Raw genomic sequence first — 57,976 nt, forward strand, 5'->3', positions numbered from 1 at the left:
TTTTAAACAAACCCCATATGTTAAGAAAATATGTATGTAAAAGATTTAGTTATTACTGGAGTGCTAAGTTAACTAAGATTAATATTCTCCATATAGTGAGAACAAAAATTTTTCACTACATTATTTTGCTTATCTATATTTTCTACAATGTTGTGTATTTCATCTAAAATAATATATTATTTTAAAGCATAACAGAAAAAACTGAAAATGAGAAAAATAAGAGAATGGGAGGAGAGGGCTAAATAGCATTCTTTCAAAAAATGTTGCTAAAAATTCTACTGAGAATTTAGAAAACAGAGAAATTAGGCTGTAGCTAGATGAGGAAGTGGGGCCAAGTGAAATTTTTTTAAATAGAAAAAATAACAACATAATTTTATGGTGATTGGAACAAACCAACAAAGATGGAAAAAACTGATGATAGAGGAAAGAAAAGTGAGGACTTCTGAAGTAATGCTCTTGAGTAGCCAAAAGGAGCTGGCTTTAGATAACTATACATTGATGTCAGGTACAATGTCCTTTAGAGCAAAAAGCACTACTACAGAAAAAAGGATCACATGCACATTAACAAAGGGTTCAATTCATGAAGAGAATTTAATAATTCTAAAGTGTGTACTTCTAATGACATGCATATAAAGTGAATATTGACAGACGTGTAAGGGGAGATTCAGAAATTCACCATCATGGTGGGCAATAATACAGCTCTGTCAGTAACTGACAGATCTACATAGCAGTAATGAACCAGGATACGGATTTGAATGACACAATTAACTTCATTTAGTGAACTTACATAGAACCCTGCTCTTAGCAATTAGAGAGTACACATTCTTTTCAAGCACACATGGAACACTTATTGATCACTTACTAAGTAACAAAGCAAGCTTCAATAAATACCGAAGAATCAATATCACACAGACCACATTCTCTGACCACAGTATAATTAAGTGAGAAATCAAAACATTATGAAACATGCTTTTAGCCATTTAAAAAAACCTTTCAAATGTGACTGTTGGAGTCCATATCAAGAACTGAGGGGCAGTATCTAGAGAAGAGGAAGTAAAGACCCCCATTAACCAGGTAGATACCTTGAAAGGTCTCCACTACATTCTTTTTTTTAAATTGGAGGATAATTGCTTTACAATGTTGTGTTAGTTTCTGCCTTACATCAACATGAATCGGCCACAGTTACCTCCTAATTTCCAGCCCCCCTACCTTTCTCCCTGTGCAGCCTAAGATGAGCCCACTAAGCATGACCTAACCACTTCAAGGACAACTGCTACTCACCTTCTTCCCAAAGTTAAAATCTTCCATGTCCAGCTAGTAGCCAGAGGCAGCATCATGAAGCAGCTGTTCCTCAAGTATATCATCTCCCAGAGATGTCTATCTAATCTTCTAGTTCAGACTCTTATCTTACCCTGGTGTGGTTCTACATCATCCTGTTACTTCTGGACTAAACTTTTGAACTGTGGTGTTGGAGAAGACTCTTGAGAGTCCCTTGGAATGCAAGGAAATACAGTTAATCCTAAAGGAAATCAGTCCTGAATATTCCTTGGAAGGACTGATCCTGAAGCTGAAATTCCAATACTTTGGCCACCTGATGTGAAGAACCGACCCATTGGAAAAGACCCTGATGCTGGGAAAGATTGAAGGCTGGTGGAGAAGGGGGCAGGGGGATGGCAGAGGATGAGATGGTTGGATGGCATCACTGATGCCATGGAAGTGAGTTTGAGCAAGCCCCAGGAGTTGGTGATGGACAAGGAAGCCTGGTGTGCTGCAGTCCATGGGGTCGCAAAGAATTGAACATGACTGAGCAACTGAACTGAACTGATGGACTAAACAATAGATGGAGCCCCACCTATCTCACTTGTTCTTCCTTCATATGCATCAAAGTTCTCAGATGGTGCAAAGATAAGAACAGATTCATGAACACTTGGTTCATTTATGCAGGTGCAGGGCCAAGACCTTTTTTGAGCACTAGGTTGATTGCATTCCATTTTGTCCATAATGTAGACCTTCAGTCTCAATCATTATCTTTGCACAAAGTTCCTCCACCAGCCCAATGCTTCCCTCTCTCTTATGATTAAAAAAAAAAAGTCAAATGGTACAATCTATTTTTAAAATCAGTTTTGAATTTCCCAGCATTTTGCTGACCAAGACATGTTCATCTAACTGTATTGAATTTTTTTCTAACACAAACTACCCCTAAACATCTGCAATCATATTATTTGTGTTTAGTCACTCAGTCATGTCTGACTCTTTGTGACCTCGTGGAGTGCAGCATGCCAGGCTTCCCTGTCCTTCACCGTGTCCCAGAGTTTGCTCAAACTCATGTCTGTTGTGTCGGTGATGCCATCCAATCATCTTATGTTAGCATCAATTATAAGGTACATTTCCTTACATATTGTTGACCATAATAAAATCCCAGTCTTAGTTCTGATTAGTAGTATCTGCCAATAATCACTACTCATATGCAATAGTGGGAAAGAAAAAAAAAAGGACAATCACATTAGTTACTCTTAAGAAAACTATTTGGTGGTTCATGACCTGTGCTGTATCTTGCTGGACAGGTCTGTATAGGTAAGTTATGGAACAGCAAATCTCGGGGGCATCGTCGTATAACACACTTCCTGAGCAGTGGAGTGAGTTCCCCGGTCCCTGTGATCTACTTGCTTGGAAGACTTTCCTTATATAACCAGCATCTTTCAGGTCTGCATCAAAGAAGACTAGTGGATAGGATCTTCTCTAGGGAGTCATTTACTTCCTATTTTTGGTATCTTTTTTTTCCTGGTATCTTTTTTATGCAATTAGGGACTGAGTCTTCCTGTAACATTGGTTTATGAAAATCTCAGGCCTCTGTTTGCCAGAACCAGTTTTTTTTTTTTCCTGGTGCTACAAGTCCCATAAAATTTTGCTGACCTGGGCATTTCATTTGGGAAGTCTCTGCTAAAAAGTCCAAACTAGGAATCTTGTCTTTCTTGGTAATATCTAGGCCTGGTTAAGATGCAGAGCTAGACCTGCCTAGGGAGTCTGCTCAGTTATACCAGTTTTAATTAATGCTTTAGCTTCAGGGTATGTATGGTGAATATCAGGGGTGGTGTTTAACTCCCTCCTCTAATCTGCTTTGGAAAGTCATCTCTGCAACCTTGCATTCCACAACCATCAGGAAGGTCTTTTCTTAAAAATTAATTTATTTTAATTGGAGGATAATTTATTTACAGTACTGTGGTGGTTTTTGCCATACATCCACATGAATCACCCACAGGTGCACACGTGTCTCTCCATCCTGAACCCCCCTGCCAATTCCCTCCCCTCCCCATTCCTCTGGGTTGTCCCAGAGCAGCATGTTGCTTTTAAACTGGAAGGCAATTTCACATTTGCCCAGCAGAGGGGGCTCAATAGGAGATGGTTTGGAGAAATCAGGTTTTATCTTTTTTTAAAAAAAAAAACTGTTTTCTCTTAGACCCTTCATTCCATCCCAGGAAGCCATGCTGGTTCTGCTTTCAAAATTCATGTAGGATCTGACCACTTAATCACATCTCCAGTGCTACCGCCCTAGCCTGAGTCTCCTTCATCCTCTCACCTGGGTTACTGCAGAGGTCTCCTAATACTTGTCCTGCTTTTACTTGCTTCCTTGTCATCTTTTCTCATGTGACCCAGCAGCCAGAGAGATTATTTTAAGATATAAGTATACTGTATTACTTCTCTGCTCAAAATCCTGCAATGGCTTCTCATTTCTCCCAGAGTCAACGCCAAAGTCCTTACTTAGACTCCATCCCACTCAGTCCCCCATTACCTGTCTGACCGATCCAGCAAGTCTCCCCACCCACGCCCTGCTCCAGCCCCATTAGCCTTTTGGTGATTGCATGAACACCCAGGCACATTCTTGCTGTTTCCCTTTTATGTTCATGTAACTCACTTGGCTCGCAAGGTGGTGCAGTGGTAAAGAATCTGCCTGCCAGTGGCAGGAGACGCAAGAGATGCGAGTTTGATCCCTGGGTTGGGAAGATCCCCTGGAGGAGGGCATGGCAACTCACTCCAGTATTCTTGCCTGGAGCATCCCATGGACGGAGGAGCCTGGCAGGCTACAGTCCATGGATTGCAAAGAGTCAGACACGACTGAGTGAGCACAAGCAAAAACAACTCACTCCCTCATTTCTTCCATGTCTTCACTCAATTCTTGCCTTTTCAATGAGGCTCCCCCTGACCACTCTATTTAAAATTGCAACCAATGCTTCCCTACTTTATACAAATTTCTTACCCTGCCCCATTATTTCCTCCACAGTACTCAGCACGTTAAAAAAAAATTATTTGGCTGCATTAGGTCTTAATAGCATCATGTTGGTCTTTTGTTGCAGTGCTCAGGCTCTCCAGTAGTGATGTACAGGCTTAGGTGCCCTGTGGCAAGTGGGATCTTAGTTCCCCAACCAGCAATCGAATCCAGGTCCCTTGTTGGAAGGTGGATTCTTAACCACTGACCCACCAAGGAAATCCCCAACAGTATGACCTTCTGTCATACTGTTCTATACTGAAAGTTACAAACAAATATAATTGCTTTGTTTATTATTTACCATCTTTCTCCTCTTCCTACAACACAAGAGCTGATTCTACACATGGGCATCACCAGACGGTCAACACTGAAATCAGATTGATTATATTCTTTGCAGCTGAGAAGAAGAGAAGCTATATACAGGCAGCTATGTGGAGAAGCTCTATTCAGTCAGCAAAAACAAGACTGGGAGCTGACTGTGGCTCAGATCATGAGCTCCTTATTGCAAAGTTCAGGCTTAAATTGAAGAAGGTAGGGAAAACCACTAGATCATTCAAGTATGACCTAACTCACACCCCTTATGATTATACAGTAGAGGTGACAAATAGATTCAAGAGGCTCTATACTTGAATTTAGAATCAAGAATATTCTATATCTAGTCTAATATTCTGAATCTAAGATCAGAATACATCTTAGATCTGGTAGACAGAGTGCCTAAAGAACTATGGATGGAGGTTCTTAAGATTATATAGGAAGTGGTGACCAAAACCATCCCCCAGAAAAAGAAATGCAAGAAGGCAAAGTGGTTGTCTGAGGAGGCCTTACAAAAAGCTGAGAAAAGAAGAGAAGCAAAAGGCAAAGGAGAAAGGGAAAGATATACCCAACTGAATACAGAGTTCCAGGGAACAGCAAGGAGAGATAAGAAAGCCTTCTGAAGTGAACAATGCAAAGAAATAGAGGAAAACAATAGAATGGGAAAGACTAGAGATCTCTTCAAGAAAATTGGAGATATCAAGGGAACATTTCATGCAAAGATGGGCACAGTAAAGGACAGAAATGGTATGGACCTAACAGAAGCAGAAGATATTAAGAAGAGGTGGCAAGAATACACAGAAGAACTATACAAAAAAAGTCTTAATGACCTGGATAACCAAGATGGTGTGGTCACACCTAGAGCCAGACATCCTGGAGTGTGAAGTCAAGTGGGCCTTAGGAAGCATCACTACAAACAAAGCTAGTGGAGGTGATGGAATTCCAGCTGAGCTATTTCAAATCCTAAACGATGATGTTGTTAAAGTGTTGTACTTCATATGCCAGCAAATTTGGAAAACTCAGCAGTGGCCACAGGACTGGAAGAAGTCAGTTTCCATTCTAATCCCAAAGAAAGGCAATGCCAAAGAACGTTCAAACTACCCAGTTGCTCTTATTTCACATGCTACCAAGGTTATGCTCAAATCCTTCAAGCTAGGCTTCAGCAGTCTGTGAACCGAGAACTTCCAGGTGTTCAAGCTGGATTTAAAAAAGGTAGAGGAACCAGAGATCAGATTGCCAACATCCACTGGATCATAGAAAAAGCAAGGGAATTCCAAAAAAACATCTACTTATACTTCACTGACTACACTAAAGCTTTTGACAGTGTGGATCACAACAAACTGGAATTCTTCAAGAGATGGGAATACCAGACCACCTTACCTGTCTCCTGAGAAACCTGTATGCAGTCCAAGAAGCAACAGTTAGAACCATACATGAAACAATAGACTGGTTCAGAATTGAGAAAGGGGTACGTCAAGGCTGCTTATTTAATTTATATGCAGAGTATATCATGCGAAATGCTGGGCTGGATGAAGCACAAGCTGGAATTAAGATTATCGGGAGAAATATTAATAACCTCAGATATGCAGATGATATCACTCTAATGGCAGAAAGCGAAGAGGAACTAAAGAGCATCTTGATGAGGGTGAAAGAGGAGAGTGAAAATGCTGGCTTAAAACTCAACATTCAAAAAACTAAGATTTGGTCCCATCACTTTACGGCAAATGGGGGGGGAAAAGTGGAAACAGTGACAGGTTTTATTTTCTTGGGCTCCAAAATCACTGTGGACAGTGACTGTAGCCATGAAATTAAAAGATGCTCTCTCCTTGGCAGAAAAGCTATGGCAAACCTAGGCAGCATACTAAAAAGCAGAGACATCACTTTGCCAACAACATTCATATAGTCAAAGCTATGGTTTTTCCACTAGGCATGTATGGGTGTGAGAGTTGCAACATGAAGAAGGCTGAAGGCTAAAGAATTGCTTTCATATTGTGGTGCTGGAGAAGACTCTTGAACGTTCCTTGGACAGCAAGGAGATCGAACCTGTCAATTCTAAAGGAAATCAACCCTGAACATTCATTGGGAGGACTGATACTGAAACTCCAATACTTTGGCTACCTGACGAGAAGAGCTGATTCACTGCAAAAGACCCTGATGCTGGGAAAAATTGAGGGCAGGATGAGAAGGGGGCAAGAGAGGATGAGATGGTTGGATGGCATCATCAACTCAATGGACATGAAACAGTTTGAGCAAACTCTGGGAGATAGTGAAGGGCGGGGAAGCCTGGTGTGCTGCATTTCATGGGGTCACAAAGAGTTGGACATGGCTTAGCAACAGCAGCAACAAAAACAACAAATCTTTCTCTTTCCTGCATGAGCTCTTTGAGGGCAGGGATGTCCATTCACTATGCTTAGAACAGTATCTGGCCAGAGTAGGTACTCAAAAAGTATATATGAATCAATACTTTCATTCCAACAGCTAAGATTTTACAATTCTTCTAATCAATGCTCTAACTTCATTCCTGGGTGTTGGGGAGGTATAGAGAATCAGAAAATCTGACACAACAATTCAGGAGGATTTGGGATGCTTTAAAAAAATTTTTTTTTTATTGAAGCATAGTTGATTTACAATATTGTGTTAATTTCTTATATACAGCAAAATGACTCAGTTATACATATGTATGTGTATTGCTTTTTCATATTCTTTACCATTATGGTTTGTCATAAAATACTATATTAAATGTATTTCCCAGTGCTGTATAATATGATCTTGTTTTTTTCATCCTATATGTTAATGTATAATAGTTTACTTCTGCTAGTCCCAAACTCCCATTCCAAGACTAACATATTTTATCACGTGCCACTTGGCTTATGGGATCTTAGCTCCCTGCTGCTGCTGCTGCTGCTGCTGCTGCTGCTAAGTCGCTTCAGTCGTGTCCGACTCTGTGCGACCCCGTAGACAGCAGCCCACCCGGCTCCGCCGTCCCTGGGATTCTCCAGGCAAGAACACTGGAGTGGGTTGCCATTTCCTTCTCCAACGCATGCAAGTGAAAAGTGAAAGTGAAGCCGCTCAGTTGTGTCCGACTCTCAGCGACCCCATGGACTGCAGCCCACCAGGCTCCTCCTTCCATGGGATTTTCCAGGCAAGAGTACTGGAGTGGGTTGCCATTGCCTTTTCCACTTAGTTCCCTGAGCAAGGATCAAACCAGGGCCTTCCTCAGTGAAAGAGCAGAGTACTAATCACTGGCCCCAGAGAATCCTCCCAAGGCTAATTCTTGATCGTGACCACAACAACCTCAGGTCCCCCTGGATTTTACCATTTTTTGTCAATTGGGCCATTGCTGGATAACCACTTGTCTCTGGCTGCACCTTCCCTGCGTGCTAAGTCACTTCAGTTGTGTCCGACTCTTTGTGATGCTATGGACTGGCTCCTCTGTCCAGGGAATTCTCCAGGCAAGAATACTGGAGTGGGTTGCCATGCCCTTCTCCAGGGGGTCTTCCCAACCCAGGAACTGAACCCTAGTCTCTAAAGTCTCTGGCATTAGCAGGCAGGTTCTTTACCACTAGCGCCACCTGGGATGCCCTGCACCTTACTGAAGTCCACAAACAATGGCCACCACACTCTGTTTTGCTATAAGGTTATCTGAAGCTTTGGTCTCAGTTAGCACGTGGATTGAGCACCAAAAGATACCAGGGAAGATGGGGCGGATAAATTAGGAGTTTGGGATTAACATATATGAAATAAGTAAACAACAAAGACCTACTGGCTAGCACAGGGAACTATGCTCACTATCTTGTGATAAGTTATAATGGAAAAGAATCTGAAAAAGAATATATGAGTCACTTAGCTATATACTTGAAACTAAAACAACATTGTAAACCAACTATGCTTTAATTAAAAAAAGAAACTACCAAAAAAAGAAAAGACACACCAAGAAAGAGTTTAACTAATCGTTTCATTACTACATTGCAAAGACTGTCAGCTTCCCTTTTTGTGGTCACGTATTCTTCTTGCACCCCTCTGCCCAGCTCAGCCAAGTTTAGAGTATCTCTCAAGGTCTGAAATCTGAACCCTACTCTGGATGCTCCTTTCTGTGTCATCTAGGACTCCGACTGCAAATAATAGAATACAAATCAAATTAATTTTTAAAGTCAGTTCAGTTCAGTCACTCAGTCGTGTCCAACTCTTTGCAACCCCATGGACTACACAACATGCCAGGCCTCCCTGTCCATCACCAACTCCTGGAGTTTACTCAAACTCATGTCCATTGAGTCGGTGATGCCATCCAACCATTTCATCCTCTGTTTTCCCCTCTCCTCCCGCCTTCAATCTTTCCCAGCATCAGGGTCTTTTCTGATGAGTCAGTTCTTCGAATCAGGTGGCCAAAGTATTGGAGTTTCAGCTTCAGCATCAGTCCTTCCAATGGATATTCAGGACTGATTTCCTGTAGGATGGACTGGTTGGATCTCCTTGCAGTCCAAGGGACTGTCAAGAGTCTTCTCCAACACCACAGTTCAAAAACATCAATTCTTTGGCACTCAGCTTTCTTCACAGTCCAGCTCTCACATCCATACATACTGGAAAAACCATAGCCTTGACTAGATGGACCTTTGTTGGCAAAGTAATGTCTCTGCTTTTTAATATGCTATCTAGGTTGGTCATAGCTTTTCTTCCAAGGAGCAAGTGCCTTTTAATTTCATGGCTGCAGTCACCATCTGCAGTGATTTTGGAGCCCAAGTAAATAAAGTCTGTTACCGTTTCCACTGTTTCCCCATCTATTTTCCATGAAGTGATGGGACCAGATGCCATGATCTTAGTTTTCAGCCAACTTTTTCACTCTCCTCTTTTACTTTCATCAAGAGGCTCTTTAGTTCTTCTTCACTTTCTGCCATAAGGGTGGTGTCATCTGCATATCTGAGGTTATTGATATTTCTCCCAGCAATCTTGATTGCAGCTTGTGCTTCATCCAGCCCAGCATTTCTCATGATGTACTCTGCATATAAGTTAAATAAGCAGGGTGACAATATACAGCCTTGATGTACTCCTTTTCCTATTTGGAACCAGTCTGTTGTTCCATGTCCAGTTCTAACTATTGCTTCCTGACCTGCATACAGGTTTCTCATGAGGCAGGTCAGGTGGTCTGGTATTCCCATCTCTTTAAGAATTTTCCACAGTTGTTGTGGTCCACACAATTAAAGGCTTTGGCATAGTCAATAAAGCAGAAATAGATGCTTTTCTGGAACTCTCTTGCTTTTTCCATGATCCAATAGATGTTTGCAACTTGGTCTCTGGTTCCTCTGCCCTTTCTAAATCTAGCTTAAAGATCTGGAAGTTCACAGTTCACGTATTGATGAAGCCTGGCTTGGAGAATTTTGAGCATTACTCTACTAGCATGTGAGATGAGTGCAATTGATTGGTAGTTTGAGCATTCTCTGGCATTTCCTTTCCTTGGGATTGGAATGAAAACTGACCTTATCCAGTCCTGTGGCCACTGCTGAGTTTTCCAAATTTGCTGGCATATTGAGTGCACTTTCATAGCATCATCTTTTAGGATTTGAAATAGCTTGATTGGAATTCTATCACCTCCACTAGCTTTTTTTGTTGTGATGCTTCCTAAGGCCCTCTTGACTTCACATTCCAGCATGTCTGGCTCTAGATTGGTGATCACACCATCGTGATTATCTGGGTGGTGAAGATCTTTTTTGTGTAGTTCTTCTGTGTATTCTTGCCACCTCTTCTTAATATCTTCTGCTTCTGTTAGGTCCATACCATTTCTGTCCTTTATTGTGCCCATCTTTGCATGAAATGTTCCCTTATCTCTAATTTTGCATCTGGAATGCAAAAGTAGGGACTCAAGAAATACCTGGAGTAACAGGCAAATTTGGCCTTGGAGTACAGAATGAAGCAGGGCAAAGGCTAATAGAATTTTTCCAAAATAATACACAGGTCATAACAAACACCCTCTTCCAACAACACAAGAGATGACTACACATGGACCTCACCAGATGGTCAACACCGAAATCGGATTGATTATATTCTTTGCAGCCAAAGATGGAGAAGCTCTATAGTCAGCAAAGACAAGACCGGGAGCTGATTGTGGACTCCTTATTGCCAAATTCAGACTTAAATTGAAGAAAGTAGGGAAAACCACTAGACCATTCAGGTATGACCTAAATCAAATCCCTTATGACTATACAGTGGAAGTGACAAATAGATTCAAGGGATTAGATCTGATAGACAGAGCTCCTGAAGAACTATGGATGGAGGTTCATGACATTATACAGGAGGCAGGGGTCAAGATCATCCCCAAGAAAAAGAAATGCAAAAAGGCAAAATGGTTGTTTGAGGAGGTCTTACAAATAGCTGTGAATAGAAGAGATGTGAATGGCAAAGGAGGAAAGGAAAGATATACCCATTTGAATGTAGAATTCCAAAGAACAGCAAGGAAAGATAAGAAAGCCTTCCTCAGCAATCAAAATTTTTAAAATATGAGGACTTATTATAAAGATACAGAGGGGTTTCACAGGAAGTAAAATCTGGGGCTTACATTTTGTAAAACTCCAAACTTGCTCTTATATTAATACAGTGTGTAGCCCAGATGTACTGGGATTACTTCCTTTCCTCCCTCAAGAGTTTTACTTGCTAGAGTGCCTCTGTTGGATTGATTGCCTGACTAATAACCATGTCTTCTTTTTCTTCCTTCTTAAGTACAGTTTGGCCTGGTGTTTTCTCTCCACAGTGGTATATATGTCAGCAGAAAGGGACTCCATCCCAACTTGAGTGGCAGAACCTGAAGCGAATCAGGCCAGTTCCATTGCTTTTGTCGTTGACTCATTTAGCACTAGTCATGGGTCTTTGGTTGGGTTTGCTAGAGTACAGTTTAAGACAAGGATGCTCGCACAAGTGATTGATGAAGGACTCCCTGCTCTCAGGAGAAGGGAAATGAGGGAAACAGGGGAAGGGAAGCAAGGACATGGTCTCATTTGGAGATTAGCTTCAATGTGAGTCCATGTGGAGCTCTGGAGTGTAAATTGCACCACATATTTCCTCCCATCTTGGAACCAGGGGCTAACCTTTTGTACCCGCCTCTCTGTTAATCACTGGCTACAGGTTCGCTGAGGAGAGGCTGTGGTGGTGATGGTGATAGCAAGGTGATTCTGGCTCAGCTGAAGGCAGTTCTTTGGAGTTGGAGACAAGCTGTGGGTCATCAGTAGTCAACCCTCAGGGGAACCCCCAGCTCAGTAGAGGGGATTTGTGCACGGGGCACCAAAACCATGTACTATAGCGTGGAATTAGGGTGACTACTGTCCCAGTTTTTGCATGGGACTGACTTGGTTTTATCTGTTTGTTTTTCCTTTTTTTTTTTTTTTTAAAAAATATAGCTGACATTCAATATTATGGTAGTTTCAGGTGTACTACATAGTTATTTGGTATTTGCATATGTTATGAAATGATCACCGTGGTTAGTCTAGTAACCATCTGTTCCCATACAAAGTTATTAGAATATTGTTGACTATATTCCTTATACTGCACATTACATTCTTGTGGCTTATTTATTTCACAACTGGGGGTTTGTACTTCTTAATCCCCTGTACTAATTTCACTCCACCTCACTCCTCCCCTCCAGCAACTACCCATTTGTTCTTTTTTACATATATAAAAATTCTTTGTAAACATTATTTATTTATTTTTGGCTGCGTGTTGGGTGTTTGTTGCTGCATACGGGCTTCCTCTAGTTCCGGAGAGCAGGGGCTACTCTGGTCGCTGTGCGGTGCACGGTCATTGTGGTGGTTTCTCCTGTTGTGGAAGACCGCCTCTAGGCACTGGGGCTGCAGCAGTTTCAGCACAGGGGCTCATCAGTTGTGCTCTTGGGCTCTAGCATGTGCAGGCTTCCGTAGTCGTGGTGCATGGCTTAGTTGCTCTGCGGCATGTGGACTCTTCCCAGACCAGGGATCCAACCATGTCCGCCGCATCGGCAGGTGGATTCCTATCCATTGTGCCGCCAGGGAAGTCCTACCCATTAGTTCTTTGTATCTATGAGTCAGTTCTCATTTTTTTTATTTTTAGTTTCCACATATAAGTGAGATCAAACTTTATGTATCTTTGTCTGATTTATGTCACTTAGCATAGTAGCCTCTAGATCCATCCATGTTGTCACAAATGGCAATATTTCATTTTTATGGCTGAGTAATATTCCCATATATATATATGTATATCGGAGAAGGCAATGGCAACCCACTCCAGTACTCTTGCATGGAGAATCCCAGGGATGGCAGAGCCTGGTGGGCTGCTGTCTTTGGGGTCGCACAGAGTCAGACATGACTGAAGTGACTTAGCAGCAGCAACAGCATATATGTATATATATCTTTTTTATCCATTCATTTATCAATGGACACTTAGGTTGAACATAGATGTGCATATATCTTTCTAATTAGAGGTTTTGTCTTCTTCAGGTAAATGCCTGGAAGTGAAATTTCTGGGTCATATAGTGGTTCTATTTTTAAATTTTTGAGGAATTGTCATACTTTTTCCTATAATGGTTGCACCGATTTACATTCTCATTAGTAGCACATGAAGGTTCCCTTTTCTCCACATCCTCGCCAACACTTGTTATTTGATGGCTTTTTAATGATAGCAGGGGTGAGGTGATCTCTCATTGTGGTTTTAATTTTCATTTCTTTGACGGTTAGCGATGCTGAACATCTTTTCATGCATCTGTCAGTAATCTGTATTATCTTTTCCTGAAAAATGTATCTGTCTGCTAAAAAATTTTTAATATATTTTAATTAATGAATTAATTTTTGATTGCACTAGGTCTTTGCTGTTGTGCTTGAATTTTCTCTAACTTCAGTGGGGTGTGCCCATTTTAAAATTGGACTATTTGTGTGTGTGTTAAGGGCACTATCTTGGTTTTAGCATAAAAGTCCCACATCCCAGAAAAACCTCAGTCCCAGGCAAACCAGGATGGTTGGTCCCTCTACATCAAACCCATTTGGCCAATGATATATGAAGGAAAGTCTGCCAGTGGATTTCTAAGAAAGAGACACAAGAAGGATGTGCGTGTGCATGTTCAGTCACTCAGTTGTGTCTGACTTTTTGTGACCCCACAGACCCCACAGACTGTAGCCCACCAGGCTCCTCTGTCCATGAGGTTCTCTAGGCCTGGAGCAGGTTGTCATTTCCTCCTCCAGGGGATCTTCCCCACCCTGGGACTGAAAGGATAAAGAATCCTTTTTCTTACTCTGGACGTTGTCATCTGGATTTATGACTGGAACTGCTGTACTTGCCTGGCGGCCGTGACAGAAGAGAGTCTTCAGGCAAAGCCAACACCATCAGAGGGTAACTAGCAGGTATTCCACGTAGAAATTTGGTTATCTCAACAGAAGTCCCCTTTTAAATGGTGGTCCTATCTTCCTTTCACGAAACACACACCAGGCAACAATGAATAAAGGAGCCTGAAAGAGCAGCAGAGTGTGGGAAAAAACAAGCAGTAGTTCTATCTACATGTTCCCTCATACCGTACAAGGGAAGAGTCTTCCCATCCTAGGCCTTAGAAGGGAGGGTGTTTAATGTGGATGGTCCCTCTCACTCAGCTTCCTCTGTCCCCTCAATTCTCTCCCCTTTTCCCTCTTAGAGGACACACAGTACAGTGCATCCCAGCCCCTTTTTGAGAAACTTCAGTCCTGGACAAAGGAAAAGTAGGTTCCGCTCCTTTCAGTCCGGAGGCAGAGAGCGTCAGCACTCCTCCTGTATCCCCTGCACATCCACTCTGCCCTCATGGACCTTCCCTTCCACACCGGCCGTTCTTTACCTCACACACCTGCAACCTCCCACCTGAGACCTGCTCTGCTTTGGAAGCGTGCTGGCCTCCTTGGGGCGGGCCAAAAACGGGGCAGCGGTTGGGAATGAACAGCTCTGGGGATGGCCCTCAGTTGATGGTGGGTAGGAGTTAGTGGATAAACACCCCGGCTGTCTCATTCGTGGTTAGGGGAACTCTGAGATGGGTTCTGTTCAGGCCTGAGCCCAACTGCCCGCAGCAGCCCCATCAGCTCATAACTCACCCTTGCTGGCTTCCTCCCCTCACCCTGCCTCTGCCCACGTTCCCTGGAATCGTCAATAACACTATGTCCTCAAAAACTGCTCGGGGTCTGCTTCTGGGCAAACCCAACTGAAGTCCTTTGTTCTGATTTATTTATTTTTATTTTATTTTTAATATTTTAATTTATTTATTTGGCTGCATGGGATCTTAGTTGCCACATGCAGAATATATTTTTTTTCTTTTAGCTGTAGCATGTGGGATCTAGTTCCCTGACCAGGGATCAAACCCAGGCCCCCTTGCCCTGGGAGTGAGGAGTCTTAGCCACTGGACCACCAGAGAAGTCCCTGTTCTGTTTTAAAAACTCAAATATCTCAGGATTTGGTCCAATAATTGCAAGTAATATTCCCCTCTGTGCAGTCTTTGCTGAAATTAGGGGGATAGACTGTGGTTTGACAAAGTGAGAAGGGAAGTGGGTTCCCCTGCTTCTTTACACACTCTACTAGCTTTTACTGCGAGTGTGGAGTCTCCTGTTCTTAACTTTTCATTTTTTTTTTTCAAAGTAAAAACCATTTTTTAAAAGTCAACATAATTGGTATATACTATTTAAAGGCAAATGATAGTAAAAGACCTGACCCCCCTTCCTACTTCCCAGTCCTACTCCTCAGAGGCCACTATTCTCATCTAATATTTCAAGCTGTTTCCTCTAGTATTACCACCATATTTCTAAGTAATGTTTATACTGTTAACTCCTAATTTCTTAACATTAGACATTATCCATTTTATTTCTTATTGTGGTAGATGAACATTGAGCCCCCTTCAGTTCCTGATTTCTCCTTTGATACACCTCCACACTCCACATATTATAATTTTTGGTTATGACTGAATAAGTATGACTCCCAGCTAAGCCACATGGTATATTATAATTACATTTCCTTTCGTATGCAATGTTTTGGTTGGTCTGGTATTAATTGTCTCGTTCTTTCATTTGTTTAGTTTTCTTCGTAGCTACTACTACAAATTCTTCCCTCCTCATTTCTTAACCCCATTTGTGGTTGAGAATATTTCCTTTATACAAAAGGTAGCCTTCTATATCAGTTTTCCTGGTGGCTCACAGGTAAAGAATCTGCCTACAATGCAGGAGACTCGAGTTTGATCCCTGGGTCAGGAAGATCCCCTGGAGAAGGGAATGGCAGCCCACTCCAGTGTTCTTGTCTGAGAAATTCCATGGACAGGGGATCCTGGTGGGCTACAGTCCATGAGGTTGCAAAAGAGTCTGACATGACTTTGTGACTAAACAACAGCAGCCTTCTATGTATATACAAGTTTCTCTTGCTGTCTGAAAGTAGAGAGTTCCTATGAAATTTTTCATAAAATGAAATGATGTAAAAGGAAGAAACAGTTACCTCTGGACACATCTGGCTAATGGAAAGAACAAAATATATTGAGATAAAGCACAGATGCTCACAGACACAGTTCAAAGCTACAGTAGCTTGGTGAGATGTTGTGTGTAGTTTCCAGGCAAGGAGCCTGGTGGCGCCACTCTTACTGGGATGCATGCTGTCTCAGTAACAGCTAGCTGCAAACTCCAGTGCTATCATTACTGTTATTATGATGCTGTGCTTGGTGGCTTGTGGTATTTTCCCCAACCAGGGATTGAACCTGGACCCTTGGCAGTGAAAATGCTAACCACAGGACCTCCAGACAATTCCCTTTCACCTTTTTTTTTTTTTTAAATTTCACTTTTGGTTGTGCTGGGTCTTCGTTGTTGTGTGGGCTTATCTCTAGTTGTGGCAAGTGGGGGCTATTCTCTAGCTGTGGTGCACGGGCTTCTCATTGAGGGGGATTCTCTTGCTGAAGAGCCTGGGCTCTAGGGAATGAGGGCTTCACCAGTTGTGGCACATGGGACTAGTAGTTGCAGTTCCCGGGTTCTAGAGCACAGGCCCAAGAGTTGTAGCATATAGGCTTAGTTTCTTTGTGGATCAGGGATTAGACCCATGTCTCCTGCATTGGCAGGTAGCTTCTTACTCACTGGACCATCGGGAAGTCCCACCATTTTTCTTAAAGCAAAAATTCTCTTCAGATCTTTCAGTTAGCAAAAACAAGTATTAATGTAGGTCTTCTGTAAAAGCAGAGGGGCATAAAGTAAATTTTGAGAAGGAGGGGATATCTGCACACTCTTCTGTATCTTGCTTTTTTCACTTAATGATACATCCTGACTCTGTATCAGTTCAAAACAAACTTTCTTGCTCCTTTTTAGTAGCTGCATAGTACTCCATTGCGTGGATATACCAGGATTTCTTTAGCCAGTCTCCTATGTTTGGACATTTGTTTCTCACACTTTGCTATTACAAATAATACTGAAAAACCTTGTGTGGATGTGTTTTAAATATATTTATTTATATATTTAAAATACATTTAGGGTAAATATAATATTATGTAAATATATACTAATTATATAATAATATAATATATTTAGGATTATATCTAGGGTAAATTCTAGAAGTGGAATTGCCAGGTCAAAGGGTCAAAGCCTATTTTGTTAGGTATTGCCACATCCTCCTCCAAAAGGGTTACAACATTTTATACTTCCAAAAGGAAAGCTAAAGGAAAAGTGTTTCTTCTACTCATACCAACAACACTTCTGATATCAGTTCTCCAATTCCCTGCAGACACCAACAGGGTGTCCTACAATTCAGTTCAATTCAGGCATTAATTACCCAGAGTTAGAGCAGATTCCACAGGTTAGGGCTCGGGTGCACCTTAGACACCAGTCGTAGGTCCAGGCATCACAGACTTCTGACCAACAAGCTGTAAATCAGGGCTTCCCACAGCCCAGCCCACAAGTTCAATAATTTCCTAGAATGGCTTGCAGAACTAAGGGAAACACTTTACATATTCTTACTGGCTTATTTTAAGGATGTAACTCAGGAAAATCCACATGGAAGAGATTTACAGGGCAAAGTGGGGAAGTGTGTGCAGAGCTCCCCCGCCCTCTCCAGGTACGCTACAAACGCAACACCTCCGTGGGACACTCTCTCAATCCACTCACATGGGAGTTTAGTGGAGGATCCATTACATAGGCCATTGGTAATTAATTTGATCCCCAGACCTTCTCCCCTCCCCAGAGGTGGGGCTGGGATGGAGCTTAAATTTCTGACCCTCTGATCTTGTCGTTGATTCCTCTGGCAACCAGCCCATGTCCTCCAAGAGTCACCTCTTTAGCATAAATTCAGGTAAGGTTGAAAGGAGCTTACCACTCCTACATTCAGGGTTATAGGGGCTCAGTGTCAGGAACTAGTGGCAGAGACCAAATATACATTTCTTTTTAAAAAATTAATTAATTGATTGATTATTGGGCTTTCTCCAGTTGTGGCGAGAGGGGGCTACTCTCCAGTTTCGGTGCTTGGGCTTCTCATTACGGTAGCCTCTCTTGTGAAGCTCAGGCCATAGGCGTGTGGGCTCAGTAGTTGTGGTGTGAGGGGTTAGTTACCCTGAGGCATGTGGAATCTTCCTGGACCAGGGATCGAGCTTGTGTCTCCTCCGTTGGCAAGTGGATTCTTAACCACTGGACCCAGGGAAGTTCCAAATATACATTTCTTATGTCATTGCAGCAAAGTATGAAAGTGTGTGTTTTCCACACAGCCTCGTCAGCAGAGTATGTGGCTATGCTTTTGAATTTCTACCAATCGGATAAATGAGAAGTAGGGTTATGATATACTTTTAATTTACACTTCTCTTCTTCATGAGTAAAATTATGCATATTTTCATATATCTTAAGGCCATTTTTATTTATTTATTTATTTATTTTTTTAATTTTTTATTAGTTGGAGGCTAATTACTTCACAACATTTCAGTGGGTTTTGTCATACATTGATATGAATCAGCCATAGATTTACACGTATTCCCCAATTAAGGCCATTTTTAGATCTTTGTGTGTGTATGTAAGTAAACTGTTTCCTCTTGTCCACTTTTCTAGCAGGGAAGGATTATTTTAGAGAAAGATACAGCACTCACTAAAGGTACACACTAAACTGCTGTAACAAAGAGGCCCTGCAATGCAGGGGCTTGAGTAAGACAGATGGTCGATGCTTTCTCATGTAGCGGTAAGAGGTGAGCAGCCTGCAGCTTTTGGAGTGCCTCTGCTATCCTCAACATGTGCTCCTTCTCTGTCTAGACCAATCGTCATCAGCAGGAAGGGGAGAAATGCGAAGGGCGAGCATCTTTTTTTCTTTTAAGGACTGGGATCCAGAAGTTGGGCACCTCCTTACTGCTCGCCTCCTATTGGCCAGAACTCGGTCACGTGGCCACATGGCTGCAAGGCGGGTGATGAACTCTGGTCTCCGGCTGGACTACCACTTATCCTTGAGGGTGGGGCTCCCATTACTAACCAGAAGAAAGGGAGGATAGGCAGTGGAGAGTATTTCAAGGGGTAGTTAGTACTCTCTGCCCCAAGGCCTGCATGAATCAGAGTGTTTATTGAGTGGTTTCTATGTGTACACTCTGTTTCAGACACGGGAGGTGTGTGAAACCTGTAACCTGTACAAGAATGAATGGAAAGCACCCTGGTATAGGAAGGAAACTAGAGCAGTCATTAATCTGCCCAGAATCTCATAGGCAATCAGTGATGCAGCCGGGACGGTCTGGTCCCAGGACCAATACTCTTCATCACTGTTTTATTCTGCTCTGGGCCTTATTTAGTGTTTTTTGTTGTTGTTGTTGTTGTTGTTTTAGCTATTTTTTGCTCTCTGGGGTCATAACTTTCCTTCCTCTAGCACATACCTCTATTGTTCGACTTTCAGGCGTGTCACTCTTATACACTCCTGTAGGAATGTGTCATGTCATGTTTGCCAGTAAAAGACTGCTTCCCCTACAGCTTCCTCTGCACTGCTGCCTTCAGGCCACTCAGTCACCTTCCAGTCACTGCACGGCCTGGCTGTTCAGTGGCTGAGACTCCTGTCCTCCTGCTTTCCCTGTGTGGCCTCATGATAAACCCCCACTATATAAAGATCTTCTGCATGACCCGGGTCTTTGCTACTTGAAACAGCCCGCAGTTCACCCCCTTATATGTGAGGCCTGGAGCCTGGCCTTTGCCTTGTGCGTGTTAGTGTACCAGTGGAGAGGTTTAAGCAGGTGGAATTCAGGAGCAGCCCTGTGATTAGAAGCATCCTAAGGTAGTGATGTGGGGGTTGGGGGAGAAACAAGGAGGCCAGTGCAAGGCCTTAACCAAACTGGGGGGAATGGAGAGACGTTCTTCTTCCCTCTTGTTGGACACAGGGTCCTGGCCAGGGCAGCATGCAGCATGTTGCCCTACAGGGCAGCTTCAAATGGGAGCTTCCTCACCACCCGGCCGCACTGCCTTTCCAGGTGGACCTTGCAGTGTTCCAAACTCTGCATATTCCAGCTGCCTGGCATTCTTACTGCCCCCCAACAAGCCCGCACTTCTACAGTGCATCGCCTTTGCTCACGCGATTATGTCTTTCCTCTCTAGCATTGCCAGGAAAACGCTTACTCATCCTTCAGAGTCCAAGTTACATGGCACCTCCCCTGTGGTGACACTTTCCCTACTTCCCAGACTTAGTCACGTTCCCCCTGTGCTCCCGTGGAACTTGGTACACACATGCATTACAGCAGTCATTGCACTGAGCTGTTAATTGTGTGTTTGTGTTTGTAGTTGTCACTACAAAAATGGTGACCTCTCAGATGGGATAAACTTATTCCTCTCTATTTCCCTTTGTTCTCAGAACACCTGCAGGAGGCCTGGAAGAGGTGGGCGCTCAATAAATGTCAGTGAATGAATGGTGGGGTTGATTGCAGCCTAATAGAAGAGGGGCTCCCCACCTGCACCTTCCCGGAGCAACCTCTAGAGGGCAGTCGCATACCACATGCAGCTTCTCTAGCCTCTGCCCAGTTGCTTTTATTACCTTAGGCAGCTTGCATGATGATGGGTAGACAGATAGGTATGCCCATCATCATACAAGCTGCCTAAGGTAATAAAAGCAACCGGGCAGAGGCCAGAGAAGCTGCCTAAGATAGGTGGGTGGATAGATATGGTGGCTCTGGATGAGCTCTGGAGTTGACAAGCCCTGGGATCTTAGACTCTAACCTGGCAGATTTAGGTACTGGAAGCACTGTTGGCTTATCCCTTAGATACTGTTTTAGGGCTGAGGAACTATGGTTGAAAGATGGGAAAAAGTTATCGGTTTTAAAATGAGCAAAGAAAATTGCCAAAATGAAAATTCACAAATATTAAATAAATGGTCACAAGATAAAAACATCACCCAGTTAACTGTAGCTCCACTCCAGATTTAGGTACTGGAAGCACTGTTGGCTTATCCCTTAGATACTGTTTTAGGGCTGAGGAACTATGGTTGAAAGATGGGAAAAAGTTATCGGTTTTAAAATGAGCAAAGAAAATTGCCAAAATGAAAATTCACAAATATTAAATAAATGGTCACAAGATAAAAACATCACCCAGTTAACTGTAGCTCCACTTGTACATAATTTATGTATAAATTATATTTCATGTGAGATGTGAGTGCATCTTCCTGTTTTTGTCAGGTTGTGGGCAATCCCAAAGCATCAAGGGCCGCTGATGCTCTTGAAAAGGCCCTGGGAAAGAGTAAGCGGAATGGAGTGTTATTGGACGCCCAGATTCCCCACCAGAGGGCACAGGGCCCTGCTGTTTAGCTCAGCTTCCCACTGAATCTGAGGCTGGAGGTCTGCACACCCACCTGCCTTTCCCTTTTCTGCTGAGGGCTCTGGGGCCACGCCCACCAAGGTCTGGTCAGTAACAAATGTTGACCTCGACCACGGTCTTTCTTGATCTCACGTTAAGATAACAAAGGGTTGGTTTGAGCTCTTCCACTGGAAAGATATTGAATAGGAAGAGGCTGTTTCCCCTGGGACTTCTGGATCAGCAACAGAATGGGCAGGAGATGAGAATGTGACCAAGTGACTCTGAATTCAAGTCAAAACCAGTCAAGGGCTCTAAAGCACTGGGTGGGGACCCAGGAAGGTTTCTGGGAAGAGGCAGCATTTTGAGTTGGCTTTGACAGGTGAGTGAGTGTCAAACGGGCAGTAGGTGGAACATCCTAAAAGAGCAGGAGAGAGGGGAGGGGAAATTAAATGGCACATTCTTCAGGTTTCACAGGTTTCCTGGGGCAGTGGGGTCTGCAATTCACAAACGAAGGGGCTGAAGTTCAAGGAGTTAATTATAATAGTAAAAAAAAGGGTCATTTATTGAGTGCTTACTTCCAGGCAGACCCTGTGCTAAGTCCCTTACATATCTTGTCTCATTTAATCCTCTCAACAACCCTAATGAGAAGTGGATGTTATTAGGTTCATTTCACAGATAGGGAAACTGAGGTTCAGAGATGTTATATAAGTTATGGACCATCAGGATTCAAGGGCAAGTCTGGCTGACTTCAAACCTCATGCTTTTAATCACTACATCATGCCCTTTTTCAAAGCGGCCTACCCAGTTTCACAGGGTATGAATTAAGTGGCAGAGTGGAACGTTTGAGTGCTTACCATCAGTACAGACCTGTTCCAAAGGCTTTGCACATTTTGACTCATTTAGCTGAAGTAAAGGAGGCAATGATCATTCACAAACAGGGAAACCAAGGCCAAGAGAGGCAAATTAACTTGCTTAACTTGCCTACGGTTGCTTCCAGGCTGTCTGGTTCGAGAGTCTGGGCTCTTTACCACAAGCCTGCCTGTTCTATAAGGTCACAAGGTATGGGGCCGGGGCAGCGATAGGCCCAGTGGGGTAGAGAACCGGAGGGTGGGGTGTAGTGGTCTATGAGGGGTATGAGGGAGAACCCAGCCACAGGAGCTGGTCGCGCAGTGTTTTTCTCTGCTGTTTCCTCAAAAGGAATTCAATGCTGAGTTCCTATCAAAACTACAGAGAACATAATGCCTCCCCAGGTATCTTTCCCTTAAGGCAATTTGTTGAAGTGGTTTTTAATTAGCAAATACAGCTGCTTTGCAAATAGGGGTTCCTTTATTCCTTGTGATCAGGGCCATTGGTCTGCTGAAGCTTTCCTGAATGGCTCACACAGTCCTCCAGTTAAGGTCAGGAGCCACTTTATTGAGGATACTAGCAAGACGGGTCTGTGTGGGGGAAAGGCTGGTGTGGATGAGGTCAGAGATTGAATTAGGTGTTGGAAAGGGAAACGTCCACGGCTCTGGTCCCTAATATGACTCTATTCAGGGTCTCTGGGACCAGTTCTAGGTTTTGTGACTCAAAGGGAAATAATAAGCACAGCTTTATGTAAGTGGAAGGATCACATTTGGAGAAAGGGAAACTGTAGGGAGACAGAGTGTTAATATTGAAGCATATGGGCCCTGAAGTTGGACTACCTGAATTCAAATCCCAACTCTGTTACCGTATGATGTTCAGTAATTTACTCAACCTAAGTCTTATTGTCCCATCTTTAAAATGGGTATTTTAATGATCAGTTCAGTTCAGTTGCTCAGTCGTGTCCAACTCTTTGCAACCCCATGGACTGCAGCAGGCCAGGTGTCCCTGTCCATCACCAACTCCTGGAGTTTACTATTTTAATGATAACTTCACTCATTAACTGTTCATATAGTAATGATTAATGGCTTGTTGTGGGAATTAAATTGACCACATACAAAGTGCTTAACTCAATGCTTAACATATTAATACAAACAATCAATGCCTATTATCTTGTTCAAATTAAATGGGAAGACAACAACAAAAACAATTCTATTGTTCAAGTTAGCTATAGAAAGAATTTCCTCACAACAAAGAGTGTGAAGCTTGAGCAAATTGTAAAAGCTCCTCCGCAGTTTCTTTCCAAGAGTGGATTTCAACTCAGGGGTGGTCATTTCTGGAGGCAGGGCCTGGGGATGCCCTGGTGACGGGCAGGTATGTGTGGCTTCCTGAATCTATGACAGTTGATAAACAGATATTCTCTATGGCATTGCCTGAAGTTTACAACCAGGAGATGGAGCACCTGCATTGCCAAGGTGCGCATTTATAACTATTTCCTGGACCTGAGTAAAGTTCTGTTTTTAAAGTACTTTCTGGATCCCTACCTAAGTCTCCTTACTGCTTAGCATTAGTATTTGCTTCTCTTTGGCTGAGTGAGAACTGAGCTGCAAAAACTCCCGGAATGAAGGAAGGATGGAAGGAAGGGGGGGTGCGGTAAGTGGGTTGGATGGGGGGGCAGGGATGGGCCCCCCATAATGGGGGATGGGCTTGGATCCAGGTCTGGATATCACTGTGCTGTGCTTAGTCGCTCAGTCGTGTCTGACTCTTTGCGACCCCATGGACTGTAGCCCACCAGGCTCCTCAGTCCATGGGGATTCTCCAGGCAAGAATACTGGAGTGGGTTGCCATACCCTCCTCTAGGGGATCTACCCAACCCAGGGATCGAACCCAGGTCTCCTGCATTACAGGCAGATTCTTCACGGTCTGAGCCACCAGGGAAGCCCCTGGATATCACTAGGGCTTCTTTAAGATTTGTCCTCACTTGGAGGCAGCCAGAAACCCTTCTGGCTACTGGCAAAGAATGAGTTATCGAATGTCAGCTGAAGGGGTGGCAAGTGGTGAGGGGGCGCCTGGCCAAGTAGTTCTTATCTTTGGGGAAGTTTCAGAGTCATTGTCACTTGTAGGGAATTTCCTGAACTATGGACGTTATTGCAGACAGGATAGAATGGCTGGTGAGAGGAAGTTGGCCTCAGTCTCCCCCCGCCCACTCCCCCACAGCAGGCTTCAGTATTAACAAACCTAAACCCTGGTCCGCTTGACCTCCTGTGACTGTGCCTCCCTTATCAGGTCCTCCCCATCACTAAACCTCGGCTCCCTCCTCTGTAAAAGAGAATGGCAGTAGCACTTACTGACAGTAAACCTTGTATGTTGGATATAAATAATATAATAAGTGATGACTCTTGGGGTCAGAGATTTGCACTGAGGGGAAGGAACACAGAAGAGAGTCTGTCCCATTTCTTGGCAGCTGATTAGAGGAACAAGCCAGGCATAAATCAAAAGACATGCAACTGGAAAATACCTTTTCCAGCCTGTGGTGGGGAGCAAAACACAAATATTGGAGAGAATTTCTAGTTGCTCTTGGCAGTAAATTTTGTCACATTGTTGCATTGGTTTTCTCTTCCCTGTCTATGTTGAGATGCTATTCAAATAAAAGTGTGTCCCCAGGGCTCCCATAGGCTGGGAGCAGGAAGCACAAGTGGCAAGCTGGACATCTGATCAGAATGTGTTCTGGGCCCCCTGGCAGATTCTGGGGAATTGACTTAGAGCATCGACCATTCCACCACAAAAGCACAGAGGGCATTGGTAGGGGCTAGACTGTCTAGACTGTGCTGCCTGCAGACTATGCAGGGACCCCTGAATTCAACCCAAGGTAACAAGCGTCTACCAGGCACCTGTGTGTTCAGTAATCGGGGAAGGTTTTCAGATTGAGGGGGCTTCTTTCTGTCATTGGTGGGAGATTATCAGCTCAGGGAAAGGCTAGTGGATTAAAAAAGGTGAAAAAGATAAACAGCAAGAAGCAGTGAGGTGGAGAAAGCACCTCTGCTGTTGGGGCTCATAGAGAGACCAGGAGGGGGTCAGAGGTGTGTGTGTGTGTGTGTGTGTGTGTGTGTGTTGGGGCTCATAGAGAGACCAGGAGGGGGTCAGAGGTGTGTGTGTGTGTGTGTGTGTGTGTGTGTTGCGGGTGGGCAGAGAACAACATCCCAGGGAGCAGATGTTGAGGAGGGACTAGCCTCTGACAACGGATGTGAAATATTGACCCAGGGGAAAGTGCCTGGTGTTTGTCCAGGCCAAACCAATTCAGCAGTTTCCATGGGAGGAGATATAGGAAGATGCCCCGAGTCGGGAGGCCCACACTCTGTAGCTCACCCTGGGGGAACCTCACCAAGGTCCAGAACTCAGTCTCCCTACTTGGGGACAGATCCTCCAGCAGGATTTAGAGAAGGATGCTTATGTTTGAAATCAAGGCGGCAGCTGTGCACACACATGTGCACACAGATAAACAATTAAATGGTCTTTTTTTTTTTAAAGCTCACCTATGCACAGAAAGAACTAGATGGAAATGTTAACAGTGATTGTTTGTTTGATTTGGAACTATAATTTTCTTTCTATTTCATATATTTCAAATGCTCTTTAATGAGAAAATACTGGTTTTTAAAAAGAGAGGAAAGTAGTGCATCTGCCTGTCAATGTTTAGTTCCTGAAGTCAAAGGTTTGTTTCTAGCCCTGCAGATGTAGCTAAAACTGACTACATTAGTTAGGCGTCCTTCACCTTATACTTCATTTGTACATCTTTCCATATGTTTTTCGTTTCCTTCGTTAATGATTCTTTTGCACCTAATTTACCCGCTAGTATTTGACTCTATTGAACTCATTTTCTGAAGCTGTTTTCCTGCTTGGCTTTCAGGCAGCAGCTTTCCTTTCCTTCTTGGATGGCTGCCTAACTCCTAAAATTGATATTATTCAGGGTCTGTCCTCAACTGACCCTCCAGGTTGGAGCGCTCCCTCCCGTGGCTTTAATCACACCACCTTGTGTCAATAACAACTTGTAGCTCCAACCCATCTCCTTGCAGAAACGTTTCTCCAAATGCCTACTGCCTATCCCCACAGGTCTCTCAGATTCAACATGCTTAAAACTTAAATTCCTTCCCTGAGGGAAACTCTTCCTTTTGTGACATCTATATTAATGGCCTGGGTCAGAATCCTAATCATTGTCTATTCTTCCCTACCTCTCTGTAGCAGGTTGAAAAGAGATGTCTTTGGCTTATAATCATTACCTTATATGGATAAAGAATATTGCCTTATAAAATGAAAGGTGTGATTAAGGATCTTGAGAGGAGCTTATCTTGGGATTATCTAGGTGGGTCCTAAACCCAATGAGGAGTGTCCTTAAGAGGCACATGGAAGAGAAGACACGGTGACAAGAGGAGGCATTGTGAACGAGGAGGCAGAGAATGGCAGCTGCTGCAAGTCAAGGGACACCAACTCAAAGGACAGACTATTCCCCACAGCCTTGGGAGGGAGTGTGATCCTGCCAACACCTCGGTTTTGAACTTCTAAGAGCTTCCAGAATCTGCCACTGTGAAGCAATAACTTTCTGTTGTTTTAAGGCAGTCAGTTAGTGTTAAGTTGTTAGGGAAATTAATGTAACCTCACTCTTTGGCATCTAACTGGTCACAAAAGTCTTGTTGATTTCCACTCCTAAGTAGTTCTGGTTTCTTTCCCTTGTATATCTCCACTTTCTGTTCTGGGTCCCTTTGTGCTCTCTTGAACCACTATAATGGTCTCCTAACTGTTTTCCCTTTCTCTAGGCTTCCCCTGATTACTATCCCTACACCCAATCCATTTTCCACAGTGGTTCCAGTGCCTAGAAACACAGGGAGCATTCTAGAATATAAGTTTGACTATATCACTCCCTTATTAAAAGATCTCAAAAGCTCTCTATTGCCTTTAATAGGACCAAGCTCAGATTATTCCTCAGGATGGTCTGCAAGGCCCTTCCCAGATGGGATGTAACCTTCTTTCCAGCCTCCTTTCTCACTCTGCACTACTAGGAACACTGTGCTCTCATCACATGGATCATTGCAATTCCTTTTTCATGACCTGTTCTTTGAAGCGCCTGTTCTGTTTTTAGATAATAAATCTTTAATTTTGTGGTAATTATAGATTCATGTACAGTTTGTAAGAAATAATAGAGATCCCATGCAGTTTTCACTTCAATCCCAAAGAAGGGCAATGCCAAAGAATGTTCAAACTACTGTACAGTTGTGCTCATTTCATGTGCTAGTAAAGTTATGCTCAAAATCCTTCAAGCTGGGCTTTAGCAGTACCTTAACTGTGAACCTCCAGATATATAAGCTGGGTTAAACCAGAGGAACCAGAGATCAAACTGCCAACATTTGTTTGATCCTAGAGAAAGCAAGGGAATTCCAGAAAAATAACTACTTCTGCTTCCTTGACTATACTAAAGCCTTTGACTGTGTGGATCACAACAAACAGTGGAATTCTTAAAGAGATGGGAATACCAGACCACGTTACCTATCTCCTGAAAAACCTGTATGCAGGTCAAGAAGCAACAGTTAGAATCCGACATGAAACAACTGACTGGTTCAAAATTGGGAAAGGAGTACATCAAGACTGTATATTGTCACCCTGCTTATTTAACATATGCAGAGTACATCACGTGAAATCCCACGCTGGATGAAACACAAGCTGGAATCAAGATTTCTGGATGAAATATCAACAACCTCAGGTATACAGATGATACCACTCTAATGGCAGAAAGCAAAGAGGAACCAAAGAGTGTCTTGATGAGGGTAAAAGAGGAGAGTGAAAAAGTTGGCTTAAAACTAAACATTAAAAAGACCCTAATATCATGGCATTCAGTCACATCACTTCAGGGCAAATAGAAAGAGATAAAGTGGAAGCAGTAACAGATTTTACTTTCTTGGGCTCCAAAATCACTGTGGATGGTGACTGCAGCCATGAAATTAAAAGATGCTTGCTCCTTGGAAGGAAAGCTATGACAAATCTAGTGAGGATATTAAAAAATAGATACATCAATTTGCTGATAAAGGCCCATATAGTCAAAGCTATGGTTTTTCCAGTAGTCATATATGGCTGTGAAAGTTGGACCATAAAGAAGGCTGAACAACAAAGAAATGATGCTTTTGAATCGTGGAGATGGAGAAGACTCTTGAGAGACCCTTGCACTGTGAGATCAAACCATTCTATCCTAAAGGAAATCAACCCTGAATATTCATCAGAATGACTGATGCTGAAGCTAAAGCTCCAATACTTTGGCCACCTGATCTTTTCACTGGAGAAGATCCTGATGCTGGGAAAGATTGAGGACAAAAGAAGGGAGCGGCAGAGGATGAAACGGTTCAATAGCATCACTGATGGATATGAATTTGAGCAAACTCTAGGAGATAGTCAAGGACAGGGGGCCTGGTGTGCTGCAGTCCAAGGGGTTGCAAAGAGTTGGACATGACTTAGTGACTGAATGACAACTTCAATGCACCTTTTAATGTCGCTTCCCTCAGTGGTAACATCCTGCAAAACTTTAGTAAAATAACACAACCAGGATATCAACACTCATGAAATTTGCCAACCTTATTCAATTTTCTGATTTTTTGGTTCTCGTTATGTAGTTGGTTCAATGTATTTTTATCACATGTAGGGTAGTGAATCCACCACCATAGTCAAGACACAGTACAAGGACCCCTTCCTTGTACAGTCCTCATACATATCCCCCCTACCTTCCTTCTCCTTCCTACATATCCCTATCTTCCTTCTCCCTCATACCTCTACCTAACCCTTAGCATCTCTAGTTTAGTCTTCATGTCTATAATTTTGAATTTTAAAGGTGTTTTTTTTTTTTTTTTGGCTGTGCAAGCTCTTTGTCGTGTCACATGGACTTTCTCTAGTTGCAGCCTATGGGTTTAGTTGGGATCTTAGTACCCCAACGAGGGACCAAACCTATGTCCTCTGCATTGGAAGGCATATTCTTAACCACCAGGCCACCAGGGAAGTCCCTCAAGAGGGTTAAATGAACAGAATATATAGTATGTAATTAAAATGCTTTCAAGTTTAGCATAATTCCCTGGTGATTTCTGTAAAATTATTGCATGTGCCAGGTTTGTCCCTTTTTATTGCTGGGTAGCATTCCATCTTGTGCCTTTTTACAGCATCCTCCACAGTTTTCTCCACCTAAGGGTCACTCATCTTTTAATGTCAGATTCAAATCCCGTCCTCCCACCTGCAGGACTTGTTAAATGTTATCACAGTTACTTGTTGTATGCTCAGCTCACATCATCTTCTCTGGTATCTTCCTCTCCCTATGCTCAGCCCTCCTCATCCTCCCAGTGACTTAGAGCAGACAGGTTGGAGCAGGGTGACTGCATCCTCTAGCCACAGTGAGCACTGGTTCACCCTAGCAGAGCAACAAGTCCTCCTTCAGGGAATCTAGAATTGGACTGAGATTCCCATCCTTTCCTTTTAAATCTTTTTTTTTTTTTTAGAGCAGAGTAGCTTAAAAACTCAGATAGGCAGCAACCATTTTGTACCATGCAATCTGGGAGGCAGAGAGTCAGACTGGAGTGAAAGAGAAGCTTTGACTTAGAGGCAGAGAAACCAGAGAGGAGACAGCAGGGATGATGTTCCTGTGTCACTGAGAGCTCCAGTCCCGAGGGCTGGGAGTCTTGCAGTCTGGGGCTCTGAGACACTCCTATACCCTTACACCCGCCCTCCCCTGTCCCTTCTGAGCTCAAATAAGCTTGTTAGACGGAATTCAACTAGACTGTAGTGTCTTTCAGGACAGAAACTTGTTTCTCTTTACATGCTAGTACTTCTGCTTTAAAGCTCTTTGCATTCTGGGGCTGCTTCTGTCTGCCCCTTTATAGAGCCCCTCAGGATACCCTCCCTGTTTTGGTCTGCCATTTTTATCCTTCACCTCTTCCAAAGCACACTCCTATAAGACATCATTAACTTGGGCTTTGCTCACATCTTAATTAACACTCAGGGCCCACAACCCTTCTGTCTTCAGTTTGGAAGATGATGTCCCTTATATTCATGTCCTTAACATTGCTTTTGGGGGTGTTTATCCTGTTTCCTCAACAGATTAGGAGACCCCTGAAACCAGAGGCTCTCTCCCCCAGCAGGTTAGAAGGAATGTCTTCATTAATCTTGCAGATCCCTGAGGGAAGAACTTATCTTCTGTTTTTTAAAGGAAATCCTGGCACTATATTAACTCTGCACACTGTGGGTGCTCAATAAATGTCTACTGACTGGGTAAATGATAGACTTAGTCCCCTGGAGTGTCATATTCTTTCTTTCCACAGGGAGAAAGTAATAACATTCAGCAGAGCAGGCTGGATCCCTTAATATGATTACCTGGGATTTGTGGGCTGGTGACTCCTTCTCCCAACTTTATTGGATACATTCATCTCCACAGAATAGAGATTCCCGGAGACCACTAATGCTACTGGCCAAACAATGGGCTACCATTAATTGGCCTAACCCTGCTCGTCACGGGCTTCCCCTGTGGCTTAGCAGTAAAGAATCTGGCTGCAATGCAGGAGCCACAGGAGACTCGGGTTCAATCCCTGCGTCGGGAAGTTCCCCTGGAAGAGGGTATGGTAACCCACTCCAGTATTCTTGCCTGGAGAATCCCCATGGACAGAGAAGCCTGGTGAGCTACAGTCCATAGGGGTTGCAAAGAGTCGGACATGACTGAAGTGACTTAGCATGCATGCACATACACACTGCTCATCACATATGAGGCCCTGCCTCCAGCCCAAGAGAATCCAACACTGCTGAAGCAGGGGTTGTACTGACAAGTGTGCTTTAACCAAGGTCAACCGTGTTGTCTATATTTAAGACATTCTGTGCTCCCAATGCAGGAGGCATGGGTTCTAGCTCTGGTCAGGGAACTAAGATCCTTCATGCCACATGGTGTGGCAAAAAAAAAAAAGACATCCTACTATGAGCCTTATAGGCTATATATGACCTTACCATTTTTTAACCTTTTAAAAACATACCAACTTGAGATATAAACAACATGGAATACATATCACCTATTTTGAGTGTGTAACTCAGTGGTTTTAGTATTTTCACAGAATTGTGGAACCACCTCCATAATAAATATTAGAACATCTTCTTTACTCTCAAGAGAAACTCCATACCCAATAGCAGTCACTCTCCATTTTCCCCGACGCCCAACCCTATGAAAAGAGCTGTTGTTTTTGTTTTAGTTGCTGAGTCGTGTTTTGTGACCCTGTGGACTGTAGCCTGCCAGGCTCCCTCTGTCCTTGGAATTCTCCAGGCAAGAATACTAGAGTGGGTTGCCATTTCCTTCTTCAGGGGATCTTCCTGACCCAAGGATTGAACCTGTGTCTCCTGCATTAACAGGGGGATTCTTTACCACGGAGCCACCAGGGAAGCTCCAGGAAAAAGGCTAATCTATTTTGTTTCCATGGAATATTTTCCTATTTTGGATATTTCATATAAATGGACTCTTGCAATATGTGGTCTTTTGTGACTAGCTTCTTTCAATTACCAAGTTTTCAAGGTTTCAAGATATTGTGACATATCAGTATTTCATTCCTATTTATGCCAAATAATATCCAGTTTTAAAGCTATGCCATATTTACCCATTCATAAATTGATGGACATGTGGGTTGTTTTCACTTTTAGCAGGTTATTTCTCCATGTTTCATCTTATTAATCTATAAAAATGGGAGTTAACAGCTGTCTGTTTCAAAGGATTACTGAAAGTAAACATGGAAAATACGAAATACATTCTAAACTATAAAGCACTACATACATGTAAAGACATTTTAATATTTATATGAGATCAATTAAGGAATGTTGGGGCCAGTGTAATTTCCCTGAGCTTGTGGCCTATTGTTGGTTAACTCAGGGGAATTAGGTGCTATCTCTTTGGGTTTGATCTTTGTTACGTTGAGTCCATTTTGCTTTTTTCCCTAGGTAATGGACTGTATCTTTTAGCCACAGCCTATCATCTCATTAGCATTTGTTGCTAGGAGACCAGGTTAGAGAATGCTTAGCTCAGTGCAACCCACAGCCAATGTAGAAAATCACCCGAATCATAGGATGATATTGAAACATCAAGGCAGTTCCATTTCATTCCAATTTTTAGTAAGTCAAGGGAAAAGGGCTGAAGCTACAGGTGTTCTTAGGGACCTTGCTTTACCAAATATCTTGCCAACTCCCCCTTCTCTGATTTTAGGTTTGCTTTTCTTTACCACTCACACTCATGTATGCCAGGGTGACTTTTTTTTTTCCCCAACTGCTTAGCAAGTACATGTGCTAAGGTAATGCAAAAACATTTTAATATTAAAAAAGAGAAAATGAACTAAGAAGGAAAACTTGTTGCCATAATAAGTACAAAGATTTCAAAACCCAATTTAGATGTAGACACCATTTTACTCCTACCACCTGCTATTTTTCAGAGGCATTTTACAGCTTTAAAGTCTGTAGGTGCAAGAATTAAGAGGGGAAAGGCTGGGGTGATCTTCTAGTTTTCATCTTCATTTTATCAAAGGGGTGATGACTGGACTATATAAGAAAGTCTGACTGTTTCCTTTCCCACTAGTAACTGCCTGGAGCATAATTTCCCCTTCAAAGCCTTGGTAAGAGCAGCTGGGGATAATGAACAGTGGTTAAAAGATGCTTTGTTTTACATCCAGCAAAAAGGATCATTAACACCTCAACTGTTTTTTTACCAAGCCTGTGGAAGGCTCCTGCTGCTGTTGATAATCACGGTAACCCTCAGGGTAGCAGGGGCAAAGGGGTGGGTAATTCACCAGAAAATGGTATTCACTGATTTGGATTATGTGCACCACTGCTCCTCTCCATTCATGTGCTTAATTAAGAGCTGACTAGTACAAAATAAATGAAACTGCAATTCTTCATTGGAACTATCTGGGGAGTAACAGAAATTTTGCAGGGAGGAGGGGTATATGCCAGAAAAACAGCATTACTCTCTATTATATTTCTCTTCTAGACTTTGTCTTAATGTCACATCTGATTCTGAAGGGGCAAAGACTTATGAGTCCAAGAGACATTCTATTGAAATGGTGATACAGGAGAAGGAGGGGGGAGTATAGTTTCATATTCATTTTATCAAAGGAGAAATAAAGGCCAGGAACTGTGACCAAGATAATATAGCTAGTCTAAGGTGCAACTCCAGTCATGCCAGGGGAAACCTCAGAAGGACTGCAGAACTATGGTTGGCTCAATCTGATTCATAATATTATTTCATATCATTCAAAAGTTCCTGTAAAAGTCTTTCTAGTGACCAGCTGGTTCATTGCCTGGGGGTTATTTCCATTTGTTCAGTCCCTCAGGTAGAGAAAATGGAATTGCTTTCTTTTGGTTCAAGTAGGCAGGTCTGGATGGAGGGAACTGAACTTAGTCCACAAAAGGTGCCAGAATCCACACCCTTTAAAAAATACGTATAAAACTAGAGTAATGAGTCAAGGTTCCAGGTTTCTCAAGCTCATGCTTCCTCAACTCCGTCTCCACCTCAAGGTAATGGCCGGGATACTTTTGTTGACTAGTTAAGACAGGTGAAGAGAAATCTTTGGTGGGGTCTATAATTCCCACAATCCTTTTGATTACACTTTCCCCATAAGCTTAAAAATAAAAGAACATGAACTCAAGGTTTAAATTACCAAAGTCCCTGAAGTAGAGGACTAGTTTATTTTTAGTATTAATGTGACTAACAATAGTTCTCATTATTTTGACTTATCCTTTTTCAAACTCACTTGCTCAGAAAGTTACAAACCCATACAGTTTCTACCAAGTCCCACTAACCATTAAGAAAGGACTTATAACAATAAAAGTTATGTGCACATGAAAAACCAGAGTAGAAAAATGTCATTCAGAGGTATAATACAAAGAGAAAGAAGACTTTCTGTGATTTAAATAATGTTTCATGTCCATTGATTCAGGAATGCTTCTATTGGGAGCTATGAAATCAAGGTGAGAAAACTTTGGTATCCAAATTGGATGTTTGGGTTCTCTGCCATGCCATTTTGGGCTAGGCCTGAGGAGGAGGAAGAAATTCTCAATTCCAGATCAGTCGCCAGTCCCAGGGTCAGGAGTGAGGACTAAGTACAAACATACTCAAGGTCTGACCTTGGACAACAGTGGGACAACCTGGGAAACTACTCACTTGAGTCAGGCTGGCTGTGAAGAGCCAGGTCAGCTCTGTTGCAGGCAGGGCCTTTATGCTACAGACCCTCAGAAGACTAGGCATTTTAAGTGAGAGGCTGATATAGCTGGAGTTAGGTGACTTAAAAGGTTGTAACTCACAAGGATGGAAGTAATAGCCCTTAACACTATGCTTCAGATAATTGACATATGACTCCACCTATAGGGCAGTAGGACTAAGTAAATTCCTAATAACTGAGGTTAGGCAGGATCTTAGGTCATAACTCATAGAAGAAGCTATAGGTTCTACTGTATAAAATACATGTACAGTATAGATCCAAGAGGCTGGGACACTTAGAGAGTGTGGCAGAATACATGGTCTTCAAAGATCTGCTTCTCTTTTGCTGAGAAGGTCTTGTCACATATTGGACAACTCAAACTAGGGGTCTGCAGGTGCTGCTCCAAGGCCAAGTTGTGATCAAAAACATCATCAGGAAAGTCTGATTTGCAGGTGGGGCATTTCTTGATGGAGAGCTGGGAGGAAGAACAAAGAGGTCAGTCTGAATGCCATGTATACATGGCAGAGACCATGTCTGACTTTCTACTGTATCCTCAGCACCTAGCATACTGCTCGGCAGATGGTAGGTGATCAAGAAACAGAAGATGAATGAGCAAATTCACATTTGGAGATACTCACTAGGGCTTTCTCTAACCCCAGGATTGAAAGGAAGCACTGGATATACCTTGTCTGACTACCTACTTGGTTCATCTTTCCTCCCCAGTCCTGCTACCAAACTCAACTCGCAGGTAGAGATCTTGAACAGAACAATGATGTGAACAGAACTGTGCTTTTCTTCTCTCTACCCAAACAGGCTCTCTTAGCTCCTGGCACTGACCAAATTGATCTTGCTGACTTTGGAGTTATCACAATGAAACAGTCTCCCTATAGTTCTCCCCTAAACTGGATGGAGCAAGAAGGGAAATTTTCTCAAAGCTTTGATGTGGGCCATCTCATGAATCAAATACTTACCAGGCTTGGGGCAGAACTTTCTTGGATACCTGAGGGTAATAAAAAAGATTTCATTCAATGAAAAAGTATCTATGCACTAGAATGCATTCTCCAGCTGTGTTCTAGCAGTTGCTTTCTTTAACCCTCATCATTCCTCTTCTGATTCTTTAGCTCCTATATATATCATCTATTTCGATAGAGGGGATTTAGGTCAATGAGGGAAAAGAGGAAAAAATAATGAAGTGGCATTTTTAGTAGCCATTATATAATCAGAAAAAACAATAAACCTATTTTCAGTGTGGAGAAAATGAGATTTTAATGAAAACAGTAACAATTTAACAAGAAAATAGTCTGAGAATAGATTTTAAGACCAAATGTACAAGAAGTCATTTTTTAAATGAAATGCTTAAAAGTAGTTTTAAGGAAAAATAAACTCGTACCACTGTCTATTGCAAAGATGTGATTGTAACTGTTAAAAAATATGACTGCTTTAAACTGTCCCTAAAAAGCAAATGAGGTCTCATGTTGCTTTTGGAGACAAAAAAGCAGGAAAGTTCCCTGTGTGGCAAGGACATCTGCCCCCAGGTCCATAAATGACAAGACTGGCTGTCACCGCCCCCCCATTTCCTGTCCTCCAAACCACCCAGGGGTCTCTGTGGAGCACACCCCTGCTACCCCTGGTCAGGCCGTGGGTGTAGCTGCCTCACCGCCCATCCTGGGCAGCAGAACCCGCCTCTTGTGCTTCCATTTCCAAATCTTAATTAGCTTCCTTGGCTCTGTGTATATCTTCTTCACAGAGACATTTCTCTGATTTATATATTTGGAATATAGCCACGGGACTCAATTTGTGTCTGCTGCCTCTAGGCGAATGATCTGATTTGTGACTTCTAGATTCAGATTTATTTCTCAATTAACACTTCTTGCCTAGCAATCTTTCTGTTGGGTACTCAGCTTCTGCCCAGCAAGTCTTAACAATGAGGCTGGTCTTAATTAGCATCTCAGATAAAAAAATTTAGTGGGGGAACGGGATGCAGGCAGGGGCTTCCTAGCTCGAATGGCAAAGTTCTTACCAGAATATGGGTTTCCAAAGACAAGTCCTGGGTCTTGTCTTGTACCTCCTTGATTCGAAGTGGGCACTTGATATGACAAAGAGTCACAGTCCAGACCCATGTAACTCAGCAGTCTGCTGTTCTCTCTCTTCAAAAACTAAGGATAGAGTATTCACAGAGATATGTTGAAAGACAATAACAAAGAACGGCCACAAAGAACTGGCTACAGATGCTCATTACAGGTAGCTGTCAATTAACAATGTGGCATCAGAGAAGTCCAAGAAGTGATAAACCTTTATTCTTTAAAAGGGGAAGCAGCAGCTTCAATATTCCAAAGACTGAGGTCTTTTCTTTTTAAGATTTTTTTTATGTGGACAATTTTTTCAAAGTCTTCATTGAATTTTTTACAACACTGTTTCTGTTTTGTTTTTTTGGCCATGAGGCATGTAGGATCTTAGCTCCCCAACCAAGGATTGAACCCGAAACCCTTGCATTGGAAGGCAAGGTCTTAACCACTGGACCAACAGGGAAGTCCCAAAATCTAAGTATTAATATCTGAATTTAAATATATACTGGATTTCGTTTAGAATCAATGCAAAAAGGAATTTACAATCTTTAAATACATACCAACTGAAGTGGGCATAGAAGCTGTGTGGATATGTGAAGGTGGCAGGAGCTATATTAAGACTAAAAATGTTGTACATTATTGAGAGCAGAATGCTTCTTTAGTCTCCTTCCTAGAACAATTTTCTTACATACTGTGAATGTTCTTCTCATATAATTTTCCTCTCTTCATGTTTTATCCGATCAAATGAATATGCTAACAGAGTGAGAGAAAGGAAGGAAGAGAGGGAGGGAATGCAAGGAGGAATGTAAGAAATCAAGCTGCAAGGGAGACAGGTGACATTTAGAGTTCTCAGAAGAAAGAAAATTAGTAAACTTCTTAACATCTTCAGGGAGCTTTACTTTGTTCTTAACAAAGCTTCCAAATATCAGATGTTCTTCTTGTTGTAAGCTGTGTGCATTCTTCCTTTCCCATCTTCTGCACACCCCTCCCCAAAGGCCCACCCATGTTATCAACTATTTCAAAGTCAGGGTACTTAATTAAATTAAGAGGATGAGAATGACAGGACCAGAAACAGACCCCAAAGTCCTTCTGCAAAACTGAAGCACATTGGCATAAATGATATAATCAAAGGTAGAAAGGATGACTGAAGGCACAGCCCAGAAGCGTTACGGAGAGGGAGGGAATGCGAGATGCAGAATGGCTGGAGGTATAGATCAGAGGAGGAGCCAGAATGCATGGACACCTGCTCTTTGATGCTAGCAAGTATGTGAAAATGACTTCAAGTTCAATCTTTTTATTTGTTGCCATCATTGTCAATCAATTAATAATAATGTGTTTAGCATAGAGCAGAAAATAAATACTGGTTGAATGAATGAATGAACTGATGAATGAATGAATGCACAGAATTTCACGGGGCCTACCATGGGTCCAGCACTGGTACAGATCACCACTTCTGTTCCTAGTTTGGCAGCAGAGAAAAAGGAAAATGTTGTGCAGAAAGAAAGGGGTCCCTTGGCTAAATAGCATAAAAATGACGTAGGTTATTATTTCCCAAATACAATACTTACAATAGTTGTGGAATTAAAAGCAAAAATAGTAACTTACATCTTCATCACAGCTGTTCCTTTCAAGTTGACTACTGCCATGCCAAATACATTTCAGTTACAGAACAAAGAGTAGGTTTTGCGGTAGATTAGGAAACCAAATGAAATGTAATCTTTGTTTAGGGAAACTGTTTCATCCAATGTCCCAGAAAGAGCTCTTTTTACGTTATCACCAAATCTCTGGGTCATCCTGCTCCTTCCCTTTAAAACTCTTTTACATACTTACATCATTTTCTTCTTCCATTTTCTCTTTCTCTCTCTGTAGAACATTATATATCATCTTGTTCTCACTCAGTCTTTTTGACAGGTCCATGTTCTGGTCCTATCAAAAAAAAATTAAGATTAGGATCACATATTATAGTCTGGATCTGAGGTGGGATACAACAAGGAGATAGTAGAGGATCTGGTTTCCAAAGTGATGGGACTGAGGTGGCGGCGAAGGGACCAGGGATGGGGACAAGTGGTGCCATGGAGGGGATGCAGACTTACAGAAAAGTAACTTAACAAAATGCCTGAAGGCTTGGGGTGGCATCAAGATGCCAGTTTCTTTTGGGTTAGCTGGGAGTAAGTGACCAAAGAGAGTTAGCTTGGGAGAAACCTCAAGACTGACTTATCAGAATGAGGGATAGAAACCCCACCCAACCATGGAAACAATCATCTTTGTCTTGAATGAACACCTCACTGAATGCACAGTGAAGCACTGAGTTAGGCTGATGTGACTCCCAGTGTGAGGACAGGCATGTGGACTCAAGTTACAAGGAGGAAGAAGGAACCCTGGATGGCATTTACCCAAGGCCACAAGGAACCCAGACTGGGATCTTGGGCTTTCCAGTACGATGGATTCACCTGACTAGTTTCATGGACCCAAAAGTCATAGGCATGCTTCAGTGCTTCCCGTCTCCTACCTACATACGTACACATGCGCATACCTCACAGAAACACTTAAGCTAATCTTACTAGTTGTGGGGTTTTTTTTTTTCAAGATTTTTTATTTGAATGCTGGTGCCCAAAATGCTGTGCGCTTCTAGCCGACCCTGAGGAAGTAATGCCAGAGGGGGCTACCCGATGACAGTGCTGACTGGAGGCTCCTGGCTCCCCATCCCCATTGGCTCCTGCTGGCTCTTCTGGTCCTGCTTCACTTCCTCAAAAGGCAGAAATAAGAAAGGACTATCTGAGTCTGCACAGCAACCCACTCAATGGTTACAAAAACCTTTCCTAGACCCATGGCTAAGCTGAGGCTTCTATTTCCAGGGATCCCCAGACTGGTTTCTGGCCGCATACTCCATCCCTCCTCTTTTTAGCAGAATGATAAATCTCTCTCCCTAACAAGGGTGTAAAATCCTAGTCCCAGAACTACAAACCTTCATACCCCTTGCTTCCTGGGCCCCACATCTCTGTCACCTACCCGTGTGGCAGCCCTGAGTTGCCTGATCTGTTTGTGGAGACGTTGACACTCTTTGTACTTCTCTAAGAAACAGGCTTTCCCGGCCTCTACTTTTGCCTTTAGGCGTTCCACCTCTTGTACTAACTGCTCCTCCACTGCTGTTTTCTTGTTCCTAGGCTCCTGAAGCATAAGATACGTAGTCCTCAGAGTTAGGGGCCTTTTAGATGCATGAGGAATAAAGAATGCTATCAGACAGCTGGGGAGCCCCTGGGTCTTGAAAAGTATTCCATGAAAACCAAGGAAACCCGTATCTGCCACAAGGAGGTTTAAACCTTTGAATGGCTATAGATTATTTACAAACAACAGTAATCTCTTTGCCACATCAGAGGTCACAAACTCAAAAGTGCCAATAGGAGCCTGGCAAGTAATACAATTGAATGAAGGAGCAGGATGCCATGAAACAGTGAGACTGCAGCCACGTGGGGCATGCAGGACCCATCAAAAGGATCAGCAGTTACTCAGCTCCAGACACCACTGCTGGACGGGAATGTCGGCTCAAATGTTGCCAGAGCCTCTGATTTTTCAAGAAGCTGGAAATACCATTTTTTTTTAAATGGGACATATTCCCTTTTTTCCCCCCCATTTTTAAGTGTTGATAAGCTAATCAATTTTTTAAAAGACACTATTTAGAACAAAATAAAACATTTCTGTGGAATATACTTAATCTGTGAGTTGCTGCTTTTCAAATTTTGTTGAATCTATTCTTTAGTACATCAAGCTAAAATACACAGTAACATATATAGTAGGTACTCAATCACTGATTGGATAATGACTGACTGAATGAATGATGCATGCATGATGTGAGTTACATTCCCAATAACTGGATATTCTCCACACATCAGGATTTCTCAGGCCCTTACAACAGTTCAGAAAATGGGATTTCTAGCACTTGTTATCACCACAAGGCCTCTTCTACAACAATATATTACAGGAAATTATTAGTCAATTAGGCTTTCATCACTGTGTTGCATAGCTTAGAATAATGTATAAGGATGACAACTGCTAACATTATAATAATATTAATTATAACAAAATTTGACTACTATAATATTTTCTAATTTAGAGCTCATTTTATAATCATTAATATGTCTGCCCCCACAGTAACTCTTTAAGAAGGGGGCAGAGGTTATTCTGTGTGATTCCTTATCCAAGGCTCTATTTACTACAACCTGTCATGAAGTTTAACTTACAATATTCCTCTGTCACTCATCACACATTAGAAATGCCCAGCTCTCCTAAATAGTTTGGAAAGGTCAGATTCTCTGTCCTTTTGGGTACAGAGAAACAAGTCCAGAGGTAAATGCTATTCTAATCTGTCATTTACCCTATCACCTGAAAATAGGTCCTATCCTCTCCTTTCCTTAGGCGCCCTCCCACACAGCCATTCAAAGAGAGACGTGCCATTAACTCCTGTTGTTTCTTCACTGCAGTAGTTTCTCTCTGCTTCATCTCCTCCACTGTCTGCTCAAGCTTCTTCTGGTGCTCCCTCTGCAGAAAAACAGATGATGAGTACCACTGCTGGGAAAACACACACACACACACACACACACACACACACACACATGCATAAGCACAAGTGTACATGCACTGGGGAAGGGCCTGCTAAGCTAATGAGCAAGACAGGGAAAAGCAAATCTTCTCTTATTAGCTTCTGAGAAAAGCCGTGAGATGCCTCATTTCAGATGGCTTCCCCTGAGACCTTTCCCAGAGCCTGTGATACCCACATATACAATAAAGAAAGAACAATGCATATATTTTTTCACAAAGGTCAAAAAATGTTGTTTTCTTTCATGACTCTACCTGCTCAGTTAAACTGAGAAAGAGCTGGCCATTTTCCTCTTTCAGGTGCTCCAGCTGCTCCGTCTTATCTTGAACTCCCTGAACAAGCTTCTCCATTTCTTTCCCTTGATTTGACAGCTGAGCCTAAAGCAAAAGTAGTGAATACAATCAAGATATAAAAGAAGGAAACAAAAAATAAATAAATAAAAGAAGGAAACCTAAACAGGAACAATGCTTTTAAACGTACAGTAACATTAGAGATGTGCTTTCCCCAGCAATTCCCAGCTATCCCTATGAACCTCTGTGTTCTTCAGCTCTACCTCACACCTACTGGAGAAGGGAACGGCTACCCACTCCAGTATTCTTGCCTGGAGAATCCCCATGGACAGAGGAGCTTGGCGGACTTCAGTCCATCGGGTTGTAAAGAGTCGGACACGACTGAGCGACTAAGCACAGCACCTTACACCTAAGAATCTAGGACTCAATTGAGTAAAACTTGACAAACTACCCTTTAAAGCCCCACTCTAAGGCACAGCCTCCTAAAAATGAGAGCAGTTCTGCTTCTACCCGCTTATCCAGTCTTTTTAGTAAGATTTTGCTGGGAAAAATTTTGTAGCTGAAAAAAAAAAATTAGAAAGGATATTGGGGGGTGGGTGGCGGTCAAGAATGGAAAACACACACTCTGAAATTTCAGTCTGATGCTCTGAGAAGTCCACCATTAGGCACCCACTACAATGCACTACATCTTCCTGGATCACCATAGTGGAGTGGTGGTGAGGCTAAGAAAATCTACTTTGGCAAAGGTTTGGCATAACCTACCTGAAGCTGATCCACCCTGACTCCCATCTTCTCATTTTCTGAGGACATCTTCTGGTTTTGTTCTTTCAGTCTGTGGAGGTAAGAGATGACTAAACGAAAAATATGCTGATTCTAGTTGAGCTACCCCAGACCATAAATGATTTAAGGCTGCCTTGGCCCTAAGCCTGCAGAGTTATTTTAAAATCCACTAGTCTCTTCTTCAGTCCCGTTCTGGCTTCCTGACCTCAAACTGCAAGTGTTCACTACTTAAAACTAATACCTGAATTCAGGTCATTTGTCTTTACCATTTTGATTCTAATTCTCTAACCTAGACTCAAAAAGCTCATGAATCAAAGAGGGAGAATCATACCTATCATTGTCCTAATAGGAAGACTGCACTAACAAATTCTAGAAATCTAATCTGACCTTGCCAAAGGGTGTTTATAATACAGCAGCTCCTCCCATTCAAGAATCAGACTCACTGAAGCAGCTCTATCTCCCAACAGTCCTTCTGTTCTTTCATTGTCTGTTCCAACTTCTTATTGATGCTTTTCAGGGTTTCCAGCTCCTCCTGTATATTGAAATGTCAAAGGGGCTGACTGATCATTTCTAAGGCAATGTTTAGCATCTCAGGCAGCCAACAAATATTTATTGAGCACTTATAATATGTCAAGCATATACACACAGCAGTGAATGAAATATCCAAGTAAAAGGATTTTCATATTAAAATGTTAATATGTTCTTTCCATATTAAAAATACATTTACCTTAAGAGTTTGGGATTGACATATATAGACTACTATGTATAAAATAGATAACCAATAAGGGCCTATGTATATAGCACAGGGAACTATACTCAATATTTATAATAAACTATAAAGGAAAAGAATCTTAAAAACAGATATATATATGCATAATTAAATTATTTTGCTGTACATTTGAAGCTAATACAACATTGTAAATCAACTATATTTCAAATTAAAAAAAGAAAGGAAAAATACATCTACCTTAATTTCTCTTCTAGTGGAACTTATATTTGTCCATTAAATCATTACACAAATATTTAACGAGTGCCTATATACACCAGACCCTGTTCTGGCACTGCAGACACAGCAGTGGACAAAATAAAATTTCTTTTTTCCTAGAAAAGTGCTGTCCAATAAATTCAGGAAAGTCACATATATAATTTAAAAAATTTAGCAGTCACATTAAAAAAGCAAAAACAGACATGAAATTATTTTATTAAAAGTATATGTATTTAATCCAGTGTATCTACAGTATCATTTTAATACATAAACAATAAAAAAGAAACATCTAATATACTAAAATCTGTGCCAGATACTAGTATAACAGAGTCAGATCAAACGAAAAAGTGGGTGCTGGGCAGAAGCCATCACCCCCACTCACATTTAACGAGCACACATACCTGCTTCTTTTGGAGCGTGGCCTGCATGTCTGAGTTTTGCTTCTGGAGGCTGACACAGCTGTCCTTCAGTTCCCGGTTTTCTTTGCAAAGCTCCTTGTTGTGCTGCTCAATTTCTTCCACCTCACCCTACGTAAGAATGTTTCATAAACATGTATTTGGCTTTTTATAGCTCAATGGATATTCAAGTCCCGCTGACATGAAATTCTCATACGCTGGGATGGTGAGGGTCTAGCTGGTCCCCACTCACTGTAGTGACATCTGTGTACCCCAAGTGGAGGCAACCCCTCAGTAGGTAGGGAAGGGAGAAGAGAAATGTGTCTACCATAAGCGCTGAGCCTGCCATTACCAAGAAAGAAAAGATAAACAAAATTAAGCCACAAAAAGTTAAAAGGGGAAATGACAGAAGACTAATTTTTGTGTGTGTGTGCAAATACTTTATTTCTCCTATCAGACTCAGTTCTGTGAGACTGGAATAGGGTTTTAACAGATTCTTCATCACATCCCTAGTGTCCACCAGAGTGCTGGATGAAACTAGGTGTCCTGTTAAATAGCTGAGTAAGTAAATGAATCTAACTGAAAGATATTATACAAACCAGAATATCTGCTGTGTCTCTCCTCAAAGGAGCTTAAAAAATTTACTGTAGTGATAAGATGTACACATGACAAAAATTAAGTAACTGGGAAAGTTAAGGGAATAACTGAATGCCAAGTGAGTTACAGAAGTTTTAGAGAAAGGAGAAATCACTTATTATTATGATTCTTATTAACACTCTGAAGTTATTCCCTTCTGAAGGGTTTGAATGGGACTGTGCAAAAATTTCACAACAGTATCTGTTAGACTTTCAACAAAGGCTTACTGACTAAAATTCTACCCTACCCTGGAATTGCTACTCTTAATGGCAGGAAGGGACCGAGATGAGATGCTTACAGACCTGAGTGGTAACAACCAGGATGTCCTCTTCATTTTCTGGACGGAACTGGAAAGGGATACTTGCTCCCCGGACCACACCATCCTGATCCACATAGCAGAACTGGTAATACTCGTCATCCTTGGGCAGGTAATAAGCTGGAAATAGAACATGATTTTTAACCCAAAGTAAGGTCTATTCAGAAAACTAAAAATCTGGAAGTCTCTTATCTATCCCAGAAGGCTCTATCTAGCTCAAGAGAATTAATGAGTCGTGGTTGCTGTTTTTAATACTTTTGATCTAGTATTTTTCTCACCTTTGAACTGGACTTCCTGCTGTTTGGCTGATTCACTGTTTAGGTCGACGGGCAAAGTAACCCACATGAAGGTGTAGTACTCGCGGGTTGTCTTCCATCCAACCTGCAATGACAAGAGGCTCTTGTTCAGCATCTGAAAGTGCTCAGATTTAGGCTCTGTCTTCTGAAAATGCATCTTTTGTTATTTTAAAATTATAGTAGAATAAGTTCATTATCATAAGATCTACCCACAATGGATCAAATCTTTTTGACTTATGATAACTACATATACAATTAAAAATTGGTATGCATGCACATATACCAGTTACTCATAAATTACTCATCTTAGAAGGAAACAAAAACTGGCCACTCAATACCCAGGACAAGAGTGCCAAATATTGTACCTCCAAGTCAGATACAGTACTGAAAGTGATTGGGAAGAAAAGTTGTGGGATTGTGAACTTTGATTCTGCTATCTTCTTACAATGGTGTACTTGGAACTTCTTAATCAAGAGGCATTTCTGATCTGCCCTCTCTATTGGTTTGTCCTCTCCTGTGTCCAATTCAGTCTTGTCACCTATACCAACCTGGTCACATCACCGCCTTTAAAAATGGCTTTTAAAAATGTGTGTGTTGGGGCTGTATGGGCAAGAGAGTTCTTAGATCAGGAGGCACCAGATAACTAAGTCCAGTTTGTATGATTTTCTTGCTCCAGTGTTGGTTTTTTTTTTTGGGTTTAGAAGTTTTTTATTTATTTATTTATTTTTATTAGTTGGAGGCTAATTACTTCACAACATTTCAGTGGGTTTTGTCATACATTGATATGAATCAGCCCAGTGTTTTTTTTAATATACGTTTATTGAAGATTTTTTGGTGATAAAGATTAAAAAAAATAATCTGGTAGTCATAAAGGCCTCTTCCAGGTATGAAATGTAGTAAGTCATAAGATATAAGGATGCTGTAAAATATGCCTCAGAGCAGAAAGCTGGCAAGTGGGAAATATTCTCACTAAGTGTGAAAAGGGGTAAAAGATGTTCAAATCATATCTGGAAGATAAGAGCATACTGGAGAACAGAGAGGGAGTGAGTGTGTCTTCAAGGGGTGAACACTCAGCAAATAAGAAGCAAAATGACATTTATTGCCATATTTTGACTCTGCCTGAGCCCAGTGGGAAGAGCAGAAACTGAAAATAAATTCTATTTTTATATAGTAAGGAATCAGAGCATGGTTGAAAAGGCTATAAGCTCATCAGAACATACTGGGGCATGTTTTAGAGTCTCATTAATACACACCCCATTGCTGTGAGCACCTCTGAGCCACTGCAGCCTGTGGAGGGACAGGAAGCAAGAATTTTATGGAGTCTTCATTCACATCCTGGAGCTTCTTAATGCACTGTGACTAAAATATCATCTGGGAAGGCCTAAGAATTACTACTGCCTTGGAACAAGGAAGCAACTTCCAGTCACCTGAGCTTTCTGTCCTTGGCTCCTCTGTCTCAGGAGTCCTCGTCCCAGCCTGCCTCTTGTCGTATGACCATGGAACATGGCATAAGAGCCCAGGTAAAGGACAGTAGGGAGCACAGGGCTCTATGTTGAAGGAAGAAAACCTGACTCCAAACCACTTTAGCTTTTATCATTGGTGGTAGCCTTCACTCTATGGAGAAGACGGAGCATGCTGCACATGCAGAAACATTTTGTGAGGGCCCCGTGGGTGCCAGGAACCAGTGGTGTTAGGGCAGATGAGGAGCTGAGGAGTAGGATTAAGACTACACTGCAAGAACACCAGGAACATTTTAGAAGTGAGCTAAGAAGGACAAGCATTGAAAAGCAGAGATATTACTCTGCCGACAAAGGTTCGTATAGTCAAAGCTATGGCCTTCCAGTGGTCACGTACGGTTATAAGAGCTGGATCATAAAGAAGGCAGAACGCCAAAGAATTGATGCCTTCGAACTGTGGTGCCTAAGAAGACTCCTGGAAGTCCCCTGGATAGCAAGGAGATCAATCAGTCAATCTTAAGGGAGATCAACCCTGAATATTCACTGGGGGGACTGACGCTGAAGCTGAAGCTCCAGTATATTGGTCATCTGATGTGAACATACGACTCACTGAAAAGTCCCTGATGCTGGGCAAGATTGAGGGCAGAAGGAGAAGAGGGCATCAGAGGATGAGATGGTTGGATGACATCACTGATGCAATGAACATGAACTTGGGCAAACTCTGGGAGATGAAGAGGGACAGGGAGCCCTGGTGTGCTGCAGTCCATGGGGTCGCAGAGTCGGACACGAATGGATGAGTGAACAACAACAAAGGACAAAACTTTACATTCAGCCCTTAATTCTCTAATTTACTATCTGTTGTTCAAAGGAATTCAGCAGAAGAGAGGAAGAAAAGCAGAGGCTTGAGAGTCAAACAAAGGTCTCCAAACAGGGAGACCTTGGGAAAATCACCATCTTGCGTATGTTCATTTTATTCATTTGTGCACAAGTAATAAAACTGCTTACCTCAGGGGGCTGCTGTGCTGTGAGGAGTAAATTAGAAAACACACACCCACAAAAAAAAAAAAAAGAAGAAAGAAGGAAAGAAAACCCCATCAAAGACCTAGCACATCATATGTTCTCAAAAAGTTTGTGTTCTCTCTTTATTAGTCTTAAAATGTTCTTTCAGGCTTTAGTGGTTATGATTGGTGGTTTAGATGTTAAGTTGTGTCCGACTCTTGTGATCCTGTAGACTGTAGCCTGTCAGGCTCCTCTGTCCATGGGATTCTCCAGGCAAGAATACTGGAGTGGGTTGCCATTTCCTTCTCCAGGGGAAATTTCCAACCCAAGAATTGAACCCGGGTCTCCTGCATTGCAGGTAGATGATTTACCAACTGAGCTATGAAGGAAGCCTTTTAGGCTTTGGGGTAGGTGTCAAATCAATAGCTTTTAGGGAATTCCCTGGTGGTCTGGTGGTTAGGACTCGGCACTTTCATTGTCAGCGCCTGGGTTCAATCCCTGGTCAGGGAACTAAGATCCCTGCAAGCTGAGTGGTACAGCCAAAAAAATATGATCTAAAAAAAAAAAATACAAACAATGCTTTTAAACATTTGTTTTTAAAAAGTATAATCCTTTCATTTGGTTTAGAGTGACGTCCTCGCTGGAAGTTGCTAAGGCTTGGGAATTACAAACAATCAGCCTGAGCAAAATGGGGAAAAAAGTTAGATTACCTCTGAGAAGCTATAAATAATTTTTAATCATTCTTTTTTTCAATTATATATACCTTTTTTTCAATTATATATATAGCCACTAGCTAGCATATTGAAGCTACTTAATTTAAAGCATATGAAGCTACTTAAATTAAAATTAAATAAAATTTAAAATTTAGTTACTCAGTCACACTAACTACATTTTAAGTGCCATTAGCCACATGTGGTGAGAGCTTACTATACTGGACAGCGAAGCAGCCAGTATAGCTCCTTCCAAGAAATTCTACTTGTCAGTGTTAATCATAGAAAGTTCTGATGGACAGCTTAGATACACATGGGGAAGAAAAAACACAGCTGCCATCTTCTTTCCAAGATAGAAAACACCCTGCTCTGTCAGGTTTCTGCTAGGACACCTTTGGTCTAATGAGTCAACATCCTGCAGTCTCAGGAGCTGTCATGACATTCGCCAGTGTCCCTCTGCTTGTCCACTATCCCCACCTCTAAACACCAGCCTTGTTACCTCCAGCTTCCATCACTCTTTCATTTAGCTTGAAATTCCAAACAATTAAGAGAAGGAATTTGATGAGGGATGTGAATTAGCACCAGCTCCTACATACTGCAGTCAAGAATGATGTCTGATTTCAGGATGAACAGTGTTGGCAAACAACTACATGACATACTGAGGTGTCAAAACAAAGGTCACTGACGCTGGAACTCTGCAGTGTAAATAATGTATGTTTGACCTTTATCTCCTATCTCTGGAAATAGGACAATTTGTCATTATGGTATGTGAATAAATGAGTGAGTGTATGTGTCTGTGGCAGGGGGAATGTTAGAGATAGACAGAGACATGTGGGAAAGAAGGGGAGGTAGAGAATAAATGACTATAATAAAAAAGTACCATTTCTGTACTTGAACTGACATGGTGATTAGACACTCGAAGAGGAAACCAAAGGAGCTCATAAACTTTCTATTCTTGGAAATCTTCACAAAGAAGCAAGACACACTTATTCAGGAACAAACTTCTTGGATGCAGGGTATTAACTTTTCAACATCCTTTCCAGATTGGTAACACTCATATTTAAAAAAAATTAAACACTGTACTAAATAAGCAAGTGACATTAATTCACAGAAACTATGTAAGAGGCCATCCACCCCAGTCAGGTCATAATGAATATTAATTTAAAACATATTTACATTTGGTTTTTGAAAGTGTAATAAAACTTGGGGACTGTATGATTTGCTATCTTATTTTAGCTTAAGGCTGAAATTAAAATTTGAGTCCTATAGCCCTGTTGATGTGTGAAGCGGGAAGTGTTAGGGAGCTTAGTTTAGGATTTTAACATTGGTCACACATATATGCAAAATGCTTATAATACTGAGACAGACACACACTCAGGCAACTAAGATTCACCTCTGGTTCCTAATCATTTGGTACTAAATTAACACTTACTCTAAAGATGCCAATCCAATCCTTTCGACGGGGAATGAAATGTTGGGTGAGGGTGTAATAGCACGTGATGTCCCCCCCAGGGATGTAGAACTTCTCCACACTGTTAAAGATGACCTGAGAGAAATGACAGTGGTCCAGCAAGACAGCTGATGTGGGGGGATCTTCTACTGTCTCTTCCATGGTAGGGGTCCTGTTAAAGAGATATGGGATAGAATAAGGCTCAAAAGGGTTGTCTGAAATGCCAGAAATTTCTGGGCTCTCATCCAGGGAACATTCCGTTCAGGGCAAGTCAGGAAAAGCAAAAGCCTGACAAGTATTGAGATCACACAACTTGCTTTCTGTTTCACTATGAGCCACTTTGCATTCACAACTTCCTATGCTGTAAGAATCTTCTGAGAGTATCTTTGACCTCTTCACCACAGGCACCACCATCCTCATTATATTCTTATCCTCTGCTCATAGCTAATTTTCTCCCTTTCTTCTAAATGCCGTAAGTAAGGCAGCCTTGAGGTAAATTCCCTGAGCTGGAACTATAAGACTTAGATTCTATATATTTTATCCCAACAAGCCCTGTGACTTTTGGAACATCAATTCTCTAGATTTCAGCTTCTCTATTCAATTCCCTTCATCCTGTAATTATCAGATCCTTCTTAATATTAAAGCACTCTGCTAGGGGCTGGGAATGAGTGCAGAAAGATAGGCCTAAGAGAAGATTATTTGACATGCAGTGGTGACAAGCACAGGTTCAGAAATCAAAACGCTGGAGTTCAAATTCCAGCTTCACCACCTATAAAATGAATGCCCTTGGGTAATTTATTTAACTGGATTTTGCGCATGGTTCCTCATCTGTAAAATGGGGTTGATAACATCTACCTTATTCTTTGTGTGTATGTGTGAGCATTAACTGAAATATAGGTATACCTTGCAGATATTGTAGGTTCAGTTGCAGACCATCTCAATAAAGCACATACTGGATAAAAGTGAGTCACACAATTTTTTTTGGTTTCCCGGTACATATAAAAATTCTGTTTACATTGTAATCTATTAAGTGCTCAGTAGCGTTACGTCTAAAAAAATAATGTACATACCTTAATTAAAAATATTTTATTATTAAAAAGTGCCAAAAGCAACAAAGATGACTGATCACAGATCACCATAATAAATATAAAAATAATGAAAAAGTCTGAAATATTGCAAGAATTATCAAAATGAGACATGAGTGAGCAAATGCAGATAGAAAAATGGTGCCAACAGACTTCCTTAAGATATGGTTGCCACAAACTTTCAATTTGGTAAAAAATGTCAAAAGTATCTGTGAAACACAATAAAACTAGGTATGCCTATAGTAGACAGTGACTAGTCCTTAAATCAGTACCTGTCATACAGTAGGCAATTCACACAAAGTAAAGGCATGTTTAATTGCTAAGTTATGTTCAACTCTTTGTGATGCCATGAACTGTAGCCTGTCAAGCTCCTCTGTCCATGGGATTTCCCAGGCAAGCATACTGGAGTGGGTTGCCACTTCCTTCTCCAGGGAATCGAACCTGTGTCTCCTGCTTGGCAGGCAGATTCTTTATCACTGAGCCAACTGGGAAGCTCCTAAAATCATGCTGACAGAATAAAGGACTTGGACAAAGTCTGCATAAAGAGAGGGCTTAACAGACATGATTATTACTTTTGTGGGTTTTTTTTTTTTCTCTTTTCTGGCATACAGTCTTTGCCCTCAAATGGGTCGCAATCCGATATGGAGGTTAGATGAGAATTTAAGTGACTGCCAAATGGATAAATACATGCAAAATGCTCCTGGGTTCAAAAGAGAGAGAGAGACGAGACTGGTTAGGGAAATAAAGAAAAGCTTTGAGCAGTGAGTGGAATCCTGGGTAAGTCCTAAAGAAGATTAGGGTTTTGACAAGTGTGTTTGGGGGTGAGGAAACTTCAGATGAATGTAACAGCATGCATAAAAGCAAAGAAACAGAAAAATGCAGTCCATGTTTGGAGGACAGCAAGCAAGTTTGGATCTCTACAAAATGGAGACAGTAAGCTGTATTTCACCTTTCGAGGTCATAGTACACATAAAATGTGATCAAGGGTGGGGAACTATTGAGGAGAAAAGAACAATACATAAAAGAAACAAAGTCTTTAGAACTGTCAGGACCTGATACTTCCTGCCCTTCAAAAGTCACATGTCCCATGTTCTAAATGCCTCCTTGGCCTAAAATTTAGTGAGTCCATGTTACTCAACCCTCAGCTGTACTGGGAAATGAGAACAACACTGCAGCTCTACACAGCAGATGAAGAAAGAGCTGTACGTACGCAAAAACGACATAATACCTTACAGATTCAGCTGCTAGAACATGTTGGAAGATTGTATACACACACATGCAAATACAACTTAAAAAAATAGTCTAAGTACAATAACCAAAAAACACAGTAGCTCTTCTGGCTCTGCCCCACCCACTTATTTCCTGGTTTTATTTTGAACTCTAAGCAAACAGGCCTCCTCTTCCAGCTCCCCAGAAGAAAGTTTTTTCACAGAGAAGGCAAGAGGACTTTGAGGTACTCAACTGTCTGTTCTTGGGACTGAATTGAGGAGCTAAGAAATGTATTGGCTTTCTGGTTTGTGACACAGTTTGGCATATCCTCAATGTCAAAACTCAGATCAGTTTCTCTAAGGAAAGGTCACATTCCAGTCTAGGCCAGTACTTGTTCCTCCTGATAAGCTGTGGCCTGCTGATCTGATGAATGCTGCAGAAGAATGGGTAGGGAGATTTTTCAGCTTGCAGACCCCTGTCTTTCCTAGTGGTCTTCAGTCCACTGGGGCCAGCATAGCCCCTGGGTCCTAAGCCTGGAGCACCATTTATCCGAGCATGTGACTTGATCTGTGCTTTACCATGGATAATGATCAATACCTCAGGTAAGAGTGACTTCAGGCCCTGTCTCTCAATTAACCTAAGTACCATCATACTCTCTGTTCTTTTCCTTCGTAACACTATCATAGCTGTATATACAACACTAATGCTAGCCCATAGTAATCACTAAGTACTCACAGAATAAATGAATGAATAAGACACGCATGTAATTCCTCAAAAAGTGAAAGGAAGGAGCTTTGTAGGTAAACAGTGGTGTGTATGATGGTGGTGCTAATTCTGGTCTTTAGCCCTGCTCCTAATTTGTTCACTGTCTTTGGAGAAGCTGCTGTTTCTCAGTTTTCTCTTTTCTAAAACAGGGTGAGGAGCAAGTTGCTGGTGGCTAAGTGGTTAGGATTCTGGGCTTTTACTGCTATGGCCGGGATTCAGTCTCTGGTTGGGGAACTGAGATCCTACAAGCCACACGATGTGGCCAAAAAAATAAAAAATAAAGTAGGGTAAAGAGATGAAAATCTCCAAGTGTTATGTCAGTTCTTGGTATAGCTGGTTCAGCGGGCAGAGCTGGTTCAAGTGGCGTGGTGCCAAAAAAAATAAAAGGCACAGATCTGATTTCCTTAAGGACCCATAAAATTCACACTCCATTACCTGCCTTCCACACACTCAAACTCTGGCATGATGTTTTGCAAATGTATGCTACTCTGAAAGGCAGGACCAGTCAAGGGTAGGGGAGTTTGGTACTGCCTCTCCTTCTTTACTAGAAAAACAATCAATCTGTAAGTTAGCTCAGAACAGAACACTGAAGAAATGACAGCATATGTACACAAAATGACATGACAGAGCTCATGCTCTGAGGCTTGAGTGTATAGCCAATGGAATCTTTGTTGTTGTTCAATCACTAAGTCTGTGTCTGACTCTTTGTGACCCCATGGACTACAGCACACCAGGCTTCCCTATCTCCCAGAGTTTGCTCAAATTCATGTCCACTGAGTCAGTGATGCCATCCAACCAACTCATCCTCTGTCACCCCCTTCTCCTCCTGCCCTCAATCTTTCCCAGCGTCATCTTTTCCAGTGAGTTGGCTCTTTGCATCAGGTGGCCAAAGTATTGGAGCTTCAGCTTCAGTCTTTCCAATGAATATTCAGCATTGATTTCCTTTAGGATTGACTGGTTTGATCTCCTTGAAGTCCAAGGGACTCAACTCTCAAGAGTCTTCTCCAGCAGCACAATTTGAAAGCATCAATTTTTTGGTGCTAAACCTTCTTTATGGTCCAACTTTCACATCTGCACGACTACTGGAAAAATCATAGCTTTGACTATACGAACCTTGGTCAACAAAGTGACGTCTCTGCTTTTTAGTATGTTGCCTAGGTTTGTTACAGCTTTTATTCCAAGGAGCAAGCTTTTTGATTTAAGGCCAATAGATGGGACTCTGACATAGTTACTTTTTTTTTCACCTCAGTTTCCGAAATGATTAAGGTCCTCAGAGGAGGAAGGCAATGTATTTTAAAATGAGTCTCCTGAACTGGCTCCTGGCTTCTAAGAAAATCTGACACATTTTCATCTAACGAGCATCTCAAGACTAATATACCTCTCCTAGGACTATTCCATGAGGGCATAGATTCTCTTATATTCTCCTGAAGAAAAGGAACAAAAAAGCCAGTTCTACTCCTGCTCTTTCTGAATGAATCTGTAAACTACACTGATAACACTTTTTAGCAGAAAAATTAAAAAATGTTTTAAACTTTCTTATTAGGTTCTAACAATGCAAATATTCAACCAAATCATCTTACCAATTTTCCTAAAGAATTTTCATTATGCTAAATCAGGAAGAATAACCTTATTTTAAAAAAGACAAAACTAAAATTCTACCACACAAATGTCCAACATTTTTGTTAGCCTTTTATACCAGTGGGCACATGGTTCATGAGAAATGTAGATTACAGATAACTTTCCCTGGATTAGTTCACAGAAAGCAAATACATCTGAAGCCCAGAGAGAAATGCTAATCAATTCTTCATTTGGGAACAGTTAAAAACAAAACACACATTCAACCCAATTCCTTCATCCTTCTGCTTACTTAACTTTCTAAACTGCTGCTGCTAAGTCGCTTCAGTCGTGTCCGACTCTGTGCGACCCCATAGATGGCAGCCCACCAGGCTCCCCCGTCCCTGGGATGCTCCAGGCAAGAATACTGGAGTGGGTTGCCATTTCCTTCTCCAATGCATGAAAGAGAAAAGTGAAAGTGAAGTCGCTCAGTCGTGTCTGACTCTTAGCGACTTCATGGACTGCAGCCTACCAGGCTCCTCCATCCATGGGATTTTTCAGGCAAGAGTCCTGGAATGGGGTGCCATTGCCTTCTCCATCTAAACTACTAGCAATTAGCAAAATGGATGAACTGATTTGAATCCCATTCCCCCTGGCCCTGCAAGAGATGCTTCCACAAAACTACCCTTTAGAGAACACTGACAATAGCTACTATGGATGTGTAGATGGCCCTGAGATGGGGCGCAAAAGCAAAGATACATAGTCACTGGACCTCAGATTATTATAGCCACTTGCTATAATCCAAATTTTCCAAGTTCATTCTAGTTCCTTACCTAAAATCTTTGAGTGACTTAAGTAGATTTTATACCCCCAGGAGACTTTTATTGCCTAATTCACTAATAATTGTTTGGATTTGTTATCTAGCTTATTCTAAGCAGTCTTCATCCCATATACCACATCACTGTGCCCAAAGTACTAAGGAAAAACAGAGAAACAGTTCTGGGCAACCAGAAGAAACTGCAAAAAGCTCAGAGCTGTGTACTCCATCTCCATTTTCTTTCATTTTACTTTACTGAGATTTTATACTTTTTCTCTGAAGAGGGTGATTATGCTAACCCTTGAAGTGACAAGGGCCGTGACAGTGTTTGATGTGCAGCAGAAAGGGAACTAAGCTAGGAGCCAAGGGACCTGGGTCCATTAATTCTGCCACTAACTAGCTCTGAGATCTTGGCCAAGTCACACTACTTTTTAAACCTCAGTTTCTTCATCTGTAAAAATGCATGAAAAAAAAAAACCGCATGGATCAGGCAAGAAAATCTCTAAGAAACTTTCCGGCTATAATGATGATCCCAAGTGAAGGAAAAAGGAAGTGAATACAGAGTTTAACTGCCTTCATATAAGAAAATGAGGAAGCATGGTATTATATTAATAATAAGCGCAGTCAAAAATTTTGAAAAGCCTTATTTGTACTCTGACTCCAAAGTACGCAGGATGTGTTAGGGTTGTGTAACTCTTACTACCCTTCTCAGAGTCCTTTCCACTCCACAGATGTCATTTCTGCAAAAGGGTAGAGTTTCAGATAGAGGCCCTCTGAGAGCATCTGTGAAACTGAGTCACCTGGATATTCCTTAATCATTAAGGATATTGTTTAATCATTCCTTAATCATCTACATAATCTACAAAGGCCTACTGTATTAAAGTCTTTTGCTTTTAAAGGTTTTTGCAGTAGTGTAGTTGTTACATAGCTTTTATATTATTCTACTCCGCTCCAACCATGGCTACTTGTTGGCTTACATCAGAAGCAAAGAATCGGAGGGATAGAAAAAAGTTTAAATGTCCAGGAGGGTTGAACTCAGTAAATAAAAGTGGGAACATTATCCCCACTAATGTTGGGGCTAAACTGGGGGGAGTGGTGTGGGGGGAAGGACTACAGGAGATCGACGGTAAAGAAGCAGGTCACCGCACTCCAGCTGCTCTCTCTTCTCAGCTGTCTAGAACATCTCCTCCAATTACAAACGGCAACTGAGCGAAGGGGCTTCAGTGATCAGGTCGAGGAAACTGAGACCCAAAGAGAAAGTAACTTGCCTAGGGTCACTGGGCAGGGTCCCGCTTCTGCCACCAAGTCGACCGCGATGACGATGACGTCAAGCACCGGAATTAAGGAGCCAGCACGACCTCGGCCGGCGAGGGGGGCATGACGCCGTGACTTCAAGACCCTCACTCGGGTCAGAGGATTCCTTCTGTCCCAGGGACCGCCCACGCGGCCCCGGGCACTGAAGCCCTGCCCTCCTCGGCAGAAAACTGCCCTCAACCCTCCAAAGGCCGCGGAGAGGCTCCAGGGGGCCCATGACGTCACTCCCACTTACGGTCACCCCAGAAAGATGAAAGGAGGTGAAAACCGAAACCAGCCGCACCTCCGCCCGCCCATGGCCCTTTCTCAGGACTGGAAGTGTGAAGGCGGAGAACCTGAGGGCCCAACTGTCCCTAGTTGCCCGCCTTCGCGCCAGAGACTCACCAGGGGCTGCAGCCAGCGGCAGCGCAACAGCAACAGGGCACAGACGGGGACAGAGGCGGGGCTAAAAAGCCAGGGACGCGCTGTCCTGTCTGACCCCGCCCATCACGTCATAACGGTCGGCAAGTCCCGCCCTCACCGCGGTGCCTTAGGGGACTTGTAGTGCTCAGGTGCATGGGTTCCAGGGTTTTCCGTCACCTTGTGTGTTCCGGAGCAGCAATCACATCCCAAGGAGCTTATTTCTTCCCCTAGAAGGAGACATTTACTTTGATAAATAAATAAATAAATAAAATTCTTTCAGTTTTGAATGAGTAAGCTCCATACATTTGAAGGGCCATTGAAAGACCATCTTCATTTTTCTCCTGTCTCCACAAAATACTTCCCTAAGAGTTTTACAGATGAGAATGCCTTTGGCATTTAATCATGCCTCCCACCTGCCCAGGGAGACCCAGCAATCTCCCTGGGTGCCCTAGTTTGTGGTTCATCATTTCCCCTCTAGGAAGAAATTATTCTTTAATTTGACTCTGTCAAAGTAGTGCTCTTCCTAATTGGGTTAAGAATAAACTCAGCAAGAGTTCCTGCTAAGTCAGTTTAAAGAAAATTCCCCCACCTTTTGATATCTGATGAAACCCTGGCCTGTCTTCAGCAAGAATCCTGTAAGTAGGTTTAGCAACAATCCTCCCACCTTGATGTCTTCTCTTAGCAATTTTCCATTTACTTGTCCTTATTGTATTTGGAGTCTAGTGCAGTCTCTCTCCTTTAGTGTAATGTACCCATTACAATAGTCCTGGATAAAGTCCCTCTTTTATCATGTCAGGATAATTATTTCTTAACACGGAACATGCTGACTATGGAAGATTAAATTCAGAGGTGCCCCTTCTCCAAGGTGCAGCATCTGTCTAAATCTGAAAGGTAACTTTTCTGTGTCATTTAACAGGGGAACTTATGCCCCTGAAGCCACTTGACGTTTCAGGCAGGAGAATGAGCGTTTCTAATTCTGCCTTCTCACAAGATTCCTGGCACTCAGCTGAGATGAAAGGATGGTGGGAAATGATGAGTAAACCCAGGAGAGGGGTTTCTGTTGAAAGTTCTAATTACCTTCTGAGTTACCAAAATAATACTCTTCTATCTAAAACTCTGTCTACTGCGGTGAGTGATCTCAGAATCCTGGATATATTTCCATTAATGTTACTTACTAGTTTTCTGAAAAGCACTAGGAGTTGACACCTCCTACACACACACAGCTTACTGTTGAGGTGGTAGTCTTCCTTACTGCGGTAAGAATAAACTCAGTTATGTCTTATCAATTGGTTGTTTTGTTGATAGTTTGGGGAGCTAAATTTGACAGCATAGAAGAAAAAGATAAGTCTGGTGTTTCCAATATAAGTGTCAAGGGAAGGCTGCAAGTACAATCCTTTATAACTAAATATTAAAGAAAGGAGAATTTATATTTAGACCTACAAAGAAAATCTTCCACTTCTATCTTCAACTGCTAGATATGGGGGCT

The 57,976-nt window shown here is 42.1% G+C and overlaps 1 protein-coding gene across 2 annotated transcripts; it reads right to left on the minus strand.

Annotated features, from left to right (window-relative positions):
* Window positions 1-33,820: 33,820 nt before the first annotated feature.
* Window positions 33,821-56,606, minus strand: CALCOCO2 (calcium binding and coiled-coil domain 2). 2 transcript variants are annotated; one of them, XM_043904273.1, is made up of 13 exons: window positions 56,473-56,606; window positions 49,327-49,516; window positions 44,711-44,813; window positions 44,419-44,552; window positions 43,487-43,612; window positions 42,544-42,632; window positions 42,083-42,152; window positions 41,285-41,407; window positions 40,886-40,972; window positions 38,267-38,362; window positions 36,391-36,526; window positions 35,342-35,370; window positions 33,821-34,845 (listed from the first exon to the last, which is right to left on the minus strand). In XM_043904273.1, the coding sequence occupies exons 2-13, from the start codon at window positions 49,504-49,506 to the stop codon at window positions 34,666-34,668; spliced, it is 1,353 nt and encodes a 450-aa protein (XP_043760208.1). In that variant the 5' UTR covers window positions 49,507-49,516; window positions 56,473-56,606; the 3' UTR covers window positions 33,821-34,665. The 2 variants fall into 2 exon arrangements, with proteins under 2 accessions (XP_043760208.1, XP_043760209.1); XM_043904274.1 differs by lacking the exon at window positions 56,473-56,606 and adding an exon at window positions 56,043-56,248.
* Window positions 56,607-57,976: the final 1,370 nt, after the last annotated feature.

This window comes from Cervus elaphus, chromosome 5 (assembly GCF_910594005.1).
Source record: "Cervus elaphus chromosome 5, mCerEla1.1, whole genome shotgun sequence".
In the NCBI taxonomy this organism is placed as follows: Eukaryota; Metazoa; Chordata; class Mammalia; order Artiodactyla; family Cervidae; genus Cervus; species Cervus elaphus.

Excerpts from the sequence above, each read along its gene's own strand:
- CALCOCO2 (XM_043904273.1), bottom strand. The coding sequence starts at position 49,506 with ATGGAAGAGACAGTAGAAGATCCCCCCACATCAGCTGTCTTGCTGGAC. Across the intron at positions 44,814-49,326 it reads ATTGGATTGGCATCTTTAGA|GTTGGATGGAAGACAACCCG; the intron begins GTAAGTGTTAAT and ends TTGTCATTGCAG. Across the intron at positions 36,527-38,266 it reads AAATGGAAGAAGAAAATGAT|TTTTTGAAGAGAGAGAACAG; the intron begins GTAAGTATGTAA and ends CTCTATCCTTAG.